Genomic DNA, 72,089 nt, shown 5'->3' with positions numbered 1-72,089 from the left:
TGGAACGAGTGAAGAAAGATGGACAACATCATTGGTGGGATATTTTTGTAGGATATTCACAATCAGCAACTAGAGTGTTGAACTTATTAATACATCCTTTGCTTGTAGTACTAGTAGCAGTAACAATAATAACAATTGTAAACTTTATGTTCTGGTACAAATTAACCAAATTGACTAGGAGGGTTTGGGTGCTACTCACAGTTCTTAAACATGATGCATTTTTGCGAAAGAATTCACAAAGATAAAGAAAAGGGGGGAATTGTTACCCAACAATAAAGGGGTTAAAGTTTTTGTGTAAAAGTTTCATGAAGGGTTTAGTCGGCAGTAGGTGATTTACACATACCTAAAGAAACTAACAAGATGACCATCCTTGAAGCTGCCAGGAGTGATTGAAAAGAAGACTCTTTATCCAGAACTGTCTGCCCTTGGAGGGAACATCCCAGAAACTGCATAAACTTTGTTATCATGTTTTTCTGAACTGTGAACATGCAGTGACTTGGGGGAAAAGGTAATTCTGGCAGGGGAGATCGCGACCACCGACTCACGGACCACCTACCCTAAATACACCCCAGACCCAAAAGAAAGGGGCGGAGGAGAGAATAGAGCATGCGAAGGAATTCCCATGTAAAGCAAGAGAAAATGAACCAATTGCTTAAGAATATGTAAATATGTTATGAATTATGCATGACTGTACTGTATAACTAAATTTCTGTCCAGAAGCTGGGTGTGCACGCTAGGAGGAGATATTCCCCATGCACCCGGCGCTGCAATAAAGAATACCTGCTTTCTAAAACCCCAGAACAAGTCTTGGAAAGTTCAGTTTCCTTTTCAGGTATCACGGGCACTATTCAAACAAAGAAAATGCATCCTGTTCCTGCAGAGATCATAAATTAAATAAAAAAGGATGGGCAAAAAAAAAGGAGAGGAAGAAAATATTCTTGTTCTCCTTTTGGAGATGGAAATTATCATGGGATAAAAGAAATTAGAAGCTGGGTTATTAAAAGCTGATGGGGTCAAGACTGCAGTCAACTGGAGCTGAAGAAAACTAAAGAAGAGTCCAGACTTTCCCAGAAATATCAGGTGCTTGAAAATTGTCAGATTTGATGAGCTGAAGTGAGACAAATCAAATACTAACCCTACCCCAATTACTCCTCAGTGCCAGCTAACAGGTCCCCTTGCAGCATATGGATGCTGGCTGGCTCTACACTAGAGCATTGCTGCTCCTGGTTTGAGTGGGGAGGAGACTTTCTGGATTGAAATGTCTTAAGTGACACACATAATAAGAGAATACACCCTTGAAGAAGCTGGGACCTTGAGAGACTCCAAAGATAGCCAAAGAGGAGCTTGAAATTCACCCAGGGAAATAAAGATTAACAATGCCTGTCTTATCTGGACAGTGAGATTTTTGTTGAGACACCTATAAGCTACAAATCAAAGCAAGTTTTACGATGGTGATCCTATTTATAAGAAAGTTCTGCAAAGACATTTGTGTGGATCTCATTTTGGCCCAGGTCTGCAGCTATGCTCACTTTAACTGTCAGAAAACATGAAAAATCTAAATAGATAGATCCCTGTCGCAGCTGGAAGGCTTCAGGTGGCTCCAAGCAGACCAATGTTCTAATACGAAGGCTTTAGGCTCTACTCTAAGGAAGGCCCACACTCCTCCAAGGCTCAGGAGAAAATGCCTCACCCTTAGGAGCAAACGCCCTGCCTTAAATAGTCAGGAGTCACATGATTTGCTAGATGGGTCAAGGCTATTGGTCACTTGACCATCCATCTCCCAGAGTGATTGGCTGAATGCTACAGCACCTGTTTCAAGGTAACTTTCCCAGTGTAACGAGCTACAGGTGTTTCTTAGTCAGCCTGCATAGGGAAAGAACTTTCACAGGATGCTGCAGCAGCCAAAAGGTTTCTCCACAATTCCCCCTTTTTGTTTTAAGATGAGTTTAAATCAAGCAGGGAGATTTTTCAGCAATACCATGGGAGATACATCTAGCAAACCAGTCATACATTTAGTTATTAATTCTAACACTCTGACTCCGATGCAGACTTGAAATTTAGTCTCTACTCGTGGAAGGAACAGGTTGATGGCCGATGTCATTATTTCCATTAGAAGGGTCATTTGATGGATGATCTCCATTCTGGCCATTGTTCGGATGTTGCCTGTTCTGTTTCTGATGTTGCAGGTCAGGGCGGACGCATCTTGCGGGTAGCCATCGTATCCCAGTATCTGTGGAAACGCAAGCATACCCACGACCCCAAGCAATAAGCTCATATGGGCCTTCCCACATGTTAGTGAGTAGGTCCCGTATCCAGACTTTTGCTCGGGGCAGGTGCGTCTCGCCTGAAGACTGCAACGAAAGAAAGTGATTCAAAATAATGGGATTATTTGAATTTGATGGCACCGTAAGATGGTTAATTGTGTATAACGCTTTTTCTAGGCAACTCTGTGGGGTTTCTCCATGCATTCCCCCTTTTTGTTTTTCTAAAACACGCTTCAAGGTGCCATGAGCGCGTTCAACAATGGCTTGGCCAGTAGGAGAATGCGGAATACCCAAAGTAAGATTTACACCCCATAGGTGTAAAAACTGCCACGTCTTCTGTGAGATGTAGGCCAGGCCATTATAGGTTTTTATAGAAAAAGGCACGCCCAAGACCGCAAAAGCGAGTTTCCAATGGGCAATGACATCGCGACTTTTCTCCCCAGTATGAGCAGTTGCCCACATAGCTGAGGAGAAAGTGTCAATAGACACGTGCACATACTTAAACCTGCCAAATTCAGGAACATGCGTTACATCCGTCTGCCAAAGCTGCAGGGCCTTTAGGCCTCTGGGGTTTACCCCCGATGGCAGAGGTGCCGCAAGTCCGTGGCAGTCAGCGCAAGCGCTGACAATGTCCCGAGCCTCAGTGGGCGTTAAGTGGAACTGTTTCTGCAGGGTATGTGCACTTTGATGGAAGAAATTATGCGATGCCTTGGCTTGTGCGATTTTATCGGGCTGAGGTGCTACCCATGCAGGGTTAGCTAGCATGTCAGCCCTGGCGTTGCCTTCCGTTATAAAGCCTGGCAAATTAGTATGACTATGGATATGCAGGATGCAATATGGGTGAACTCGATCTTGAATTGCACACCATAAGGTTTTTAACAGAGAAAACAAAGCCGCATTATTCACTTCTTTCAGAAGCAAACAATCTAAGCGTTGCGTTATATCAGCCACATAAGCAGAATCGGTGACCAAATTCAAAGGTACCTGCGAGAACCGTTGAAAGGCCATAGCAACAGCCCTTAGTTCAACCAACTGGGCTGAGCCTGACTCATGGCCTTCCAGCACCTGCCGCTCAGATTCCTCCTTCCAGGTAGCAATAGCTTTCCCAGTTTTCCCAGACCCATCAGTGAAGACGGTGGGTCCTTGTACTGGCACTCGGCTATTTTTTGGCCGCAAGGTAAAGCTTGTCAATCTTGCCAATTGCAGCAATTTATGGCTAGGCAGATGGTATGCAATTTGTCCTGAGAAATTTTCCAGCGCGCTTTGGAGAGGAGCACTGTTAGTAAGGCTCCACTCAAAGTATTCCTGCTGTACTGGCAGAACAATTATTGCAGGATCTGCTGCCACCAATTGTAGACAGCGCTGACGGCATTTGATTATCAGACAAGCAATTAATTCAAATAACTTAGATGCTGTCTTTTTTGGTTGGTGCGGCAAAAAGACCCATTCCAGAATATGCAAGGGGTCAGACCACTGTTTGTTCCATTGGCCAATGATACCTGTTGGATGAGAATCTGGAGTGGTAATAAAAACACTAATATCAATGGAGGAATCTATTCGGTAAACCTGACGAGCAGAAATGGCCTGTTGAACCTCCTCTAGTGCCCGTCGCGCTTCAGGAGTCAATTTTCGAGGTGAATTCAACTCGGGGTCCCCCTTTAAAATATTAAAGACCAGCGCAAGTTGCGCCGTGGTTAGCCCTAGATAGGGACGTAACCAATTGATGAGGCCCAACAGTTTCTGAGCGTCATTCAAGGTCTTAATAGAACTCGAGAATTGCACCTCTTGGTGTTGTATAGTTTGGTCCAAAATTTTGACTCCTAAATATCTCCAAGGAGGATGCTGTTGAACTTTCTCCGGAGCCACTTGCAATCTATAAGAATGCAGAGCAGTGAGTAGCCGAGGCTGTATCTTCAGCAGCTCGTCCTGGGTGGATGCTGCTACCAGGATATCATCCAAGTAATGGTAGCAGTATGCTTCAGGGAACTGCTTACGGATTCCGGACAAAGCTTGAGCAACGTACCATTGACAGATAGTCAGGCTGTTCTTCATGCCCTGAGGTAGGACCTTCCATTGATATCTCTTTGCAGGTTCAGCATTATTAACCGCAGGTACAGTAAAGGCAAATTTTGGTTTGTCATTAGGATGTAAGGGGATCGTGAAAAAACAGTCCTTCAAATCAATGATCAAGATTTCCCACCCTCCTGGAATCATGGTGGGTGAGGGCATACCAGGCTGCAATGCCCCCATGCTTTCCATTACTGCATTGATTTTTCGGAGATCTTGTAGCAATCTCCATTTTCCTGATTCCTTCTTAATTACGAAGACAGGCGTATTCCAGGGACTGGTAGAAGGTTCAAGGTGTCCCTGTTGTAATTGTTCCTTAACTAGTTGATGAAGGGCGACTAATTTTTCTTTTGGTAGGGGCCACTGGGGTTGCCAGATGGGTTTGTTTGCTAACCATCGCAAAGGCAACGTAGGATATTGTGCGCCCTTCAGTACAGCGGCCCCCATCAAAAATTTGTCCCGATACGTACTCCCCAGGCCACCAAGACATCCCGCCCCCAGAGGTTGAGTGGAGCTGTAGTGACATAGGGCCGAATTGTAGCTGTTTGACCCTCTGCATTCTTTACCACCACAGGTCGTTCGCTTCGATAACTCTGTGCGGTTCCTCCCAGTCCTGCAATGGCTGACCCCGCGGGGGCTAAAGGCCATGTAGGAGGCCATGCGGAGGAGGAGACGATTGTCACATCAGGCCCTGTGTCAATCAAACCTCGGAGCTGAATCCTGGAGGGCTGGGCATCTGGCAATATTAAGGTGCAAGTCATCTGTGGCTTTTGGCTGGAGATATCCACAGTCCAATAAACTTGCCAAAGTCCTGCGGAACCAAAACCACCACCTTCACGACTCTGTCGTTTTGCCTTAGGGACACTTGATTTGAAGGGTACAAGTTGAGCAATCCGAGTCTTTTCCAGTATTGTGACGGGGGGGGGTGGGCGTGGAAATCATCGCACAAATTTGTCCTGTGAAGTCAGCGTCAATAACTCCTGGGTGAGCAAAGATCCCTTGAATGGTGGTACTAGATCTTCCCACCAATAATGCACTTAGCCCATGTCCTAGAGGCCCAAACGCATCCAAGGGAACCTTATAGACCCGACAGGATTCTAAGACGACTGTTGTTGCAGTGCATACATCCACCCCGGCTGATCCCTTTGTGCTGGCTGAAAGCTGGCTGAGTAAGCCTGGGTTGGTATCATGCCCTGGGGAAACATTTCTGTCTGAGCGCACATCACCATTGCGCTCCTGGGGAAGTTTCCCGAACGTGTCAGGGGTCGGCCATTGGCATGATACAGGGATTCACAATATCTCGCAGAGTGGCCTGGCTTATCGCATCTTATGCAGCGAGCAGGTCTCCTGTTATCCTTGTTTCTTCTTTGTCTCGTCTGTCTTTGTCTATTGTCCCTCTTAGGTTGTCTTTTCAGTTCCGGGTCAGCATTTTTGGGTTGAATAGGCCGTAGAATTGTGGCCAGAGCAGACTTACAGCTTTCAGATTCTAGCTTAGAGCATGCTTCGATCATTTCTGTTAGTGTAGGCTCCCCGGCATGGAATTTATGCTTTTTCTACATTCTTCATTGGCATTGTCTTTTGCCAGCTGCTTACATAGTAGTTGTCTCAGGTTTTCATCTTCGACCTGTTTTTCAAGGGCTGCAGCAACTTTCTCTACGAAAGATAAAAAGTGTTCTTTCTGCCCCTGATAAATCTTCACGTACCGTGTTTTTGGGGCAGCCATATCTATGCCCTTTAATAGAGCTCCCACGCCGATCTTTTGGGCTTGCTCAAGAACTTGGGGGTGCCATGTAGCTTGAAAATCAGGGTCAGCGAAAGCATTGGCTCCCAGTAGAGCATCTGCTGGAGCTCCGTATCTGGGGTCAGTTGGGGGTCATTGCATATTTCCGGCTGCAGCTCTCTCAGCCATTCTTCTCCAATTGGCCTCGAAGACCGTATATTGTACTGGTTGAAATAATACTTGACCTAGATGTTTAATGTCGAATGGGGAGAGTAGGTCAGTATTTAATATCCTGATGATCTGCATGACCTGAGGAGAGTCTAACCCGTATTGTGCTACCTTGGTTTGCAGGTCTTGGACTACCTTCCAGGCAATGGTTTCGTGTTTGTCAATTTGACCTGAGTTAGGAAGCGCCTTTTGTACTGGGAAGGCTTGGATAAGATCCTCTGTTCGTTCATTACTTCCCTGAACAATCTGCTCAGACCCCTTTTCAGGCAACCCAACTTTTTCTATTAGGTCCCAGTCACCAGCTTCCAGAGCCCGCCTCTTGACTTCTTCCCAGAACCGTTTTGAATTTTTTGGACGCACAGTCACCTTGCATTCGGGAAGCGTCCAGGGACGGTTGTGGGCTGGCCATGTTTGTTGTTGTCTGACTGTCGCCACGGCTTCCTGCAGTGATGAAACATTATCAGGCAGGGGTGAGTCCAATGGCTTCTGACAGGATGCAGACGCTGGGCCAATGGGTCGTGTAAAGGCGGAGGCTGTGGCCGGTTGTGGAACAGTCCACGGAGATGCAGTCTGGGTTGCGGAAACTTGTGTCGGCACCACTGTCTGTGAAGGTGCCACTGCTGTTGTCAGTGGCATGCTTGGCGCCACTTCCGGGGTCGTTGCTGGGCCGGTTGGCACGGCCAGCCCAGGTTGTCCCGGTACAGATTCGGCAGCAATAACTTGCCGCAACATTTCCATCAATGCCGTTAGTTGTTGCGACATTCCTTGCAAACCTGCCATAACCTGCTGTATTATGAAATGCGTTGTTCGGGGTTGCTCCATTTGTGCCCGTGGCAGATAGCCAGGCGCTATGGGTGATGCCGCAGGACATGAGGTTGCAGTAAACCAGGGTGCCGTGCCCGGGAACTGTCCTTGTGGTGCCTGGTCTGGTTGAGGGGCCAATGGCGGAGCAGTAGGAAGAACACATTCTGCTGTAATGGCTGAAGTAGCCGGTTGAGATGCAGAAGAAGGGGAGGCTGTTGGGGCAAAGGGTGGGGGGCGCTCCGATGCTTTGTCTTGTCCGGAGGAGCATTCCCGCAAAAAAATCACGAGGAGGACACTTGGGTTGGACATAATCTCGCAGGGAGGGGTAAAGCTTCTGTGCAGTCCCCACAACTTTCTCCATATCTGAGGACAGCGGGGGCACAACTGGTGCACTACCCATGGTCAGTCCCCTTTCAGATAACTCATTGTCCCCTTCAGAAACTTCACTTGCGGATTCATCAGAATCTGGCAATACTTTTTCCTTCCTTTCTACCGTCCATTTCTGCATTACATCATATACAGTTCCCCAAACACGTAGCAGACCAGTCAGGTTCTTTCATCCAAATACTGTTTCATAGATTAGCTTATCCCCTAGCTGCTTCCACACTTCTGAGCTAAAGGGGGTGTTGAGGTCAGTCAGGCATTCATGCTCTGCCACCCAATCTAACAGCTCACAGAGAGCTTCATCACTTATTTTAGCCCCTGCAACTGTCATTGCAGGTTTGAGAATGGAAAACATCATGCTTTCTTTTGTGGAGCTTTGTCCCATCATTCTAATTTGCAGTTCATCCCTTGGAGCGCCGTGTACAGAAGCACGTACCTTCAGATCTTAGTTGTAGCTGGATCACGTCAGGGTCACCAGTTGTCACAGCTGGAAGGCTTCAGGTGGCTCCAAGCAGACCAATGTTCTAATACGAAGGCTTTAGGCTCTACTCTAAGGAAGACCCACACTCCTCCAAGGCTCAGGAGAAAATGCCTCACCCTTAGGAGCAAACGCCCTGCCTTAAATAGTCAGGAGTCACATGATTTGCTAGATGGGTCAAGGCTATTGGTCACTTGACCATCCATCTCCCAGAGTGATTGGCTGAATGCTACAGCACCTGTTTCAAGGTAACTTTCCCAGTGTAACGAGCTACAGGTGTTTCTTAGTTAGCCTGCATAGGGAAAGAACTTTCACAGGATGCTGCAGCAGCCAAAAGGTTTCTCCACACATCTCCAACAAATTAACATCACTGCCCATACACCACTCCCACACTGCATTTGCCTCCTGATGTATGAAGTTCAACAAGGCCAAGTGCAAGGTTCTGCACGTGGGTCGGACAATCCCAAGGACAAGTACAGGCTGGGTGGAGAATGGATTGAGAGCAGCACGGAGGAAAAGGACTTGGGAGTGCTGGTGGATGAGAAACTCAACATGAGCTGGCAATGTGTGATTGCAGCCCAGAAAGCCAACTGTATTCTGGGCTGCATCCAAAGAAGCGTGGCCAGCAGGTTGAGGGAGGTGATTCTGCCCCTCTACTCAGCTCTCGTGAGACCCCACCTGGAATACTGCGTTCAGCTCCGGGATCCCCAACATAAGAAGGACATGGAGATGCTGGAGCAAGTCCAGAGGAGGGCCACGAAGATGATGTGAGGCACCTCTGCTATGAAGACAGGCTGAGAGAGTTGGGGCTGTTCAGCCTGGAGAAGAGAAGGCTCCAGGGTGATCTTATTGCAGCCTTCCAGTGCTTAAAGGGGGCCTACAGGAAAGCTGGAGAGGGACTTTTTACAAGGGCATGTAGTGACAGGACAAGGGGCAATGACTTTAAACTGAAAGAGGGGAGATTTCGATTAGATATAAGGAAGAAATTTTTTACATTGAGGTTGGTGAAGCACTGGAACAGGTTGCCCAGAGAAGTTGTAGATGCCCCATCCCTGAGAAGCGTTCAAGGCCAGGTTGGATGAGGCATTAAGCAACCTAGTGTAGTGGAGGGTGTCCTTGCCCATTTCAGGTGGGTTGGAACTAGATGATCTTTGAGGTCCCTTCCAACCCTAACCATTCTATGATTCTATGATTAAAAAGCAATAATAGAACCCTTACTTAAGCAGCACACAATTTTCCAGCGTAACCTAAATGTGAGGCCCTTAAAGACGAGACTGGAAAGCTACATATATATTCACATGCTGACTAAACTGTGAGATGGTTCCCTCTCTTCAGAGCTATGCAAAGCCAATATGAAATTTTCTCCAAATGTTGGTTGTTAGAAGTGCATTTAGCAATAGAAGAGCATAATCTGATCCTGCATCTTACCTGGTACAGTAGTAAAATAGATAATCAAGAGACAAGCAAGTCATCCTTCCTGCTGGAAATTGAGTTGTGCCATTTTCTAGTGACATGAGAATCATAGAATGATTTGGGTTGAGTTGGAAGGGACCTTTAAAGATCATCTAGTTCAACACCCTTGCAATGAGCAGGGACATCTTCAACTCGATCAGATTGCTCAGAACCTCAATCAGCCTGACCTCGAATGTTTCCAGGGATGGGGCATCTACAACCGCTCTAGGAAACCTGTTCCAGTGCTTCACGACTCTCATGGTAAAAAATTTCTTCCTTATACGTAGTCTGAATTTACACTTTTTAGTCCTGAGAGTGTTCTAGCCAGCATGTTCTTATTGCTATGTCTCCCGAAGGTGTTTCAGATCTTGTTTGGGGTTAAACAATTATTTAAAAATATTCCAGAGAGATGTGCTCTGAGGCCACATAGTTATGAGTGGCAGGGTGTGTGGGAGAACATGGGGCAAATGCCTGAGACAGTTGGCACTTCCAGTGTTTTGGAACTTCACCTCTGAACAAGTGCAGAATCCTGAAAAACTAATAGAATGTTTGGAAAAAGTGTGCTGCCACTCTGGCAATCCCTGGGAGACCCAGATCAGTGCAATGTGCTGGGGCCTGGCCCACGCCTACTGAGCTGCTTTGTCTAACACTTTTCAGCACCCTCAAAGGAGAGATATTGGCAGCATGTGAAGGAGTCCGAGCTGCTTCGTGATCACTAACTGGCCAGAAGAGGCCCACCATATAATAAACTATCAGAGAGTGAAAAGCGATATGCCCCGTTCACAGACGAGACCCACCACATTGTAGGAAAACATTGAAGATGAAAAGCTGCTGTGTGGAGTCCTACACGACGAATCACAGAAGCTGCTGAAAGAGAATGTGAATAAAGTCAGTTTGCAGAGGTGAAAGCCATCGTTGGTCATGGCCCCATACAAAATCATTCTTCTTCCAGGTCACTTGATAGAGAGGGTTTACAATCTGGCTGTTATATGGAATATGCATTCTCCAGAAACCCAAAACACCTAAGAAAGCTTGTGTTTCTTTTTTGTTAGTTGGTGGAGACATAGCTGTTATTTTATTAATCGCATCTATTGGGATCTGACGATGTCCATCTTGCCATTTTATTCCTAAAAACTGAAATCTCCCGTGCAGGACCCTCGACCTTACTTTGCTTTATGGCCAAATCAGCCTCCAGAAGGATTTGGATTATTGTCTCCCCTTTCTCAAAAACTTCTTCTGCTGTGTTTCCCCATACAATGATGATTCCAGGTCATATTGAAGTTCTAGCACGTTCAGTATGGCAGCACTTAGTGGTGGCATAGCTTCATTCAGGCCACGATTGTCTATTGTCAGTCTCCACTCTCCATTGAACTTATGCACTGGACATATGGGGCTGTTAAATTGTGAGCGGGTCTTGGTGATCACTCCTTGGGTCTCCAGTTGACAAATCATCTTATGGATAGGAATCACAGAGTCTCGGGTAGTGTGATAATGCTGTCGGTGCACTGTTGTAGTAGCAATTGGCACCTGTTGTTCTTTGACCCTCAGCAATCCCATAACAGAAGAGTCCTTTGAGAGATCAGGCAAAGTAAACAACTGCTTGACTTCCTGTATTTCCAATGCAGCTACGCCAAAAGCCCACCGATACCCTTTTGGGTCTTTGAAATACCCTCTCTTAAGGTAATCCATGCCAGGGATGCATGGAGCTTCTGGGCCATTCACAACGGGGTGTTTTTACCACTGCTTACCAGTTAGGCTCACTTTGGCCTCCAACACAGTCAACTGTTCGGACTCTCATGTCACTCCAGAAATGTAGATGGATTCTGGTCGTCTAAAGTTCGACGGCATCAGGGTGCATTGGGCACCAGTGTCCACTAAAGCCTTATACTTCTGGGGATCTGATATGCCAGGCCAGTGGATCCATAGAGTCAATTAAACCCAATTGTCCCTTTCCTCCACCTGGCTGGAGGCAGGACCCATCTAATACCTGTTATCATGTCCATAATTCACTCCTTGTGCAGGAGGATCAACAGGATTAGGATCAAGGAAAGGATTGTTAGAAGGATTAGCCCTCCCAGTCGCTCTAGGAAACTGTTCACTGGAGACTGGAGCAATAACTTTCCTGGAAGAACTGGAAAAAATCTCTATTTCTGTTGGTTTTTCCTTGCAACTGACTTACCCTTGCCTCTATGGCCGAGGTAGGTTTTCCATGTCTGTTCCCAATAGCTGAAATACTGATCCATGCAGGTGGGGAGGAGGATATTTCTTTAAATTGTCAGAACTACTCGGACAGCTTCTCCACAGCTGAGACACGGGCCCGTGCAGAAGTATTCTCTTCATATTGTCGGAGTCAAGTAACCACATCACTCACAGATGGTGCGTCTTCTCTGAGACCCATTACTACCAGTGAAGTAGAATGTGATGGTAGCACGCTCCGTAGAACCTTCCACCACATGGGTCGTGTGCACTGGTCTTCATCTGGATCTTCGGATAACCACATGTTTCTCAGGTCATAACAAATCACCTCTCACACGGCTAGTTCCCTCAGGTACTGGATACCTCTCTATGCTGACCCACTTGCCTGGATTACATGAAACCTCTTCCTTGAAGAGATACGTTTCCCTTACACCTGCCAGAAGCCGTTTCCAGAGGCTGTGGACTTCTGTCCATTTTCCAATTGCTTTATCGATGTCTCCATCGCTAGCAAGGGCTCCCAGCTGCCTGGCTTCTCTCCCGTCTAAATCCAGGATACTGGCCCCGTTGTCCCAGCATCTGAGCAGTCAGGTGACAATGTGCTCACCTTGATGACAGCTGTAATCTTTTCAAATGTCTCGCATCTCATTCACGTTTAGAGATCAGGTGGTTATCGTCTCATCTATGACATCTTCATCTCTCCTCCGCCGAGTTCTTCCTTGGGGGGAAATGGAACATTCCTTCTTTCTCTCTCATTATCGTGATGGCTCTGCTTTACAGTTGCCTGTCTCAACTGTCTCATCTTCCTCTTCTGAGTAAGTAGAATGTTCTTCCTCTTCCTCCTATTGTCATGATGGCCCTGCTTCCTCTTCTTCTTCCAGTTGTCGCAATGGCCCTGGTTTCTCTTCTTCCATCATCCTTTACTATACCTATTGACTTTCGTGTACATTTCCTCTTCCATAAGGGGGCAACTGATAACGTTGTAGTCTGAGTAGATGCAGTGCTTGTTGCAGGGGCTTAAGTATAGTGCCTGCATTTGCATCGAGCACCAGAAGCCAGGGTTTGAGTAGCCGCAGTGCTTGTCATGGAGGTTGAGATAGCAAGCAAAATAACACGAGTAATGAATTGGTAGAAATTTTGAAATGGTCGATTAACCCTAAACATATATCTAATTAGACATACATTCAGGAGACCTTGCAACAGGATTATAGTGTTTAGACTATTCCAATGATATTCAACATTCTCAAAATTCTCAAAAGTTTTTGTAAATGGTCTGGAGTAGGAGGGGAATGTGAAGGGAGACATCCCCTTGTATCAACTCTCCAAAGGAAAAAAGCTACCAGTGTAATTGGCAATAATACTGGCCAGATGGCGCTTAAAATTCATAAATGAGGCCCACATCGCTACCCACCTCTGCACCACTGAATACAGGTACAAAACTGGTCCCAATACCCACGATTTTATCAGCACCACACAGCACAGCATAGCGATACTCTTAATTAGGGGAAAAAATGCCTTTCATCCCAGTTCAACATTCAGAGACAGAAAACTGTGAATAAATACAGATAAACAGCATATACGGCAGATAAGGTGCTAAAGAATACAACTCCGAAAACAACTCTGAGTGCACATAAAACAGCATTCTGGGGTAGAAAACAAAATGAACAATTACAGCAATTTTTTTTAACACATTCCGATCAAATCTGTCGTTATCTCAACCCTTCGAGCCTCACATTGGGTGTCACAAAGGACTGTTGTGGTTTTGACCAGTTGGCAACTAAACACCACACAGCTGCTCACTCATCCTTCCCCATCCCCTGGGGAATGTGGAGAAAGCTGTGTGACATTTAGTTACTGTCCAGTCTAAACCATGACAACAGGTAGAAAAGCTAGTTGTGACGGTACGTCACGTAGACGCTCACGTACCCAAGAGCCAGACCACTGAAAAACATGAAAAAAATTAGCAAATGGATCAAGCTGCTAAGATTCAAGTTGCTCAGGTGGATCTGGACTGGCAGTATAAAGGTGAAAAATTTTTAGCTCATTGGGCCCATGATGCCTCAGGCCATCAAGGAAGGGATGCCACATACAGATGGGCTCGTGATCGAGGGGTGGACCTAACTATGGACACTATTTCACAGGTTATCCATGAGTGTGAGACGTGCTGCAATCAAGCAGGCCAAGCAGTTAAAACCTTTCTGGTATGGAGGCCGATGGTCAAAATATAAGTATGGGGAGGCCTGACAGATAGATTATATCACACTCCCACAAACTCGCCAAGGCAAGCGCCATATGCTCACAATGGTGGAAGCAATGAATGGATGGCTGGAAACATATCCTGTGCCCCATGTCACTGCCAGGAACACTATCCTGGGCCTTGAGAAACAAGTCCTATGGCGGCATGGCACCCCAGAAAGAACTGAGTCAGACAACGTGTTGTGGTTTAGGCCGCTCCAGCACTAAACTCCACACAGCCGCTCTCTCACTCCTCCCCTCAGTGAAGTGGAGAGGAGGAAAAAAAAAAAGTAATAAAAGGACTGCGGGTCAAGACAAGAACAGAGGAAGCACCCACCAACCGTGGTCCTGGGCAAAACAGACTCAGCTTGGGAACAAAACAATCCAATTTATTAACAGTTACTTGAGAGGAAAAAGAGAAACAAAAGCCAGATCTTAAAAAACAACACCTTCCCCCTCCTTTTCCTTTTCTTCCGGGCTCTACCTCCGCCCTCAACAGCGCAGGGGGACAGGGAATGGGGGAGTGCAGGTCAGTTCATCCCATGTTGTTACTGCCGCTCCTTTTCTTAAAGGAGAAGGAGTCCTTACACCCTTTTTCCTTGCTCCAGTGGATCCCCTACTCACAAGGCAATCCACAGACTTCTCCAGCGTGAGTCCTACCCACAGGATGCAATCCTTACCCATCGGATTGCTCCAGCTCGGACTTTTACCACAGTCACGGATTCTTAGGGAGTCGCCACTTACTCCAGCATGGGTAGTCCTGCGGACTTTAGATGCATCTCTACCTTGTCGCGCGTCCCATTCTCCACGACCGTCCTCAGGCTCAGGCATCTCTTCTCCAACGTGGGCTTCCCCACGGACTGCGTGTGGGTCTCTGCTCCACTGAGTCTGTCCTGGCTGCAGGGGGGCCGCTGCCATCTCGCCATCGGTTGCAGGGGAAACTCAGCTCCAGCACACCTCGTCCCATTCCACCTGCACTGACCCGGTGTCTGTGTGGCCGTTTCTCTCAGATCTTAGTCCTCTCTGGGTGAACTCGGCCCAGTGGGCACCTCGGGAGCGGGGTGCTCTCCGAGTTCCCCAGGCGGCTCTGCCGCGGTCATCTTCAGCGGGTGGTGCCGGCCCAGCACTGGCTGCCGCACGGCGGGAGCCAGGGAGCGGGGTGCAGTGCCTTCCACCCTTCTCTCCTCACTCCCGGGCAAAGGCACCTTTTCCGGCTCCTTTGTCCCCAACTTAAATAGGTCCTGGGTTTGGCTAAGATAGAGTTAACCTTTCAAAGGAAAACTGGGAGGGAGCACAGTTTAGGGAGCTTACACGAATTAGTCAGAGGGCTATTAGATACCATATGACAATGTCCTGTACGACATCCTTGTTGCTAAACTGGAAAGACATGGATTTGATGGACGGACCACTCGGTGGATAAGGAATTAGCTGGATGGTCACACTCAAAGAGTTATGGTCAACAGCTGGATGTCCACATGGAGGCCACTGACAAGTGGTGTTCCTCAGGGACTGGTATTGGGGACCAGTGCTATTTAACATCTTTGTCGGTGACATAGACAGTGGAATCGAGTGCACCCTCAGCAAGTTTGCAGATGACACCAAGTTGTGTGGTGTTGTGGACACGCTGGAGGGAAGGGATGCCATCCAGAGGAACCTTGACAGGCTGGAGAGATGGGCCTGTGAGAACCTCATGAAGTTCAACAAGGCCAAGTGCAAGGTCCTGCACCTGGGTCGGGGCAATCCCAAGCACAAGTGCAGGCTGGGCGGAGAAAGGATTGAGAGCAGCCCTGAGGAAAAGGACTTGGGAGTGCTGGTGGATGAGAAGCTCAACATGAGCCGGCAATCTGCGCTTGCAGCCCAGAAAGCCAACCGTATCCTGGGCTGCATCCAAAGACGTGTGGCCAGCAGGTCGAGGGAGGTGATTCTGCCCCTCTACTCAGCTCTCGTGAGACCCCACCTGGAATACTGCATTCAGCTCTGGAGTCCCCAGCACAAGAAGGACATGGAGCTGCTGGAGCGAGTCCAGAGGAGGGCCACGAAGATGATCCGAGGGCTGGAGCACCTCTTCTATGAAGACAGGCTGAGAGAGTTGGGGCTGTTCAGCCTGGAGAAGAGAAGGCTCTGGGGTGATCTTCCAGTACCTGAAGGGGGCCTACAGGAAAGCTGGAGAGGGACTTTTTACAAGGGTATATAGTGGTAAGACAAGGGGCAATGGCTTTAAACTGAAAGAGGGCAGATTTAGATTAGATCTAAGGAAGAAATTTTTCACTCAGAGGGTGGTGAGGCACTGGAACGGGTTGCCCAGAGAAGTTGTAGGTGCCCCATCCCTGGAAGCGTTCAAGGCCGGGTTGGATGAGGCTTTGAGCAATCTGGTGTAGCAGAAGTTGTTCCTGCCCATGGCAGGGGGGTTGGAACTAGATGATCTTTGAGGTCCCTTCCAATCAAAACCATTCTATGATTCTGTAATCTATGATGTCATGCCCAGAGAATATATTTGATTGAGCTAGCCACAGGAGGGGCTTTTTTTGCATCTTTGCAGGCTGGGCTTCCGGGGTTCTGGCTTTGAGGTTCCGTGTTCGGCATGGTGAGCATTTGTACCGCTCTCTTTTCATTAATATTATCATTGTTATTACTCTTTTCTCATTTTTTTTTTTCACTGTTCTGGTAAACTGTTCTTATCCCAACCCATGAGTTTTACTCTTTTTTCTTCTGATTTTCTCCTTCCATCCCACCGAGGGAGAGGAGTAAGCAAGCAGTGGCATGGTTGCTTAGCTATCAGCTGGGCTAAACCATGACAATTGACCATGGTAAGTGGTGAGAACAGCTGTGTGAGGTGCAACCAGGTGGAAGATCTGCTTATCATTGTAGAGCTGTGGGAGGAAGTAGAAAGGCTGAGAAGTATCAAGGAGCCTGAGAAAGAGAAAGATTGGAGGTGTCGGGCACTGCCTGACCTGAAGCAAGAACATAAACAGGAAGACCCAGAAAAGGCAATGCAAAACAAAGGGCATTCTGATTCCTCACCCCACATGGCAGAATACAGCAAGTCAAAGGTGAGCCACAAATGGAAAGAAGTCCGTGCTCGGGACAACAGGCAACCCCCCTGCTCCTTGCCTACCTCAGCTCCACAGGTGCCCCTGAACAACAGGTATGAGGCTCTGGAGGTGGAAGGCCCATCGATGGATGGTGTAGCTGAGGGACTATCTACACTGGAGGTGTCACCAGGGTCAGAGAGGACTACCCATTGTATCAAGACCGCCTCCACAGGGAAGAAAAGAAGGGTAGTAGTTACAGGCAACTCCCATTTGAAGGGGACGGAAGGTCCAATATGCTGGGCAGACCCATAAGACTGCTGCCTCCCTGGAGCCCGGGTCAAAGACATCACTAGGAAAATTCCTAGCCTGGTACAGTCCATGGACTACTATCCTTTACTGCTCTTCCATGTGAGTGGAGATGAAACTGAAACACGGAGTCCACGGTGGATCAAGAGGGATTTCAGGGCCCTGGGACAGCTGGTAAGAGGATCTGAGGCACAGGTAATCTTTTCGTCCATCCTTCCCAGTTGCGAGCAGTGACACTGGAAGAAGCAAGTGCATTCAGTCAATCAATAAGTGGCTCCGTGGCTGGTGTCATCACCACAATTTTGGCTTTTTTGTAATGGCATGGGCCACATGGCACCAGGCCTACTGGCACCAGATAGGACTTGCCTTTCTCAGAGGGGAACAAGGGTCTTAGTGCAACAGCTAGCAGGGCTCATTGACAGGGCTTTAAACTAGATGTGAAGAGGGAGGGGGGTAATATCGAGAATGATAAAGATATGCTGGAAGTACCTGAAGAACAGAAGAAGGGAATTCCAGCCGCTCCAGCCAGGAAGTCAGATTCATCTGGGGCCCAACTTAAATGCCTTTATGCCAATGCGCACAGCATGGGGAATAAGCAAGAGGAGTTAGAAGTGTGTGCGCGCCTGTTGGTACTGAAAATCCGGAATAAGAAACTTATCAACACCAATGGGATGTAGAGAAGCAGACACTTCTTTATTGCGGCGCCGGGTGCGTGGGGGATATCTCCTTCTAGCATGCGCACCTTGCACCGAAATTAAACTTCTTATATAGAGCTGACATATGCAAATCCATTAGGTAATCATACATAAACATATTATTTCCCGAAAATCATTAGCATATTCTCCTCCCATTTCCGATTCTGCGCAATAAAAGTTAGAATCATCTAGAAATGAGTCTGGGGTGTAATATGGGTAGGTGGTCTGTGAGTCGGTGGTCGCGATCTCCCCCTGCCGGAATTACCTTTTGCTTAAGTTCACAGTTTCTGACAGGTACCCATAGACCATTACGAAACCGTTATGGTTGGCTTTCTTCATTCTCATTAATCTAGACCTTGATAGCTACAGGCATTCTTCTAGTTCTATGTAGGTATCATAAATCAGTTTACAAATCAACTTGTGCTTTGTACTACATGTTCTTACTAAATGATTCTGACCTATCCCTTTGATCCTGGTACAGGGCTATACAGGGAGTTTCATAGCAGCATGTGATTACTGTACGAGCATACTTTTCATTAAAAGATTTCTTATAATTCTATATTATTAAAATCAACTACAAACCATATTAAATACAAACTATTGATTAAATTTTAATTACAAAAATTCTAAGTATCATTAACATTGGGATATGATCTTATTGGCATCACGAATACATGGTGGGATGAATCCCATGACTGGAGTGTCAGAATAGAAGGGTACAGGCTATTTAGGAAGGATAGGCAGGGGAGAAGAGGAGGAGGGGTTGCCCTCTATGTCAAAGACCAGCTGGAGTGCATGGAGCTGCACCTGGGGATGGATGAGGTCCCAACTGAGAGCTTATGGGTTAGGATTAAAGGGAGAGCAGGGACAGGGGACGTAGTAGTAGGGGTCCGCTACAAACCACCTGACCAGGAGGACCGGGTGGATGAGGCCCTCTACAGACAGATAGGAGCTCCCTCACGTTCACGAGCCCTGGTTCTCATGGGGGACTTCAACCACCCCGATATCTGTTGGAAGGACAACACAGCAAGGCACAGGCAATCCAGGAGGTTCCTGGAATGCATGGATGATAACTTCCTTCTCCAAGTGGTAGAGGAACCAATGAGGAGAGGTGCTTTGCTGGACCTTGTTCTCACCAACAAAGAAGGGCTTGTAGGGAACGTGCCGCTCAAGGACAGCCATGGCTGCAGTGATCATGAAATAGTGGAGTTAAAGATTCTTAAGGAAGCAAGGAGGGTGCTCAGCAAGCTCACTACCCTGGCTTTCAGGAGAGTAGACTTCAGCATCTTCAGGGATCTCCTTGGTAGAGTGTGGAGGAATTCCTTTCTGAGACTGGCCATAATATTCTCTCGGGTATGGACAATCCCTGTTTGGGCCCCAGAGCACAAGGTTACCAACTAGATTACTTTTGTCCTTCAAGTTATCTCAATGGCCTTAAAAGGAAATGTAGACTGATAGCCTGCCAAGATGCACGCCTCCTGGATGCCTCTCCGATGACCGCAATGAGGAGACTGAAGGGATGAGCTTATTACCTGTGTTCTGCTAGCGCTGCCCTATCACTATAGCCCACGAGAGTGTGTTTACGCTAAGCAAGCCAATTGTAGAATGTAGTCGTGTCACGCCACATTCCGCTATATAACCTGTGTGTTGTTTTGTAATAAACGGAGCATGATCTTTTAACCATATTGGTGTATGTTCATGACTCTGGGCCGTCCACAGTAGGGCACTGCAACAAGTGGCGCATGAGCAGGGACCCTGAAATCGCTTAAATGCGGAAAAAGTCGCTTAAATGCGGATAAATTGCTTAAATGCGGATAAACTCGCTTAAACGCGGAAGTCTCCATAGCATCGTGAATACGGTATTGGGAGCCTGTGGACGTGCAGCAGGGAAGGGCACGGGACGAAGAGAATCGCCGGAGCCTGGAAAGTTTCGCAGCGGCCGAGCGAACCCCTGCAAGGTAAGACCGCGATGGAAACGGATGCGGCAATCAAGCTGTTAACCAGTATACTCTCTAAGAGAGGAGAAACGGTTAACCCTAAGGAAATAGAAAGCCTCATGAAGTGGGCGAAAGCAAATGGACATTGTAAAACCTGTCCGCTACTCTTTAATGTTGACGAATGGTGTGAAGTGGGGGAACATCTCTGGGAGGCCACCTTAGCGGGAGGAAAAGAGGAAAAAACAGCAAAAGAAGTGGGACAGACGTGGCGTGTCGTAATTAACACCTTACGGGAGATCAAAGCTGAGCGAAAAGTTGCTGCTGCGGCCATAGAAGCCCTGCAGCCGGATAACACCTCTGGCGAGCTGCACGAGCCGCCGCCGCCGCCCTCCCGTATTGCGCAGTTCTTTGGGGTCGAACATTTACACCCAACGAAAGGCATGCGAGCTCCCACCTGTTCTACTATCACTGAGGTGTGGAAACAAGCCGAAGGGCCGGGAGAAACTGTGTCAGAACAAAAAACTGAGTCTAAAGAGCCTACGGGGCCCCCAGCCTGCTCAGGGACAGCAGAGGAAGTGCCCACCGCCCCTCCAGCGCCAACTGGGCACAAAGCGGAAGTGCCAGCCCAAGGGAACTCGGGGGGTGGTGACTGTACGGCTTTGTCATCGCTGTCGTCGGGCCAAGGAAGAGCGTCCTGCCACCCAAAACTTAACCCTGCTTTGCCCTCCTCTGGCGTGCCAGTTCTTTTGCAGCTGATGGTCCTCGGCGGGAGGGGTCGGCAGCAGTTACGGAGCGCAAGCGGCCGGAGCCGCGACAACGACAACAACGACAGCAACAGCAACAACAAGCGGGGCGGCCGGCACAGGGCGGCTGGGTCGTCGTGGCCACCCCGCTCCCCCGCTCCCCCGCCCGGCTGAGGCGAGGCAGGGCTGGACCCAGCCGCCGCCGCTTCCCCCCCCCCCCCCCCCACCCCCACCCCCCCCCCCACCCCCCCCCCACCCCCCCACCCCCCCCCCCACCCCCCCCCCACCCCGCCGCAGGCCGAGCCTGGAGAGCGGCCGCCTCGCCGCTGCCCGTGGCCTGAGTTTTACCACGAGACAGCACATTTTAACTTAGATCGTCTCGATCGACATCGCGGGAAATAACTAATCCTCCTTTGTTCCAGCAATTTGAACAGTTAATATCAGTATTGCAAAACCGTAAACATGCATATTCCATGGTACAGCTGCGAGCGCACACCACGCTTCCAAGGCCTATAACAGAAGGGAACAGGCGAGCTGAGCCTCTCACGAGTGCAGCTCTGGTACCAAACTCGTTAATGCAGGCAAAATCTTGCATGACTGCTACCATCAGAATGCTAATGCTATTAGGTGACAATTTGGTTTAACACGACAACAAGCCCGCTCAATCGTACAATTGTGTACTAGCTGTTAAAATATGATCATGCCACCAATGAATGGTGTTAATCCTCGTGGTTTACGCTTGCAGGAACTTTGGCATACACTTCTTATCAGACATATGTATTTTTGTCATCATAAGGTATTGAGCATGTTACTGGTATTCTGTACAATCCTGCTGGGCAACTGATCATAGAACACACATATGGTACTTTGGAGAATATGCTTTTAAAACAAGAAGGGGGAATGATGGGGAAATCTCCCAATGAAACAATAGCTAATGTGTTATAGGTGTTAAATTTCTTAAATCGAGAGCTAAACATTTTGGGATGAATAAAATGTCACTCATGTCAAAATCAGGCACAGGCAGGGTTACAGCAAGTGGCTTTCCAACAACTGACTGAATTGGCTATGAGAGCATTAAGACGTGTCCCTGATTTTTTGGGACAGGGGAGGCTTCCTTTGCTTCCATTCGGCAGGGAGCACAGGAACCTTATGAACATTTCCTTGATCGGCTGCAAGCAGCAGTTCAGAGACAAACAGAAAATCCAGCTGCTGCAGATGTCTTGCTATTCCAGTTAGTAATTGAAGATATCCTCTTAAGCACGTGCCAAGCCCATGTATACAGCAGTGTTGGTGACAATATTGGGGCAGCTGTAGCTATTGGCAGTGTTATAACAGGATGTTTTAAATGGCTGAAAAATCCTGAAGCGGAAGGTGACCATCTAAAGAGTGCTTTCCAGCATCTATGCTCTCCATCCTTTTCTACCTTTTTACAATTTCGTTTTATTTCATTTTGCATCATGATGAACTGTCACCAGAGTTCTCTGCTCTGTAGTGACAGAGCATTCTGTGTATCACTGGTGGTTCGCAGCATCATGAGGTATTTCGAAGGTTTACGTTTTTGCATTTCACAGAGATCTTAAACTAAGACAATCACTTATCTTGAATAGCACACCCTACTCCTCGCAATCTATTTGCACATCCACTGTCCCATATTGACATGAATCAAATGAATATTTTTTGCACAGGCGAGCTCTTGATCCTATCAGAAATCGGGCAAAAACAATTGCAGATTTAATAAAGGGTGTCAGAATGTGGGCTCAAAAATTAGTCGATGAACAGCTCAAATTAGGACATATAATTCCCTCCACTACCCTATGGATTACTCCAATATTTGCTAACCCAAAGAAATCAGGAAAATGGAGATTTACGTTAAAAGTTTTAAGAGTTATTAATGCAATCATTTCACCAATGGGTGCATTACAACCGGGTGTATCAAATCCTACTATGATTCCAGAATGTTAGCATTTGATGGTGATTGACTTAAAAGACTGGGTTTTTCTACCTTTTTTACTTTTTTATTTATTTACACCCTAACGATTGTCCTAGATTTGCCTTTTCAGTTCCAGTACTTAACAATGAATGACCCACGCAACAATATCATTGGATTGTACTGCCTCAAGGAATGATGATTAGTCCTACAGTTTGTCAATTGGTGGTTGATGATACTTCCCATCAGGTCCAACAGCAGATCAAGCTCAGCAGATTGTACACGCCCGCCCTGACCGTCAGCGTATTGTGCCTTCAAAGACTCCAGCAGGAGTAAATCCAAAAGGTTTATGTGTCAATGAATTATGGCAAACTGATATTACTTATATTCAATCGTTTCTTCGATCTAAATATGTACATATACCTGTTGATATATTTTCTGCCTTTGTTGTTGCTACTGCTCACACTGGAGAAAACCATGGGAGTACCAAAGAAAATCGGGACAGACAGTGATCCAGTATGGTACCTTTTTACAGGATCAGGGAGTGACTCACACTACCGGTATCCCTCATTTGCCTACAGGACAAGCTGTTATTGAACGAACTCATTTAATGTTAAAACAAATGCTTGATAAACAAAAAAGGGGGAGTCTTCCGTATATTTCCCAGCAAGAATCCTTGGACAAAGCCACATATGTTTTAAATTTTCTTAATTTGTCTGCTTCTAGGCAACATACTACGGCTGTGGATCACAATTTTAAACCCAGTGCCATTTTTGCAGAAAAATCAACAGCATGTTATAAGAAACTGGGCTCAACTCATGGGATGGCCCTGTGTCTCTGCTTGCATGGGGAAGAGGGTATGCTCGTGTTCTCTTTCCCACAGGTCCGTACTGGTTACCAGCAAGAAACGTAAAGCCAGCCAGGACTTTTGAAACTACAAATAGAGAAAGGAAGATCCAAGAATTAGCAGAGCAAGCAGAGATCACAGAAACACCGAATGAGGAGAATGGTTCAAATGGACAGACTCGTAATAGAAGATTTCATGTTAATATATCAACTGTTCTTATGTTTCTCATTGTTAGGTATAGTATGTGTGTGAAAGTTGCTTGTATATATGCTTTGTGTGTTTTCTCCGATCGGAAGGTGTATGGATTCCACCCGTAGCTACTGGAAGGAAAAGAATTAACTGGTACCAAATTAATGACAAAGAATTACTGACTGGACCTAATTGTGAGCACGTAACTTTGAAAAGAGAAGCTAGGAGGATTGTTATTGAACAACATGTTGCGATTCGCAAAAACCGCTGTTAGCCGGCAGAGCACATACTGGGCAGCCTTGTTGCGCGCACTGGCCACGCGTGCGGCAACGCCGTGTCAGTACCTTTGTCATAGACTCTGTTGAGGGTGAAAAGAGATGGCTCAGAGCGGAGCTGAGGGAGGCTGCAGAGCACACTGTGTGGATAAACAGGGGACGCCCTGAAGGTGCCGTGCCTGCCTCTCTTCTCTGCGATGACCCTGCTGATTGTTACCCTCCTGCTCAGCGGAATCTTGGGCATAGTCGAAATAGTAAGGCTCCCAGAAGGGGAAACAATATGCTAGTAACTGCTTCTGCAAGGCTGTACCAAAACAAAACGCTAGTAACTGCTTCTGTAGGGCTATAGTAGAGCTTAGGGTATTCCTTCGCATATAAGGGGAGATCTATGTACTATAGGGACTTTAGGAATGTATTTACCTCATACCACCATGATCCTAAGTCATAGACACACCTGGAATAGGCAAAGCACGCACGCTTATGATAGCTAGTGCAATTCCAGAGCAGAATTTGGGAAACCAGCTAAAATCATTGCAGCTTCAATATTTGCACCAGGAGTTAAAGTGGCACAGACGTTAACTACACTGAATAAGTTGGGTCACTTGGACTAACAAAACCAACGTCTCGCAATTCTGTTTATCTATGCAAAGTGCCTCTGACCCATTTCGCACGTGCCTTATTGGTGTGCCAATACTTTGGCCAAATAATAGCACTAACATAACAGAGTTCAAAGATTCGTCAATACCTCTGCCCTCTCATACCAACAACCCAGTGGCATGAGACGGATCTGCAGTGGGTGGGATTGGCCTTTCGATGTGGGATCGGAAGTCCAAGCCGCCTTGATTAGATCACTCAATGTGACCATCCCCGCAGGACTGCAAGAACTTGATCTTTTAGGTAGCTTGTTACCAGGGACATGGAAAAATGTTTCTGGTTTATGGAACCAGTCTATGAGTCACAGCGCGAAATGTAAAATCATTCGCCCTCCTATGCAACTTGTAAACGGCTCCGGAGTGGTTTGGTTCCAAACGCTGAAGCAAGCCTATCAGGCAAAATTAGGACGCAGTTTTTTCTTTCAAGGTAAACCGCGTTTCAATGTGTCCGGCACATCAATGTGGGGAAATGTAAAAACTGGAGCGCTCATTGGGAAAGTATTTACACATGATACGCTCCTGCCCCCCGGAATTTTTCTGATCTGTGAAGATCGTGCCTGGCCCGGAATTCCACAAGGACCTATCGGTGGTCCTGGCTATTTGGGTTGCCTAACTCTCTTTGCCCCTAGCATTCATGATTTTCAAGCTGAACGAACAACCCGAACAAGTCGGGGTAAGAGGAGCCTAAAAGAATTTGACGGCACTTGTAATGACAACGTGCAGCTGCTGAATCCAGCTGAAATAGCAGCACTATCTGTCTTCCTTCTAGGAGCCTCTGACGGCAATGCTAATAGTCAGTTGGCTAAGCTTGCTTGTTGGGCATTGAAACAATTTAATCTTACCTCTGATATTCTCACTTCTCTATTGCTTGATGTAGATGATATTCAGTATGCTGTATTGCAAAATTGCACTGCTATTGATTTTTTATTGTTAGCTCAAGGCCATGGTTGTACTGACTTTGAAGGCATGTGCTGTATGGACCTACCTGACCACTCTCAAAGCATTCATAAGCAACTTGCAAACCTTCAAAGTAACATGCATCATATCACGACACGAGATGACCGGTTCTCAAACTGGTTTGGTAGTTGGAACATACCAGGTTGGATAAAAGGATTAATCATACAAGGCATAACGATATTAGTTGCATTGCTGTTTATGATTCTCTTAGCAGGGTGTGTCCTGAAGTGCGCCTCTCGGGTCCTCCTTAAAGCAATGCCAGGACTATGGATTGTCCAAAAACAGAAAGGGGGAAGTGTGGAGGAATTCCTTTCTGAGACTGGCCATAATATTCTCTCGGGTATGGACAATCCCTGTTTGGGCCCCAGAGCACAAGGTTACCAACTAGATTACTTTTGTCCTTCAAGTTATCTCAATGGCCTTAAAAGGAAATGTAGACTGATAGCCTGCCAAGATGCACGCCTCCTGGATGCCTCTCCGATGACCGCAATGAGGAGACTGAAGGGATGAGCTTATTACCTGTGTTCTGCTAGCGCTGCCCTATCACTATAGCCCACGAGAGTGTGTTTACGCTAAGCAAGCCAATTGTAGTATGTAGTCGTGTCACGCCACATTCCGCTATATAACCTGTGTGTTGTTTTGTAATAAACGGAGCATGATCTTTTAACCATATTGGTGTATGTTCATGACTCTGGGCCGTCCACAGTAGGGCACTGCAACAGTAGAGTACAATGGGATGAAGCCTTAGAGGGAAGAGGGGCCCAAGAAAGCTGGATAATATTCAAGGATCACCTGCTCCAAGCTCAGGAGCAGTGCATCCCAATAAAGAGAAAGTCAGGTAGGAACACCAGGAGGCCTGCATGGATGAACGAGGAGCTCCTGGACCAACTCGGGCACAAAAAGAAGGCCTACAGAGGGTGGAAACAAGGACAGGTAGCCTGGGAAGAATACAGAGCGATTGTCTGAGCAACCAGAGATCAGGTTAGGAAACCTAAAGCCCTGATAGAGTTAAATCTGGCCAGGGATGTTGCGGCCGAAGACGGGGAAGCAAGACGCATCAATATGATGAGTAAAAAGGCTTCCGCTTTATTCTGTGACACTGCTCTTTTTATAGCATAGCTCGGTTCTGTACATGCCTTCATGCGCTGTACTTAGCAAGTTAATTGGTCTAGCACTACTGTTCACGCGACAAGCACGGGTATGATACACACTGTGATTGGATAGAGATTTCTACGTTTGTTACAATATTTTAATATTTTTGCAGTTAGTATGTTTTGCTCAGAATCTTGTTTTTCATAGTTTCATCCTTCTTGTTTTTCCCAGGGATAGTGTGTTTTTCACAGCTTCAGCCTACCTTCTTATCTCAAGGACAGTGTTCTTTTTATATTCGCTGATACACATTCCTTACTGTTAACACTTTAGCTGCAACACAGGGACATCAAGGGCAACAAGAAAAACTTCTATAAACATGTCAGTGCTAAAAAGAGATCTAGGGAAAATGTAGGCCCTCTCCGTAAGGAAACGGGGGACCTGGCTACCTGGGATATGGAGAAGGCTGAGGTTCTCAATGATTTCTTTGCCTCAGTCTTCACTGGCAAGAGCTCCAGCTGCACAGCCCAAGTCACAGAAGGCAAAGGCAGGGACTGGGAGAATGAAGAACCGCCCACTGTAGGAGAAGATCAGGTTTGAGATCATCTAAAGAACCTGAAGGTGGACAAGTCCATGGGACCTGATGAGGTGCATCCGCAGGTCCTGAGGGAACTGGCAGATGAAGTTGCTAAGCCACTGTCCATCATATTTCAGAAGTCGTGGCAATCTGGTGAAGTTCCCACTGACTGGATGTCGTGGTTTTAGGCTGATCCAGCAACTAAAACTCACACAGTCTCTCCTTCTCCACTAAAGTAGAGAGGAGAAAAAAAAAATAAAGGGACTGACGGTTGAGACAAGAACAGAGGGAGCACCCACCAACCATGGTCCCGGGCAAAACAGACTGGGCTTTCTTAAAGCAAAACAGTTTATTAATGGTTACTTAGAAGGACAAAGGGAAACAAAACCGGTTACTCGAGAGGACAGAAAGAAACAAAACCAGATCTTAAAACCGACACCTTCCCCCCCCCCTTTCCTTTTCCTCCCGGCTCTACCTCCTCCCCCCAGCAGCACAGGGAGCAGGGACTGGGGGAGTGCAGGTCAGTTCATTCCGTTCTGTTACTGCTGCTTCTTTCTTAAAGGAGGAGGAGTCCTTACACCCTTTTCCCCTGCTCCAGTGGATCCCCTACCCACGAGGAAAAATCCACAAACTTCTCCAGCGTGAGTCCAGCCCACTGGAAACAATCCTTCCCCACAGATTGCTCCAGTGTGGGCTTTACCACAGTCTCGGATACTTAGGGAGCTGTAGCCACTCGCTCCGGCGTGGGTCGTCACGCAGACTCCAGATGCCTCTCTGTCTTGTTGTGCGTCCCAACACGACCATCCTCAGGCTCAGGCATCTTCCCTTCACGGGCTGCGAGTGGGTATCTACTCCACCGAGGCCGTCCTGGTTGCAGGGGGGCCGCCTGCTATCTCACCACCAGCTGCAGGGGGAAACTCGGCTCCGGCACACCTCCTCCCGCTCCATCCTCACTGACCTGGTGTCGATGTGGCTGTTTCTCTCAGATCTCAGTCCTCTCCAGGTGAACTCAGCCCAGTGGGCACCCCAGGAGTGGGGTGCCCCCGAGTTCCCCAGCTGGCTCTGCCGCCACCATTGTCCGTGGGCAGCACCGGCCCGACGCAGGCAGCTGCCCGGCCGGGAGCCAGGGAGCGGGGGCAGAGCCCTCCTCCCTTCTCTGCTCGATCCTGGGCAAAGCACCTTTTCCGGTTCCTTTGTCCTGACTTAAATAGGGCAATTTGCAGAGGCGCCCTATTGGCTCAACCCCGAGGGGGATGGGAGTCTGATCTGGTGGCCAGAACCAAGCCTAACCCGGTTCCAAAACCGGGGAGGTCACAGGGACCAAAACCCCTCTCCTGCCACCAGAACCACCCCCCCCTCCACATCAAACCATGACACTGGAAAAAGAGGAAACATAGCCCCCGTCTTTAAAAAGGGGAAAAAAGAAGACCCAGGGAACTACAGGCCAGTCAGTCTCACCTCTGTGCCCGGCAAGATCATGGAGCAGATCCTCCTGGCAACTATGCTAAGGCACATGGAAAATAAGGAGGTGATTGGTGACAGCCAACATGGCTTCACTAAGGGCAAATCCTGCCTGACTAATTTGGTGCCCTTCTATGATGAGGTTACAGCATTGATGTATAGGGGAAGAGCAACTGACATTGTCTACCTGGACTTGTCCAAAGCATTTGATACTGTCCCACATGACATCCTTGTCTCTAAACTGGAAAGACATGGTTTTGATGGATGGACCACTCGGTGGATAAGGAATTGGCTGGATGGTCGCTCTCAAAGAGTTGTGGTCAATGGTTCAATGTCCAAGTGGAGGCCAGTGACGAGTGGTGTTCCTCAGGGGTCAGTAGTGGGGCCAGTGCTATTTAACATCTTTGTTGGTGACATGGACAATGAGATTGATTGCACCCTCAGCAAGTTTGCAGGTGACACCAAGCTGTGTGGTGTTGTGGACACGCTAGAGGGAAGGGATGCCATCCAGAGGGACCTTGACAGGCTGGAGAGGTGGGCCTGTGAGAACCTCATGAAGTTCAACAAGGCCAAGTGCAAGGTCCTGCACATGGGTCAGGGCAATCCCACGCATAAGTGCAGGCTGGGCGGAGAATGGATTGAGAGCAGCCCTGAGGAAAAGGGCTTGGGAATGCTGGTGGATGAGAAGCTCAACATGAGTCGACAATGTGTGCTTGCAGCCCAGAAAGTCAACCGTATCCTGGGCTGCATCAAAAGAAGCATGGCCAGCAGGTTGAGGGAGGTGATTCTGCCCCTCTACTCTGCTCTCGTTAGACCCCCACCTGGAATACTGCATTCAGCTCTGGAGTCCCCAACACAAGAAGGACATGGAGCTGCTGGAGCGAGTCCAGAGGAGGGCCACGAAGATGATCCGAGGGCTGGAACACCTCTGCTATGAAGACAGGCTGAGAGAGTTGGGGCTGTTCAGCCTGGAGAAGAGAAGGCTCCGGGGTGATCTTATTGCAGCCTTCCAGTACTTAAAGGGGGCCTACAGGAAAGCTGGAGAGGGACTTTTTACAAGGGCATGTAGTAACAGGACAAGGGGCAATGGCTTTAAACTGAAAGAGGGCAGATTTAATTTAGATATAAGGAAGAAATTTTTCACTCAGAAGGTGGTGAGGTACTGGAACGAGTTGCCCAGAGAAGTTGTGGATGCCCCATCCCTGGAAGTGTTCAAGGCCGGGTTGGATGAGGCTTTGGGCAACCTGGTGTAGTGGAGGGTTTCCCTGCCCATGGCAGGGGGGTTGGAACTAGATGATTTTTAAGGTCCCTTCCAACCCTAACCATTCTATGATTCTGTGACCAGCAGGTCTCAACTCAGCCATGCTGGTCTCTTGGTTTCCTTTCCCAATTTCTTACAACTGGGGAGAGAGAGCTCTTGTGCTCTATGGAAAGCATCCTTAAACATCTGCCAGCTCTGTTCTGCTCCCTTGTCTCTGAGGGCAGTTTCCCAGAGGGTCCCATTGATTAACTCCTTGAACAGCTGGAAGTTTGCTTTCCTAAAATTCAGGGTCCTGACTTTACTCTTTGCCTAGTTCCATATCCCTCAGGACTGCAATCTCCCCCAGTTCATGATCACCGCAGCCCAGGCTGCCTGCAGTCTTGACGCCTCTTATTAGCACACTTCCATTAGTGACCAACAGGTCCAGTAACACAGCCCCTCTGGTGGGGCTATTACCTGGCTTAAGTTATTCTTAATGCACTCCAGGAGTCTCCTGGATTGCCTGCAGCTCGCCATGCTGCTTTTCTAGCAGATGTCAGCGTGGTTGAAGTGCCCCAGCAGGATGAGAGCCTGTGAGCGCAATACTTCCTGTAGCTGGAGTAAGAAGGCTTTGTCAATAGGCTCCTCTTGATCGGGCAGCCTCTAGTAAACACCAACCACAAGGTTCCTTTTGTTGCCTCAGTCTAATTCTTATCCATCCATAAGTTTTCATCCTGCTCATGGCTGTTCTTCAGAGACAGCTCTTCACAATCTGTCCATTTCTTGACAAGGGGGGCAACCCCTCCGCCCCTCTTTCATCACCTATACTTTCTGAACAGCCTGTAGCCATAGATATCTGCACTCTGGTCATGGGATTCGTCCCTCCAAGTTTCAGTAATGGCGACTAGTTCATAGCTTTCTAGCAGCACAGTGGCTTCCAACTCCTCCTGTTTGTTGTCCATGCTGCATGCATTGTTGTAGAGGCACTTCAGCTGGGCTGTCGGCTGTGTCACCTTTTTAGAGGAACACACCTTAATTCTTTTGAGGTATTTCACTAGTGTTTCCTTGTTGGCTCCTATTACCTCAGGGGCTCCAGCTCATCTCTGTAAGACATGTTGTCTAGAAACAAGTTATCGGACTAGAGACACGCTTCATATAGCTGTTGTATATTTTTTTCCCTACTAAGAAGAGTCCAAAGAGACTGTTGCTGTACTTTGCAACAGTATTCTTGCCTTGTTTCAGAGCAGACTTTGGTGGAGGAAGGCTATTCTCCTTTTTTCAAGTGCCAAGGAGTGCTGGAGACAACAGGTAAGACAATGTCTTAATTTCAACTCTCATTACTTTGAAAACAATGACTCAAATCCTTGTCCCACAGGTCAAAGTATTGACCAAAGGTTCATGTGTCAAGAAGTGGAGGAAAGCATTCCAACAGATGTTTCATTTCTAAATGCTCCAAGTGCCTCAGCACTATTGGCAGCCAGCAGTACAGAACACTCAAACAAGCTTTATTCAAAACTATTTGCCATAGAATCATAGAATCATAGAATGGTTAGGGCTGGAAGGGACCTTCAAAGGTCATCTAGTCCAACCCCCCTGCAAGGAACAGGGATATCTCCAACTAGATCAGGTTGCTCAGGGCCTCGTCCAACCTGGCCTTGAACGTCTCCAGGGATGGAGCATCCACCACCTCTCTGGGCAACCTGTTCCAGTGTTCTACAACTCTCATGGTAAAAAATTTTTTCCTAATATCCAACCTGAATCTACCTCCCTCTATTTTAAAACCATTACCCCGTGTCCTATCACAACAGGCCCTCCTGAACAGCCTCTCCCCATCTTTCCTGTAGGCCCCCTTGAGGTACTGGAAGACCGCTATAAGGTCACCCCAGAGCCTCCTCTTCTCCAGGCTGAACAGCCCCAACTCTTTCAGCCTGTCCTCATAGGAAAGGTGCTCCAGCCCTCTTATCATCTTCGTGGCCCTCCTCTGGACCCTCTCCAACTGGTCCATGTCCTTCTTATGGCCATCATAACCTAATACTCCCTCTGAGTTAGATTCAGACTTTGCTCTTTTCACAAATCCTCCATAAAGCATGGAGGAGGTCAACCTCTAAAGATCAAGCAAAGTACAGAAAGTATCTAGAAGGTTTAGAAATACATTCAGAGTGAAGGATTCCAATCCAATAACAGAGTGTTATTATGGACTGCACACGTGTAGATTTTCAGTTCTTCTACAACAAATACTTGCAATGACCTTTCTACTCTATAACATCCAAGAAATCCAAGTGCATAGATTGAGAGTTAGTACTGCTTAAAAATTTACAGTTGCAGTACACACATATGCTGCACTAATCTATATTGAATTATTACTTAAACATTGTTGTCAGCACAAAACTTGCATTTAGTAGCCACTTATACAGAGATTTGTATGAATATCTGTCAGAGAAAATAAAAGTTATTAAAAAGTAATTATTGAGGTTTACCCAGGAAAAAAAAAATCTTACCTCTCTGCAATATCACGTACGCTGTTAAAGATTTACCAACAGGTTGTCAAACTGTTTTATACAAAGATTTTCAATTCAGATCTTGTATACTTTTAATGTGAAAAGTAGTGATTTGAGTTCTTCTATTATACTTTTTTCACCTTCCATATATGTTGCATTTGAAAGATCCATAAGGAAAAAAGATCTGCTTAGCAACAGAACAGTATTACCTTACCTTGCACCATGACTCCCATCCTTAATGCTGTACAATGATGCTTATGGAAGTACATCAGCAATGCCTCAAGCAGAAACATAACCAGATGCAAAATAGAACTGGAAAATTATCTAAACTATGTATCAATTAGTAAAATTATAAGTTTCTTGACTACATGCTAATTTCAATCCTCTTGAAGACAAGAACCACACAAAATAGAATGTTTAATTAAAAAAAGCTAAATATCCATCCATAGTTGAATTCCATAGAATGAATACACCAAAACCTAAAAATGTCAGTTGTGCCCTTCATTAATATAGCAGACTGCTAATACCAAGGCTTTGAGGCAATACTGACCTAAAGCAGATAAAACTCATTGCCCAAAGCACACAGTAGCCTCTTTGTCCAAGAACTTCCTTCAATACATAAATTAGCAAGTCTCTTCCTTCAGCCAAGGACATGACCTCCATCTGTGGAAGGCTCTTAAGTTCTCACAAAACTTCATAGAAATTTACCTACTCAGTCAAGATGAATGCTTCAAAGTATCAAAAGCACAAATAAAAACACTGAAAAACTATATATTGTTATAGTCTCAATTAGCTTTAAAAATGTTGTGGTGCTAAACATAGTGTTATTTAGACAGATTTTTAAAAAAAAATCACTGCTATAACTTTTTCAAAAACATTGCATTAAAAAAAGGGCACATTTGATGAACTCACATTTGAGTAGAAGCAGTTCCAAATTTAAGCTTAGCAGCTGGATTATCTGAGCTGGCTGAATCAGTACAAAAGGCTGCCCGTATACAAGCCGTGTACGAGCACGGGGGGCAGGGTATTCCCCTTGCTGTCCCAATTGACCCGGTCCACCTTAAACCATTGATTACAGGTCTCCCTGATGCCTTGAAAGTTTATGTGCAAAATATTAAGGAAAGGATTATATGGGCAATCAATCATAATACCCACAACCCCAACCAGTACCCTGTGCTCCCTCCCGCAGACCCAACAGGCTACCACAGCTTCTCAGACTGAGGAGCCCCCACCCTCTCCCCACCTGGCCGGGAAGAGGAATCCAGGTGGGAATGAGCAATGGCAGCAGGTCCCTGCCCGGCGCCCCCTCTGCTCCCACATCTACCTCCCAGGTTCCGTTACACAACAGATATGAAGCTCTGCAAGTGGAACCTACCCCTAGGGAGGATGACGATACACACATGCTAGTATCCTTCCCTAGGACCACACATATCATCAAGACATCCTCAGTTAAGAAGAAAAGGCGGGTGATTGTTTTAGGAGACTCCCTTTTGAGGGGTGTGGAGGGCCAGATTTGTAGACCTGACCCTTTACATAGGGAGGTCTGCTCCCTTCCTGGGGCAACAATTAGGGATGTGATAAAAAAACTCCCGTCTATAGTCAGGCCCACGGATTACTACCCTCTTCTTATTTTCCAAGTTGGTATGGATGACATTAGGAAAAGAAACATCCGGACTATTAAGAAGGATCTCAGGGTTTTGGGAAGAATGTTGAAGGGATCGGGGGCCCAAGTAATATTCTCTTCTATCATACCGACTTTGGGACATGACACGGGATGGAAAACAAAGATCGAGGATTTAAATAATTGGCTACATAAGTGGTGTGAGGAACACAACCTAGGCTTCTTTAACCACGGGCTGACCTTAATGCCAGATCTTCTATCTAGGGATGGGGCGGGTTTGTCTCCACGGGGAAAAGGCTGCTCGCTACAGAACTAGCTGTAGATCATCAACAGGGCTTTAAACTAGATGTGAAGGGGGTGGGGGGTATTGTCAGACTTAGAGGATTAACAGCCGAGGACGGCCCTCCATTGTCTGATGAAAGGAGTGTAGGCAGGTGCCTTCGGGCCTGCTGCCTCAGTGATAGTAGGGGGTGATATGTGTAGTCAGGAGCAACACACAAGTTGCCTAGAGGTAAAAGAAAATCCCAAAAATAACAGCTCAGGAAATAAAGCTTCCCCCCCTAGGGGTGCAGTGGGGTCGAAAGCCCAACTTACGTGCTTCTATACGAACGCACGCAGTATGGGCAATAAACAAGAGGAACTGGAAGCTCTTGTTATCCGGGGAAACTATGACATAGTTGCCATCACTGAAACATGGTGGGATGACTCGTATAACTGGAGCGCTACCATGGATGGCTACAAGCTCTTCAGGAGGGATAGGAGAGGTAGGAGGGGTGGTGGGGTTGCCCTGTATGTAAGGGAAGGTCTAAACTGTTTAGAGTTAAATGTTGGGGATGACTTGGTAGAATGTCTGTGGGTGAAAATCAAAGGGGGGCCTATGAAGGCGGATATTGTAGTGGGAATCTGCTACAGGCCACCCTATCAGGACAGTGAGACTGATGAGCTATTCTTTAAACAACTGGGGGAAGTCTCGCGCTCACTAGCCCTTGTCCTTATGGGTGACTTTAACCTACCTGATGTCTGTTGGAAGTATAACATGGCAGTCAGGAAACAGTCTAGGCGATTCCTGGAGTGTGTGGAGGACAACTTCCTATCACAACTGGTCAGTGAACCAACTAGAGAAGGTGCTCCCCTAGACCTGCTATTTGTGAACAGAGAAGGTCTTGTGGGAGATGTGAAGGTTGGAGGACGCCTGGGGCATAGTGACCACGAGATAATAGAATTCTCAATTCTAGGGGAAGTTAGGAGGGGGAACACTAAAATGGCCAAGCTAGACTTTGGGAGAGCTGACTTTGGGCTGTTTAGAAGTCTGGTTAACAAAGTCCAATGGGAGACAGCTCTCAAGGGTAAGGGGGCGCAGGAGGGATGGTTACTACTCAAAAAGGAAATTCTGGAGGCACAGGAGCGAGCTGTCCCTGTGTGCCGGAAGTCGAGCCGCCGGGGTAGAAAACCAGCTTGGATGACAAAGGAGATTTGGGAACATCTCAAAAGAAAAAGGGATGTCTATAAGTCTTGGAAGAATGGGCAGGCATCCAGGAATCAATACAGGGAGGAAGTTAGGACATGTAGGGAGATAATCAGGGGGGCAAAAGCCCAATTGGAACTTAGACTAGCCTGCTCCATAAGGGACAACAAAAAGTCTTTCTATAAATATATTAATAACAAAAGGAGGGCTAAAGATCACCTCCAGCCCCTACTGGACTCAGGGGGTACGTTAGTCACTAGGGATGAGGACAAGGCTGAGGTCCTTAATGCCTTCTTTGCCTCAGTCTTTAATAATAAGGTCAGTAGTTCCCAGGTGAGCTGGCCTATGGTGTCTGAGTGCAGGGAGGGAGAGCAAATTGAAGCTCCTGTGATCCAAGAGGAACGGGTCAAGGATCTGCTCCTTCGGCTGGATGCCCACAAGTCTATGGGGCCTGATGGTATCCACCCGAGAGTCCTGAGAGAGCTGGCGGATGTCATTGCCAAACCCCTGTCCATTATCTTTGGACAGTCTTGGCTCACTGGGGAAGTTCCGCTGGACTGGAGGCTGGCGGATGTTACCCCCATTTACAAAAAAGGGCAGAAGGAGGATTCGGGGAATTACAGGCCTGTCAGTCTGACCTCGGTGACGGGCAAAGTCATGGAACAGGTTATCTTGAGTGCTATTAATGAGCACATACAGGTTAACCGGGTGATCAGGCCCAGTCAACATGGGTTTATGAAAGGCAGGTCTTACCAATCAAACCTGATCACCTTCTATGACAGGGTGACCCGCCTGGTTGACGAGGAAAGGGCTGTGGATGTAGTTTTCCTTGACCTCAGTAAAGCCTTTGATACAGTTTCTCATAGTGTTCTGGTTGAGAAACTGATAACTGCTGGCCTGGATAGGCACACCCTCCTTTGGGTTAAAAACTGGCTGGATGGCCGGGCCCAAAGAGTGGTGGTAAATGGGGCTAAATCCGGCTGGAGGCCGGTCACCAGTGGGGTTCCCCAGGGCTCAGTGCTGGGTCCAGTTCTGTTTAACATCTTTATCAATGACCTGGATGAGGGAATTGAATGTACCCTCAGTAAATTTGCGGACGACACCAAGCTGGGAGGCTGTGTCGATCTGCTCGAGGGTAGGGAGGCCCTTCAGAGGGATTTGAACAGACTGGATCGTTGGGCTGAGGCCAATGGCATGAGCTTTAATAAGGCCAAGTGCAGAGTCCTTCACTTGGGGTATAAAAACCCCAAGCATCGCTATAGGCTTGGGGAAGAGTGGCTGGAGAGCTGCCTGGCGGAGAAGGACCTGGGGGTCTTGGTTGACTACCGGCTTGATATGAGCCAGCAGTGTGCCCAGGTGGCCAAAAAGGCCAATGGGATACTGGCATGTATCAAGAATAGTGTAACCAGCAGGAATAGGGAAGTGATCCTGCTCCTGTACTCGGCACTGGTGAGGCTGCACCTGGAATATTGTGTCCAGTTTTGGGCCCCTCGCTTTAAGAGAGATATTGAGCTCCTGGAGCGAGTCCAAAGAAGGGCGACTAAACTGGTCAAGGGGCTGGAAAATAAAACTTTTGAGGAGCGGCTGAGGGAGTTGGGGCTGTTTAGCCTGGAGAAGAGGAGGCTGAGGGGAGACCTGATTACAGCCTACAAATACTTGAGAAAAGATGGTGGGGAGGTAGGGGAAGGGCTCTTTACATTAGTGTTGGGTGATAGAACAAGGGGAAATGGGTATAAGCTTAGTCAGGGGAGATTCAGGTTGGATGTTAGGAAGTATTTCTTCTCTGAAAGGGTTGTCAGCCACTGGAATAGGCTGCCCAGGGAGGTGGTTGAGTCCCCATCCCTGGATGTGTTTAAGAATAGGGTGGATGATCTACTTAGGGATATGGTTTAATGGGGATTAGGGATGGTTGGACTGGATGATCTCTAAGGTCTTTTCCAACCTAGAAATCTATGAATCTATGAAACCAGCAACAGCCTGTTTTAACATGGGGAGAACGGACTGTTCAAGTGTTAAAGGAATGGTTTAGTACCTTACCTATGCCTTCTATCATTCAAAGTGATAATGGCTCGCACTTCACAGCAGCCATTGTCCAGGAATGGGCAAAGAGGGAACGTATTAACTGTATTTTCCATACTCTTTATTACCCTCAGGCAAATGGGATAGCAGAACGGATTAATGGATTAATCAAAAGATTTGCAAAGGTGCATGCATCAAATTGGGACTTGAGATTGTCTGAGGCAGTATATACTATCAATAACAGATGGGGTGAAAATGGAAATGCAAAAATAAAGGCATTTCGTCCTGCTGGAGATTTCATCTCCAAGAAACCACATAAAGGCAGCAAATTCCCCATACAATGGCATTCTGGTCAGCCTGTAATGGTCAAGTTACCTCAAATTGGAATTGTACCACTGATACTGACCCATCCAAAGGGGCTGTATTGTATGCATGGGAAGCAAAAGACAGTTCTGATCGTATACATCGGATCAGTAGCAGATGGATTATACCAGATTTCTAACCAATTAATTGTCGAGCATATACGTTCGAGCAGATCTTTTCTTCTTAAATTACAGGACCGCTCCAGTAGAAGACAGACAGGGACAACTGGGAAGACACGGGGTGGAGACATCAGAAGCGTTCATAACCATGGGAAATTGTGATGACTTAGCTATATATGCTCCCCATCAATTAACTTGGATATGCTCAGATGGGACTATTACAGATATGTTAAAACCTATACATCCTGGTTTCAATGTACTTTGGGAGTACCATCATTATGCCCTTCTTATTACTCAGAGAAATTTATCTCTGAAGGACTGGTATCCCCGTAGCAAACAAAGTACAGACGATACCAAATGGACTGTATCCACGAAATTAGCGGTATGGGCTGAAAGATTCTTTGGGTTAGGAAAAAGTCACCTTAGAACTAGAATAACACTATCCAATTTAACTGCACAAGTGGAAGCTTTAGCAGCTCTTACTAAAGAGAATTTTAATCACAAGTACAAGTGGTCTTGAAAACCACGCTTCAAAATCGACTTGCGCTAGATATGATATTACTCAAAGAACAAGGGGTGTGTGGATACTTGAAGGCAAACCATGAACAAGAAGAATGCTGTTACGATTCCTAATGTGTCACTACCTCTTCGGGAAAACCTCCAGAAGACGAAGAAGTTAGCTGAAGTTACCCATGAACTGCAGAACCAAATAAAGGACACTTGGCTGGGAAACATTTTTGGTAGAATAGGATGGGTATTTCCTGGACAGACTACTAACTTGTTGCAAACACTGATTGTTATTATCATTCGTATTATTGTAGCATGTATTGCCGTTAGTTGTGTAAAAAGAATTATTGTAAAAATCTATCTCTCTGGTAAGAGTTCACTGAGAAACTGAGGAATACCTGGCTTTGCTAAAATGCACAGATGAAACTTATACAGATACATTGGTCAATGATGACACACAAGTGATTGAATTGTGACTCAGGTCATGGGGTGGAATGTATGGATCCAAATCAAGTTTCTCAGCAATGCCCAGCACACAGGTGACACAGTGGGGTTGTAGAAGCCACCCAGCTTTGTATTGCATTGAGGCAGAGATGACCCACGGGGAGCTTTTTTTTTTTTTTTCTTCTCTCCTTTTAGCATGCTTTAAGTCTAGTGCACTTGTGTGTTCTCTCACTCTTGTGTGTGTAATAGTGCATTCTGTGACTCTGCTGTGCTGTAATAGTACATTCCGTGACTCGTGTGCTGTGATAGTGTATTGCACTATAGTGCAAATATTATAGTGTATATTTTGGTTTTAAATTGCAATAGTGCATTCCTCCATTGTATCTATAAGAACCTGTAATAGTGGCATAGTGAATCTGCAAGTGCAGTTCAAGTAAATTGTTATCTTGGACCTTACAGTTAAACCTGTAAGTGCAGTCCAAATAGACCGTTTGCTTGAACCTTGTAGTCGAGTCTCTTTTCGTCACACAACATGAGGTCCCTTTCCACAGGAGACTGCTCTTCACAGACTTCTCCAACGTGAGTCCTTCCCACAGGATGCAATCCTTACCCATCAGATTGTTCCAGCACAGACTTTTCATACATAGTCACAGCTTCCTAGGGAGCAGCTATCTGCTCTGGTGTGGAGTCCCTTCCCAGACTGCAGATACATCTCTGCTCCACCATCCATCTCCAGCAGTGTGGGGTTCTTTCTCACAGGAAACATTCCTCTACAAACTCCTTTAGGCACAGGCCTCTCCGCTCCAACACGGGGCCCCTCCACAGGCTGCGGATCAATCTCTGCCACACTGTTTCTCCCATAGGCTGCAGGGGGACAGCCTGCTGTCTCACCACAGGCTGCAGGGCAATCTCAGCTCCGGGACACCTCCTCCTACTCCATCTTCACCCACCTTGGTATCTAAGTAGTTGTTTCTCTCAGATCTCAGTCCTCTCTGCTGCAGTCATGCCAGGCCTGACCATCCTCAGATGTCCCAGCTGGAACAAACTCCACCCAGCAGGCACTCCAGGAGCAGGGCACTTCAGAGCTCTCCAAGCCACACCACCACAGCCATCTCCAGTCAAGTGGCAGCAGCCCAGCATGGGCAGCTGCCTGCAAGGGAGGCCCAGCACAGGCCAGCCCTCTGCCTCCCCCCTCTCTTCACTGCAGGTCCCACCTGGCTCATGTCCCTTTGTCCCCTTCTTAAATATGGTATTCACAAAAGTGCTGATTGGCTCAGCCCTGGCCAGAGGTAGGTCCAACCTGTCCAGAAACAGGTCCAATCTGCTTTGGAGCCAGGGAAGCTTCTTGCATCTCCTAAGAGGGGCTATCACTTCATCCCCTCCCCTGCTACCAAAACCCCACCACAAACTCAGCACAAGAGCCCACCTCCTTCCAAAGCACAATGTTTTTGAAAACTTGACTCCTCAACCCAACCTCAGTTCCTACCTCATTCACCATCCTATCAATAACAAGGACATGGATTCATTCAAAGCAAAAAGTACATTGAAAACCAAATTAAGCAAATGTTACCAAAAATTATAACATTTTTGTTCAATGAAGCACCATACCAAGGGAGCAGCTGCATCACCAATTTCTCAGCCTTTAAGTTATCCCTATGACTAATTGCATGTCCCTCTGCTCACAAGACAGTACAATTTAAGCTTCCCTGGATAAACCATCACTGAGCCAAGGAAGGTTTATTTCAGTTCCTCAGCAGGTGTCTTCCCATTTTTACATAACAATATTAAGTTGAGAGCAGGGGATAATAGGCTTGATTCACAACAGGAAAAACATTGCCTATCAGATTGCTCTTCCATATGTAGTCACCAGAGCTACAGTCAAAGATGAATCCTACCAATAAGTGGATGGCAGTAAATAGGAAATAGGTAAGGCACAGTGACCCTCCATCAACCCCAAACTGCATTTTATCACTTTGAGCCAAGGCAATTTCTGATTCTGTGCCAATAAATCGCTCAACTAATCAAAATTACTTAAAAATCTGTTTGGTTCAAGGCTACAATCAGTTAATCCACTTCCTACAGATCAGTCACAGCAAGCATGTGAAAAACAAATATCCTTCCTAAAGAAGTCTACACTAATCTATGACCGATGATAAATAAATGGGTAAGCTGCTTTTTTTTCCCTGCCTAATCTATGGTTATATTTATTGTCAGATCAAAAAGAAACTCCACTCAAAAGATAATCACCCATTTTCTTAACAGTAGCAACTTATCAGGCACTTTCCTTCTGTTTGATGTTTCAAAGTGTGTTTATATCTGCTGCTTCCATATTCACATGACACTTGTTCTTCTATGTCATGGTTTAGCCCAGGCAGCTGCCCGCTCACTCACTCCTTCCCCCTCGGTGGGATGGGGAGGAGAAATCAGAAGGAAAAAGGTAAAACTCGTGGGTTGGGATAAGGACAGTTTAATAGGACAGCACAAAAAGCAAGAAGGGACAATAACCACAATAATACTAATAAAAAAACAATACAATTGATATAATTGCTCACCACTCAGAACCCAGAGTCCACTCACCATCTGAGATGCCCCTCCCACAGCTAGCTCCTCCAATAAATATTCTGAGCATGAGGTCTTATTGAATATCCCCCTGGCTAGTTTGGGTCAGCTGCCCTAGCTGTGTCCCCTCCCAGCTTCCTATGAAAAATTAACTCTATCCCAGCCAAATCCAGGACATAATATCATAATGAAAAACTTCTATCCCTCTGGGCTAACACAAGCAACCACCCACCCACAAACGTGGACCAAGTATAAGATGATTAAGTTTTCAAATTTCCAAATTACAACAGTTGCAAGAAACAAATTGTTATGAAAATGGCTATTTAAGAAAAAATACATTTTAGTGCAGCTAAATTTCTATTAAAAATAACACTATGTCAACAGAAGTCTTCATTTATTTCCAAGTGTTCAAATTGTTATCACACATATGCTATTTAACTACTTTTTATTTGAATGTTAAGATAATTAGTTGGAGGGGGGCATATTTCCAGTGGCCTCTCTGCAGTAGATACCACCAGAACAAAACATGAAACATTCCACATGGTTAACAATATGACATTTGAGTTACCAGAATTACAATAATCTATTTTCTTGTTAACAGATCACATAAGTAGTACATAACTGAAGCATTTCCTTTAACAGAAATATCAAACTTAGTACTGCATTTGTTTAACTTCAATATGAACATCTCTACAGAAGAGCAACATCGTACATGACAGTTTGATTTAGCACACATATGGTACTTTGGCAGCTCTAACTGCGATATATTTTTCCTCCTAAGCTCCATAGTAGGTTTAATTTATAAAACATATTGCTAATATGCCCAGCATAAATATCAATAATCAAATGCATCTTTCTTTTGCCACTTCAATGGGAAAGGGAGCAGTGTTTTTATCTCATATTACACAGTCTTTTCACACATGCACAATTTTCTTCCATGGACACTTCTACATGTACCCTAACTACCATTTTGTCTGCAAGAAAATCTTTATTTAAAAAAAATCTGAATTTTCTTCTCAAATTAGAAATACTACAGCCATAGACAATTACATGACAAATCACTACCAACTACTTATTTCAAAATAACATTGAATGTCTCAAATTTTTATCACATAACCAGCACATCAGTCATCTAAGGTGCAATGAACTACCTCACAATTAAACACATCCCATTGACTTCTTTTGTGAAACTGACTAGTTTATTAGTCACCTTTTTTGTAGGACAATCATGCAGATGTTAAAACTGGCTCAGGTAAGATATATGATCTTATTACAAGTAGAAATATAACTGGGCAGATGGAAAACTATTTTTAAACACACAAGGTAAGTAAAAATCAAACTACTCCAAGTTTTCTCAAGCAAAAAAACATCTCCAGTAATTATCACCACAAATTCAGCAAGGGTGTTATCTATGAGGAACTAATAGTTCTTGGTTAACAAATACTAATTTATTTGAACATCTCTACCATCAGTTTCCACAAGAGAACTAATCACTATATTAAAACTTTTTCACTTACTCCCCCAAAATGAATGAATTTAATTCTCCATCTTCCTGAATACAATTATATTGTACTCTGATACATAACTGCCATCCAATGACCTACTACCACAGTAGTCTAAGTGAAGACAATGTTCCCTATTATGATAATCATGCACTTTAAAGTAGCCACACAAAAGTTTTGAGGTAAAACGGATGAAATTTGGTTGCAAAAATTCAGATTTAAAAGAAAAAAAATAATCATATATACATACCACAAATAAAAAAAAAAACCTAGAATCTGTTGATAGTCATCTAAAACAATTTCATTCACTCATCTGTGAAATTTTAGCAGATATTTCATATTTATTCTATTTGGTCTAAATATCCCTACATGTCATCAAGAGTCACTCAAAAAAAAAAAATATTACGCCCAAAAATGCAGCTGCTACCACAAAACATCTCTTCACCCTTTTATTCATCCTCAAGCAGTTCTTAAAAACTCAGATTTCCTGAGCTATACAAAAACAGATCTTAACTTTGTTTGAAATATGTCAACAATGGATAAGTTAAAAAGCAGGTGGAGCTATCTGACATAATATTTAAATTAAATAACATATATCTAATTTGATTAAGTCATCCTTCCTCACCCTTCAATACCCATTTGTATTGAATTATAAACTCTGCAGCATGTGAACAGTCTGTGTATGGCATCTAGACTTCCATGCATGTCTTCAATATAAACAATTATATTAAGATATGCCAAAATTAAACAGGATTTACTATTTATGTATACAAAACTTAAATGATACATTAAATTTAACATCAAATGGGAAAATTACAGTCAAATCAATAAGTTGTACATTCACTACATAGTCTTGAAATGTTAATATTCATGAAGTTAATTCAGTTAATCGAAGGAAGATGAAGCATGTCAGAAAATAAACTCTTCTCCAATTCCACTAGCATACATTTCCTCACTGTAGTTATTATGTGTCAGCTAACTTTGATCTTTCACCATTAACTTCTGTACTGGCATGCCCCTTATCTCTCCAAGTTCTACTCAAACATCATATTCTCCCTTCTTCATTCCATAGTTTGTGACACCTACCAAGAAGCCCTTCAACTGGGGCAGCATCTAGTCTAACAGAGTTTCCACTGGACAGAAGCTTCTCTTACCAGAATAGTACACTGGTAGACAAGTTTGCTAGAGTCATGATCCACTATGTACCAGCATTCCATTGTAAGCACTAATAACTTCTGTACTAAAGATAAAACAGTTGTGCACATTTAAGCCACACAAGGCAAGCCAAGTTAAACAGTTTGGGCAGGCAGTACAGACAGGGCAGAAGCATGAAAGCCACATGTTTTGGATGAAGCAATTTTAACTCTGTTTAACCTGTGTTACAGCCTAGTTTAAGCATCATTGTTTACACAATACGCTCAAATGAACAAAAGCCCTACAAAGACAAGTTAACTGTTCTTTTCTATAGAATAACTAGTCAGTATGTGTTCAAGAATGAATTTAATGCAAATCTTGAAAAGGGTACCTAACTAATAACCACGTTTGGAGCTTTAAATACTATCTTACTCTGAGGTATATGTCTATTACTGTAAAAGTTTACGCATCACATTCTAAAATCTAGGGTCCAAAAATAAAGGCTAATTTTATTTTCTAAGTAAGCTATAGAAAAACAGGAAGAAATAGCGCGCGGTTTGTGTTCAAGTGTTATTGTTTAACATAACACTTTATGCAAGCAATGCAAAAAAAGTATATACTCAGGACTGTTTACATTTGAACAAATATGGTAAATTAGCAAATACAGTATTTAAAGTTATCTACAAAAATGTGTTTTACCAGGTATTCACTATTTGTATCAAGTCTTAAAGCAGAAAGCTGTCAGGGCAATACTAAAGAGTATGAAATTAAAAAAAATATTAAATTAAGACATTTTAAGAAATTTCAGAAAACAAATTCATATAAACAGTTAACAAAACTGAAACTAAACCAAAGACTAAAGCTATTAGGTGGCCTTATCAGCATACCCCTTCAATCAAAAGGCCATAAACAACTATGCTTTACATATTATTTGATTTATTTTATACCATGAAAGGAACACGTTTCTTTTTAGTAAAGTATACACAAATAGCCTCACTCAGAATACATTTTTAATGCACATAAGTATTCATCTTACAAATCATTTCACAATCCAAATATACAATAGTTTGGAAAACAATATTTTAGAAGACAAAAGTTGATGTAAAAAGACCACTTAAAACAAAAAATCATCAAGGTTTCTTTCTGTATGGCTCTATATTTACAGTTTTCTTACTGCATCATCGATATCAGAAATCTGTTCCTTCAACTGGTTCCACTGTTCTGGATTTAAAGAAATACCTGAAATGCATTAAAAATAAATACTTAGGACAAAGAAAATTGTTAACAATCTTGCATAATTACTGTCAAGGTTGGTTTCATACACAAAGTCTATTTCACGATTATTAATGCTTAAACTACCTCAAGTGTAACAACCATCTCAGTTACAAAGTTAAACTACTCATTTGGAACACTTCAGTTTAACTTTAGAACTTAGCCTATCTCTGGACAAGTTTAACTTACAAAGAAAACAAGCACAGGACATGGACCTGTTGGAATGAGTCCAGAGGAGGGCCATGAAGATGATCCGAGGGCTGGAGCACCTCTCCTATGAAGACAGGCTGAGAGAGTTGGGGCTGTTCAGCCTGGAGAAGAGAAGGCTCCGGGGTGACCTTATCACAGCCTTCCAGTACTTAAAAGGGGCCTACAGGAAAGCTGGAGAGGGATTTTTTACAAGGGCATGTAGTGATAGGACAAGGGACAACGGCTTTAAACTGAAAGAGGGGAGATTTCAATTAGGTCTAAGGAGGAAATTCTTCAGTGTGGGTAGTGAGGCACTGGAACAGGTTGCCTAGAGAAGTTGTGGATGCCCCATCCCTGGAAGTGTTCAAGCCAAGGTTGCTCAAAGCCTCATCCAACCTGATCTAGTGGAAGGTGTTCCTGCCCATGGCAGGGAGGTTGGAACTAGATGATCTTTAAGGCCCCTTCCAACCCAAACCATTCATTCACAAGTGTTAGGCTAAACACAAGAAGTGAAATACAGCTCTGGCCTTGATAGAAGGCAGCACAAAAGAAATGTGGGAAATCAATCATATTCCTGTTGGCTCCTAAAAGCAATACCTCTGTGGACTAAACTTCTATGTGCTTTTGAAGTACTATAATTCTGGGCTTTTTTTTTTTCCCCCCTCCTGTTTCTTAAAGCGTTGTGAACAACATATACTATAAGTAACTTTTTGGAGAGACTCTATTCTACTCCCTAGCACTCACAAACCAACATGGAAGTTATTTTTTCACTTCAAGGTCACTATAGCTTCTAGTGACATTCAATCAATAATTATTCAGTGCCCCACAACCCATCTCCTCAGTTCTAAATTTGTACTTCCCCAAGTTCAAGTCCAGGCACGTTTCCTTTGTGCTTTAGTCTCCTCATTCTTCCCCGAAAATCTTTATGCCAACTCTATGCAAGTATAGACTCACAGGCCTACCTCTCATACTCTCTCCAGCAAAGCTCTTCTACTATTTACCCCCAACTCTCCCCCCTCAGTGATCAGGCTTATAAAGTCTTCCTTCATTGCTTTCTCCCTGTAGATGGAGCAGGACCTGAAAACAGGTGAAATTTTGAATTCCATTTTTGGGGCTCATTGCCTTTTTTCCTTCTACTATCACTGTCTTATCAAAGCACCACTTATCAGAACAGCAAGTAGTCTGCACGGAGCTATTCTAAGCAGTTTTCCACCAGTCTTTAGAGGGCAAGTTTCTTTTGAAAACAGGCCAGGTGTGCTAACCATTATTAGGGGACCAAAAGTCATCAAGATGCCCCTGAACAACATATCGGATAAACCGCATGCAGTTTAGACCTGCTGTTGGAAGCATTCTGACACAAAATTCTGAAATGGTGGATTTTTTTTTTTCTATTTTATTACACAATTTCAACTGTTCATATTGTTTGTAGGATAGCTAGATAAAGGGCTCATAAACGCATCAATGGAACATTAGACTCACATACTAGATCAGATTATTATTAATTTCATCCTAACAAAATTCAGATCTTTTGCCACATTGATAAACATTTCTATCATCTACATCATGTAATTTTTGTCACTTGGCATACCCATCAAGTTTCGCTGTAGCTTACCACTCAAACTGCACATACTTTTGATTTCCACCTCAAAACATAGCAGTTTAAAGTCCTTAGAGGTTGGAGTAATCTTTTTTGTTAAGTAACAACAACACATCCAAATCAACAAACTTTCTTGTACAGTACTAGTACACTTGTTCATACAAACCTATTCTCAGTGGTTATTTAAGAACTGTTGAAAACGTTTCTCAAGCTTTCCAAGCATCTATTTGCTCTTGGACACACTAGGAGAATGTAACAAACCTTATGCTGATTCTACATTAAATGCCTTCAATCTCCAGGACAGGACATTTCCTACTTACCTCTTTCCTTGGCACAATATTAAAAGTAAGTTTTTATAACAGAAGCAACATGACATTAAGGAAAGCACTACTACTGCAACTATCGTTGCATCCTCATCTTGCAAGTGGCAAAGTTCTGAAAATGGTTCAGTGAAGGCATGCCATAAAAAGTAGGTATGGGAGTAGCAATTAAAAGTACCATGGCTCATGCTGTGTTGCAGATTAGAAGCACAGTATCAAAACTTGAACACTTGAGGTATTTTCTCATGACCTAAATCTTGAAATATTAAAAAAATAATTAAAATATTTAATGTGACTGATTTCATAATCTAAAATTTGATTGAAATTTAAGATCATCATTGTTTTAAAGAAATTAACATCTTATTACAAATTAATAACTTAAATCTTTTCAGTGACTTTTGAAATAAGAAATCCAATTGCAATAAAAGCAAGAAATGGAATTATGTTAATCAATGGGAAAATGTATAGCTATGTATATAACTCCCATACCAAGTTTGCTTGTATTTGATGTCTTGTTTTCCATAAATCATGGGGGATCCATTTAGGAAAACAGACTCAGGTCAATGAAACCACTTAGTTTTATCTGTAGATTATAAACAAAAGCAAATTGTTTGTTAAAATATAAATTATAAAAAAGTAAAAGCATTACTCTAAAAAATAACATGTAGCAACAAAGTATAAAAATCCTATAAGCAAACTTCTCCAGAAAACTGCAGACAATGTTTTAATACAAAATAACATAAAGCAGAACAATACCTTTTCTGCCAGGCTTCATTTCGCCTTCTTGATCCATCCAATATTCTCTAATATCAATTAAGACTTTCCCTTTGAAGTCACGAACACTGACATACCTCATTTTGCCAATCTGTCAAAACACACATAAGGATATCTTTTAGATATTTTACATATTACAGCATTCACTTTTCCCAGCAGTATCAGACTTGGACACATGACATTGCATGCTGCAGCTTATTTTAGACACCAGAAAAACAACTGGATCAAGAGCTTAATCCAGAGCAGTCAGTAGGCAAATAAGTAATGACAATATAAATGGATGAATGACTTAAAACCAGTTGAGTATTCAATGCTCAATGCAAAAGTGGCTCTCCTAGAATAAAAATACCTATATTCTTCACAAGCTTACCTCTTACAAAATCCACTAATTTACTGTTTCTAATTTTCTGGGTTTTTGGTTAGTAGCAGTTGTAAACAAATAGGGAAGAGGGAGCTTTACTCCCAAATCTAAGTTTTAGTCCATTACATATGTACAGAAATGAAATTAGACACTCACATAAGAAGCAAAATTTCAGGCAAAATTTCTAGAGGTTTTGTGGTGTGGTGTTTTTTTGTTTGTTTTTTTTTTTTTTACTTTTTCTTTTTTTAAACACAGATGGAAATGAAAGCAAGCCACCAACTGCTGTCCCATGCCTGCTCCCAAGTCCTCAGAGCACTTAATTGGAAGTGTGGTTAAAAGACTATCGCATTGTACCAGATGTTCCAAAAACCATCCAAATCCTGTAAGTTTACCAGCATGTAGCACAGTATGAAGTTACTTTGAAATTTCATAATTTCACACAACAGTGGCTTAACAGAATGATGAGGGCTTCTTTTTTCTTAGGACAAGGAAAAAAAAAGGGAGAAGGAAGGAAGGACAAGGAAAAAAAAGGGAGAAGGAAGGAAGGACAAGGAAAAAAAAGGGAGAAGGAAGGAAGGACAAGGAAAAAAAAGGGAGAAGGAAGGAAGGACGGGAAGAGAGACAAGAGGCACGCTGACAACTACGCATTACACTACATATTTAGGCTTTATCAAATTTTTCCAAGTTTGATAAAAACTATTCATTCACATAAATTCAAAGTATAATGCGAGTTTGAGAATCAGAAATTAGATAATAAAAACACAATCAAATACAATTCACGTAAGAAATTCTTAGTATTCTGTATGCACCTTCTGGATACACTTTATGAAAGAGGAACACATTCTAAAGTAAGCAATTTTTAAAATAGAATATTTCAACTTCCCTAATTTATGCATCTTGCACATTGGCATAATTTAATGAGTGGGACAAACACATCTTACTAGCACTAAGTCTGACCAGAAAGCATGAACAACTCTCCAATCAAGTAAAATCATCCACAGATGTTTAAGTCATAAAAGCTGTTGTTTCATAAAATATATATATATATATATATATATCACAAGTACGCTTTTATGTTTGCTTAAAGTAATTTTTCTTCTTGTGCAGATTATGCTAAAGTAACTTCAAAATTTATTTTTAAACAATTGGGACATCTTTAGATACCATAAGCCTGACGCAGTTGTTTTCCTACTTCAAAGCATCCTTTAAAATTAAGAAGCTTATAAGATAGTATTTTGTGACTGATTTACTAAATACTTTCACATTACTACAAATATAACATTCAGAAATCAGGTATGATGGCATGGTAACTGAGTTCTTTCAGACCAAACTTGGTACCATACCCAAGTCCGTCAGCACTGCTAGTCTACATGAATGTTTCTTGGTTTTACTTTATAACACTTCAGTGACTTTTAAGGTCACCTCTAAAGCCAGCTTCAAGTAGTAGTACTCCATAACATCTTTTTTTCCAGGTCTATCAAAGAATATTAGTACATTGCCAAGTAATTCCAGATTTGCTCTAAAAAATAAAACCTGATACAATATAGCAGATTCTAGCTGCAAATACAGTAAAAGGGTTTAGTATTTGACTATTAAAGATAAAACTACATGTCTTAATTCAGTAAGGCAGGAGGTAATAATACAAAGTACACATCATTTACTCAGTCAGTAAGTCTACCTTAAATGTAAACAGTTTCATATAAAAATGTTGAAATTAACTTAAGTTTTACATCATTGTTTAGGTTTCAGCTGAATACTCACATTAAATTTTGAATATTCAGTTGAACCCTATGCAAAAGTTGCCACTGCTAAAAGCTTTAAATAGGCTTCTAAAGTACAGTTTAAAAACCTCAACCAAAATCTAGATTTATTTATTTAAGTCAATTGATGTTTCTTGAAGTTCAGTTGCCCACAATTCTGGCATTGAGTCATTTCTGAACAATTATTTGTTCACACAGCAGCTGAATAATTTCACTGATCTAAGACACCTTTATATCTCTGTAAACGCATTAGTGTTCCAAGGGCTGTGTTGATTTATAGCAGGGTGGTTACTGCAGTTCAACCTTCATAGACAAGTTCATATGCTTTTTATTAAATATCACAGCTCCTTAGATATACTATTCTATTGAATTAAGTAAATCACATTTAAGCCACTATTTCCAGGTTTCCGTTTCTTAGAATAAAACGCACTGAACTTTGTCTAGGTTTCTTTCAAAGCTATGCAACTGACTTCCTGTATGAGTTTCAGCAGCCACCTTCTTCACCATTTTTCCTATTTCCAGTTTGCCTTGATTAAGCTGCATACACGCTGTAGAAGTAGAAACAGCAAAAAAAAGCATCCTTCTTTCTTAGCTGATAACTATATGTATAGCATTAGAAGCAGTACAATAAGCTAATATAAACTCCTAGAATAGAGTCCTGTAAACAGCTGAGATCTCTGCAACACAGCAAATCAATTTAGTACATTAATTCTGAAACTTAGGTGGTCACTGATGCGTTTCACAATAAATCACCTTCCAGAGCATCACAAACTTAGAAATTTATCTGCTTTCAGGAGCCTATGATAGGTAATGACATTACACTGGGAAACTGAAAAACTTATTTCTCAGAAGTCAAAAAGCAAATTCTACCCAAACTTAAAAAAAAAAAAGGGAGGAAAGGGATAACAGGAAAACTACTTTTGAAGTAACAATTTCTGTGAAATGCCTGATCACATCGTGTGGTTCCACTCTGGACAGACATTAAATCGTATCCTGACGGCATTAACAAATCTTATCCAAATCAGACATAGGTAGATGACAGGATCTATCAAACTAACCAAAGCACATGATGCAAAATTCACATTGGCTCAAAGCCACAGACAGGAATCTAATGTATCAACACTAAACCCCTCCACATTAACATGCATCATGCTTGTCCTTAGAGTCTCTAGTAATATATCACAAACAGTATTAAGATAAATTTCTGCACTCCAACTGCACCCTAATTCTTTAATTTTAATTATACTTCTTTCCAAAGTATAATAGGTTACCTATAAAAAACCTAAAAAGGCAAAGACATGCAAATAAATAAAAAACACTTGGTCTCTTATACTGAATTAATTCCCTTCTACTTACAATTATTCTATTCTTAATTAGTTTCAAGAATACCATTACACTAATGTTTGTTTCAAACAAAAATAATAAAACCAATCTTCATGAAAATGCTGAATCTGCTGAATACAGCAGTCACAACAAGCTCAATATTAAGGGAAGCTGTATACTTTAAGAACACAGACTGAAGGTGTAGAACAGCAAACCACTAAGTTTCACATCATTTGCTGCCACTCCCGCACACAATATGGACACCACAGAACTTCTGACTATCCTATGAATGTTTTACAGCCTGATTTCCATCAATTAAAGCCACACTTGTAAGTTATACTGCAAAGTCACTTGCATAAAGATCATTTTACTACCATGAGGAAGCATAAAAGGGAGTTTCTAGTATTACTAATAGTCCTGGAACAAAAAAAAACATACCTAAAAATTAACATGCAACTACATCTTCTAGCATGTTCTCCTGGGTAGGGAGGAGAGAGGGGAAGTATCTTCAGACCTACAGTGCTATTTCTACACTGAAACAGTTGCATCTTAGTTAATGTACATAAGCTGACGTAGAATGAAAAAAAACCACAATGCTTCACATAACACAATAAGCAATCTAAAAAACTTTTGTTGTTGAGTAACTAAAAGGCAGGCAGACTACAGAACACTGATGGTTTAGGTCAATGTGATATTTTAACTTTTTTTTTTTTCTATATTTTACTCAACACTGGAAGAATCCTGCTCTTATCAAACTAATTAGTCCTCTATTGTCTGTTTTAGTAACTTTTTATTATCTTAGATCAAAAAGGTTGAAAGAAATCAGATCACACAAATACTTTTGCTTTTATTTCAAAGGGTTTGTTTGTTTGTTGGGTTTTTTTGCTTGTTTTTTTTCCTCTATCAGGAGAGCATTAAAAATTTAACCATTTACCCCAAGGCTGGAATTTCTGAACCTATTACAAACATAGCATAAAGCCTATATGTAGTTTTTTTGAGTTCTAACTGCAGTTCACCTCATTAGGTGTAGTAGATACTATCTCATTTTTCCTACATGGATCAAAGCATGCCTCAACAGAACTAAAAAAAAAAAATAAAAATATTCTTCCTTCAATGGGGAAGTCCAGGTATTGATGCCCAGTGTCTTAAATTGAAACACTCTCTCCAATTATACATGGAGAGGAGAGTGAGAATTGATACATTAAAAATAATTGCCCTGTATTACAGTATCAGTTAAGTAGGTCTTCTCTCTAGAAGAGATTTTTATTTTTTTCCCCTGTATTACTTTGCACAGCTACAGCCCAAAACCATTTCTTTTGCCTTACTCAGTGTTGGGATCATCTTATTAGGCACCTTTACCATACCCTTTCACAAACTTAAGAATCAAAGTCTCTAAGAATTTAAGTTCCTTTCCTATCCCCTGCCCCTTTCAAGCCAGCTAGTCACAGACGTTTAATAAGTCTTGATTCACACCCCTAAAACGGGCAATTCTGAGCTACATATATTCTTGCACAGTTTCAGCACACATTGCTACTGCCTCGGCTAACCCCAGGAACTGCAATACCCTGAATTCACAAATGCTTCTTGCTACTGAAAAATATACATTCATCCCATCTTAAAAATAAGGACAATGTCAAAAATTAAAATCTTTTTAGATGTTCAGAGAGAAAAATTTGCATCATAAAGGAACAAGCAAAACTTATTCCAAGACACTGTCTTATAAGATAGAAGCCAAGTTGCCCTTGACCTAGTTAAATATCAATGAAGAGTCCATACTTTGGTTTCCAAGAACCTTTCTTTCAAGAGCCCTGATTAAAAAAAATTTCCATGTAGAGACTGTCCTGATCTAATATTTACAGTATACTCATGATAAGTGTTGTATTTACAGAGAAAATTACTACCCAGAGAGTTACCATGGGCAAAGACATGAGGGTTAGAATAAATTGCCACAACTCAGATTCTTTTACTCTGCTGAAACCCGACCACACTTTTTCTGAGCATCTCATCTGCATGCTAGCATCATAATCCCCTTTGGCCAAGGCTTCAGGAGACCAAGCACTATACTATCAAGATACTCAAATTGCCTCAAAATTTATACTGAACATGATGTAAATGGTTACCTTAACTAGGCTCTAAGAAAGTTACCAATTTTACCTGAAACATATTCTCATCTCTGTTACTGCTTTGCTTAGAAGAAACTGCACCTTTTGAACTTTCACCAGTCTTTTGTTTCTTTACAGGCTTTTCTGGAGCTGCTTGCTTTTTCCGCTTTGCCTTGGAGCAAGAATAAAAAAAGAAATGCATGAACCACAACTCATTTTATAAGTTACAAAAAAGTTTACATTAAAGGTCACAAACTACTACTATGCAATACACATTATCACCTTCCTTCTGTGAAGGCAGGAATCCAATACTGTACATTTAGACTGGAATTTAAAAATAATAATAATAATAAAAATATATCTTCAAATAAGCCTAATTCTGTTCCCAGTGAAGTTTACCATAATACTTTGTCTTTAAAGAGAACTGAATTAGATCTAAATACATTTCAAAAAGCTTACTCTTTTTGCACAGTAATATTGTTGGTTCAGTAGTTTTAATAAAATTTTAAAGTCTGATGGAAGATTCACCTTCCTTTGAGTGCAATGAAAAACGCAGGACGGCTAACAACTCTTCTAAAAAAGAAAAAATAATAGATGAAATAGTGAAGAAAGGATCTGGAAATCAAATCCAACAGAGGAGTTGTTTTTTTTAAATCAGAATCCAATCTCCATCCATAGCATGATAAATTAAATATGTTTTTTAAAACATCCAGATGATATCACCTGTAAATCAGAGTAATTTGCTAGCAGATGCTACAAAGTTACTATTTCTACTAATGGTTATATAGTAATCATGCCTGCCCAAAGGAAAGAGTAATATAAAAGATACCAAAAATTAGTCTCACCTGCTAGAATCACATTGTAGATAACCTCTTTTAAAGACAAACAGTTCCAACAAATATGGGATGTTGTCACAGGAAAAAAAAACAACCACATCTTACTGCCCACTGAAGCAGACTGTTAGACTATGTCTTTTCAGGAATACATTACCCTGACAACAACAACAACAAAAAAAGATCACCTGACCATTTTCTCTTTTAATTCACTGTTGTATTCAGTTTTTGTTCATAATGACTGGTACATCTATATAAACTTATAAATTAAATAACTATTAAAAATAAATGAGAACACTAAATTTATACGTTTAAAACAGTTAACATGAAAATTATCAACTCATTCAATCAAGACATTCAGGTCAGCTCAGCTTTTAAGTGAAAAACTAGCAGATGGTATTACAGTAAATGTAAGAATCAAACAGAGAAAAAGAACATGCAAACAAGATAAGAAAGTGGTACATGGATGACAGGGCAAGTGGAGGTTTTTGGTTTAGACTTGCAAGCAATCCAGATACCAAAATGAAGGGGGGAGGGGTGTCTCAAAATCAGTCTAAATTCTTGCCACCAGGGGCATCTTATACAGAAGCCTTCTTGCCACAAAGCAGCAAAGAATTCCAGGAAGCTTGTGCCTAGATATACCACACAGAAAAACCTGAAGAAAGCAAAATGCAACTTAAGAAAAAAAGATTACTGCAAAGTAAAAAGCATCCGCCCAGACTCTAATTTTGAGGGGTAAGTTTTGTTTTGGGGTTTAAGCGTCTGATGAGAACTTCATGAAGTTCAACAAGGCCAAGTGCAAGGCCCTGCACCTGGGTCAGGGCAATCCCAAGCACAAGTACAGGCTGGGCAGAGAATGGATTGAGAGCAGCACGGAGGAAAAGGACTTGGGAGTGCTGGTGGATGAGAAGCTCAACATGAGCCGGCAATCTGCGCTGGCAGCCCAGAAAACCAACCGTATCCTGGGCTGCATCCAAAGAAGCATGGCCAGCAGGTCGAGGGAGGTGATTCTGCCCCTCTGCTCTTCTCTCATGAGACCCCACCTGGAATACTGCATTCAGCTCTGGAGTCCCCAACACAAGAAGGACATGGAGCTGCTGGAGCGGGTCCAGAGGAGGGTCATGAAGATGATCCGAGGGCTGGAACACCTCTGCTATGAAGACAGGCTGAGAGAGTTGGGGCTGTTCAGCCTGGAGAAGAGAAGGCTCTGGGGTGATCTTATTGCAGCTTTCCAGTACTTAAAGAAGGGGGCCTACAGGAAAGCTGGAGAGGGACTTTTTACAAGGGCATGTAGTGATAAGACAAGGGGAAATGGCTTTAAATTGAAAGAGGGCAAATTTAGATTAGATATAAAGAAGAAATTTTTCACTCAGAGGGTGGTGAGGTACTGGAACAGGCTGCCCAGAGAAGTTGTAGATGCCCCATCCCTGGAATTGTTCAAGGCCAGGTTGGATGAGGCTTTGGGCAACCTGGTGTAGTGGAGGGTTTCCCTGCCCATGGCAGGGATGTTGGAACTAGATGATCTTTGAAGTCCCTTCCAACCCTAACCATTGCATGATAAGTCATACAGAATGACATGCATTTTTTGACATAATGCTCACTTAATTCCTTAACTCCAGCCTGAAATATAAGAGTTAATACAGTAGTTATAAACTGCATATAATGTTCACCTTTTTGTCAACTTCACTATCTGAATCACTGGCAGATGAGCTTGAAGACACAAGTTCCTTTGACTTAGGCATTCTAGGAAGAGAAAGATAACATGAGAACTCTATACAATGAATACGTCCCATTATGGCTAGAAAGCCATCTTCAAACCCGTTTGTAAAGGCTCATCTTATTCAAAACCCTCCTGAAGACTTTCCTGCCTTTTCATATAAGCTTTAGCATACGTTGTAGATGTGATCTCAAACACCCTTCCCTCTCATATCTCTTCTCCTTTTTGCTGCAACTGCCTTAAATGCAGTGTTTTAGATTCTGAACTGCTTACAAAGGGACAATTTTCCACTAGTTTCATATATCCCCAGATATGGTAGAAACCATAATGTAAAAAATACAATACAATACCATCCTCCAGTTGAATTCTCAATATTACATTCATAAATATAAACGATTAAGGCCCTAGCATTATCTATATTCTTACATAGGCATTTCACCTAGTTGAATTTGCAAGCAACAGCTGCATAATATCATACACAAAAATAAAGTTCCCATCAATAATACAAAAGTCTGAAAAAATATCTTAGTTACAGTGAACTACAGTATTGCAATTCATATTTCCACTGCAGTTTTACCACATCAGTCACTGGAGTCTATTCATTTGCCAGACAAGCAGACATTCAACTTTCCTTGAATGCATGCTTCCAGGTATGCTTCTACATCTCTCTAATATGCAAACATGTGGTTAGATATAGCAGTTGAACATCTTGCCTGCTACTAGAAACTCTTTGTAACAAATAGCTCATTTGTTCTTTCAGAATAAAAAAATAAGCATCACTGGGAGAAACTGTATAAAATAAATTACAGCTAGGAAAGGCTAATAAAAGATTAAAGAAGCATATACCAGGAAAGAAGGAATAGCAGTGATTTTAAACTGACAATGAAATAAATCACGTGCAAAGGAAAAAACAGAGTCTGAATAACGTTAATGGATCTACGTGGTTCTAAAGTAGGGAAAATTCTGTTGTAATAGTTTGGAGCATAACGATGGAAGTTGTAGCACTGAAAATGAAACAGGATATGGGAAGCACACATAAGCCACGCTGCGGGATGGAGACAGAGGAGACCTGGAATGGGACAATGCAAAAATAAGCACAGCAATGACATGAGATCAAGAAGCCGAACAAGAAAAAGTCTGATACACAGGGGGCGGGAGCACTGGCAGAGGATAACCCCAGAGACCACATCAGGATGAGGAAGTAACAATAGGGAGGAAGGCGGAGGCAGAAACTGGATGAAAAATAAACGGGGGGTGGTGGGTGCCCCTCAAAAGAAACTGGCAGGCAGAGCGTGAGGAGACACCGAAGCATCGGGGAGAGCGAGAGTAGAACAAGACAGGCCAAACAAAGATGACAGAAAGGAAGATGAGAAAGACGAGCAAGCATGAGCTAGAAACACCAGGTAGGCAGATCCCAGCCACCATTTTCCTCCCCTCTTCCTCTTTTCTACGGCTCACGTTTCCCCCCAGGGGAAAGGAACCAAGGCCCGATAGGGGGGTGCGGGCAAGGACGCCCAGGCCCTCCCGGGGCAGGGCAGCAGCAAGAGGGACGCAGGTTACCGGCGACGAAGGAGAAAAAGCAACACGAAAAAAAGGTCGGGGTAGTCAGCGGGCAGGATCAGATCCCAGCGTGGGGGGAGAATGGAGCCGGGCTGAGCGATTCCCCACCGCCATTTTCTCCCTCACTCAAACCCTCTTCGCCTCCCCAACATGGCAGCGGTTCCTCCTCCTGCCCCAGGTCCGCTCCACGACAAGGCATTCCTCTCACAGGGCACAGCAAACACCCGAAGAAAAGAGGAAGCCTCTCCTGCGCCAGCCAGGGATATATACTGAGTCCCCAAGAGCCGGGAGTGGCGGACGGAGAAAATGGCGGCGGCCCCAACTGGATACGAGGAGAAATCCCAACACTCACGTCCTACTCCACACGCAGCTCCTCTACACCACGAGAGAAACAGAAGTGACGCATCACAAAATCCCCACCCTCCCCTGCAAAGGGGAGGTGCTTAAAGGAGACGTGTCCCTTTGTTACTCGTTCCCATCTCTCCCATCCCAGCTGGAGCACCGGAGAAAAAAAAAAAAAAAAAAAAAGTCTCCCATGAGGCTAGTCTCCGCATCCGCTGCTTCATACCAACCGAGGGAGGCCTGCGAGGCTGACCGCAGGGCCTTGCTCCCCCTCGTAGCCCAGCCTGAAGGCAGGTGCTGCCGAGGCCGGGCCTTCATCAGCTGCCTGCCTTTCGCTGAGGGGCTGTGAGAAGGGGTCGGGCAGGAGGGCCCTTAATACCTTTAAGGAACCCTTAAAAATAAATATGTTGTTTTCTTTCACATGCTGTGATCTCGTTTAGAGTCGCCCTGCCAGCAGCCATGGCCAAGGGAAGGAGAGGAAACACTGGTGTAACTGCATTGACTTTGTGTACTGAAACCACAGCACCTGAGGCGCTGTTCAGGAAAGTGCCAGTTCCCCTTTCTTTCACTGGTTGATTTGCATTTTATTTTCTTCCTGACAAGCTTTGCAGTTGGGGGGCAGGTGAGCCTTATGGCTTCTATCTTGGCAGTCACCTTGGGTCAAGTGCAGGTCTGAAGCGCTGGGGACAGAAGGCTAAAAAAACCCACCCAAAGCCCTCAGCTTCTGTTCTAAACACTTTTTAAAAGCTCTCCAAGCAAAAAACACTTGAAAATATATTCTGACAGTCTTTCCTATTTCTGTAGCATGTTTACACCAGAACACTGCATCATAAGTGCCCTGCCAATGCTGTTTCCTGTGTCAGAATTTGAAGAAGGGCAGTTTTAGTTCATCTAAACAAGTATGTAACAGCTTCTGAGGAAAACAAAATGACACCTCTGTGGAGGAGTAAGGCACGGACCCTGCTGAGTGCTTCAGGTGAAAGCACAGGCGAAATCATTTATTGAGCCAAGCTGGCAATCTTATATACATGCGACAAGCCCCTCTCCCGCATTTGGTCCCAGTCCTTGTTTACTGTAAGAATATTTTTCTGTTCTTCTTTCCAAGGTCACTGTTCTCAGTCCCGTGTCCTGCACATCTGTTCTTGTTGCCTGTTGTTTGCAGTTCTCACATGCTTCTATTTTTGTGTCCCATGGTCTCATGGGAGACTTTTTGTGTCCCACGTTCTCACAGGAATTTCGTCTCCCACACACCTCTTTGGAGGGGCGATAGGGAAAGGGTCCCCTGCCCCCATCTTTGTGAAAGACCTTTAAAGCAGCCTTTACAAACTGCATTAGGCCAAGCATGCTGTTGGAGCATGAGTGGTTCCATGTTCTGTCTTCCTGTGTTACATATTTGAGCCTGTTCTTTCTTTCAGTTTATGATGAAATTTATTAACATTAAAATATTATTGTATTCAATACAACTTCACACAAAACTAATGCAGCCTGTCATTGTTTGCTTATTGCTGCACCAATAGGTCATGTAGTTGTGCTGTAAGCCTGGCAGGATGCAAGTGCTTTGGATGGATACGCATTATCAGTTTAGTTTAGTCCTTTTCTCATTGTTATTACCTCTAGACTTGTGCTTTTGCTATCATGACAATGCAAGCTTTTTGTAAAAAGTGTAAACGAGCTATCAGAAATAGGTAGCGGACTCTAGTCCCAATCCTAGCTTCCAGATAAAGCTATTGTTGGCACAGATGGTAGTGTGGTGGTGGTTGATTGGCCTCTGTAGTTCCAAGAACAAACACCTCTTAATAAAGTGTTTAAAATCAAAAGTCTTGGACTTTCTAAATTCCAAAGATCCCTGTTTATTAACTTGGGCCAGGAAGATAAACATCATGTTTGAAGCGGGGATAATCCCCAAAAGTCAGCATGAGCAGTCCTAAGCAGTTTTTGAAAAAATACTTATGGGAGGTGAGGTTTTTAGAAGAGATCCATGAGGTCTGCACAGTCCTCACTATGAATTGAGGTAAGCTGGCTCTCAGTATGACCCTTTTTCACTTTAGTAGCAGGAAAATGGGAGTTTAATACCAGAAATTAAAAGTGCACTCTTTTAACTAATTCTTGGGAAATTTACTGTTTCATAATGTTATTATATATCTTGCAAAACAAAAATAAAAATAGAAAAATATACAGTTCTTAATACATGCCTGGCCTTTGGAAAATAAAACTATGGTTGTTTACACAGAATCAAAGCACAATAAATCATATATATGTAAATATAGTAATTATCACCACTGTGCAAATATCAAGCTTGTGAAGCCATATAATTGTGGAAGATGAACAGATGATCTTTTAATAGCTAATGCTTAACTCCAAAAAAACCCCACCAAACCCAAACCTATTCCATACAAGATAGTCTCCACATATGGAATGTTAATTTGAAAAAACATAGCTATTCATTTCAAGGCTTTTAATAACTTTTCATATTATAATAGTAATGGCAGTTCAGGTCTTTGTAATCCCTATCTGCTTTGCTTTCTTAGAGGTCAATACATGGTACACAAAGAATGCTAAGGTTTTAGGAGCATCACATTAAAATCAACAATTCTTTATGCATTTTTAATCAAGTCCTTCAGCTTTGAAATAAAATTACTAAAAGAAAGAGATTTTTTTTTGCTGGATCTTAATGAGTTAACCTCTCACCTGCAGTGTTTCCAACAAATCAAGCACCAAGTTTATTCTTACAGCTGATTTCCCAAATAACAGGTCAGTGAGGGAAGGGAATAAGGATTTAATGTTATGTTTTTCTGTAATGATTTATTTCTTTTTAAGGATTATTCTGGTAGTTGAGTTTAGTGGCTGTTTGAGCTTTTTGGTATATTATCCTTACTATATTTTACTCTGTTTAAAAAGAAGAAAGAGGATACTAAGAAAAGATGCTGGCTTTAGAAAAGTGGGGAAGGAGTCTTAATTTTTTAAGGTAAATTTCTTCTGTTACCTTCTGAGTGATTCATCTATCCACCCAAGGGTTACAGTTCACTTTCTGAGCTCTTAAAATAGATTTTTGTAATGGGTTTGTTCCCTCATCAGACACTTTCTTTCTGTAGCTGCCTTAAAAGGACTTAAATTCTTCTAGTTACAGCCTGATTGCCTCATTTCATATCACACATGCCTTTGGCTGAGAAGAATATTGAAGTATTAGGTTTTTTTCTAAGAGAAATTTTAGCATGCAAATTTGAACGGGAATGTTCGAGCTCATGTTTCTGATGACATAGTAATTATTAACTGTAGTTGTTGACTTGTTACAAACAACAGCTGGTAGAAAACATTTTGGGGCAGGCAGAATGAGGGATAACTATTTAAGATAAAGTTTTAGTATTCAGTGCTTACTAGTTTAAAAGGTGGGTGAAGAAATCGGCTGAGCAAGGGAAGGTTAGCCTATAATACAGACACTAATTTTATTAAAGTGTCAGAAAAGGAAGTGTAAGGGATATTGCTAGACAGTATTTTTGCTTGTGTACTGTAAATGATTCATTTACCGTGTGTATATGATGTGTAGTTTGAGTTTGCGTTAACACTTGAATACTTTTGTATTATGCTTGAGTGTTGGGACGTTGGGTTTTGGGGTTTTGTTGCAACTTGGTATTATAAATGCCGATAACTTCCATGTATGATTTAATAAATTATTGATACTTCTGTTGATATAGTCAATGCTCAATGTCTAAACTCTGTTGTTAAAAGGTAGAACTTTTTTGCTTTAATCGCTTAAAACCTTAGTGAAAACATCTGGTCTTTGTCTTCACTGCTTAAAAAAATGTAATTTCACTTTAAAATAAGGTTGAGAAGTTAATGAATGTCTTGTCTCTGTGTAGCTATGTGAAATAATTTCCAGGTAAGAAGATAGTGTTGGACTCATACTGATTTAAAAAAACTCCTCCTATCTAGGACTTTTACAAAGAGAGCATTAAATTACTTTTTCAAGAAATAAAAGTGCAGCTTTTGTTAACATGTTCTATATTTACTGTGTAGGAAAACTTTAATCTTCTGCTGCATCTGCCCTGCCCTCTGGTGGTCACGCAAAGGCCAGCTGAGAGTCTGTTTTTTAAATAAACTGGAAAGTTGCCTCTAAGAAATCTTACCTACATCTGATACAAAAAAAAAAAAAAAAAAAGTCTGTTTGCTCAGTTTTAGTGGTTTACAGAGAAGGTACAAAAGATTTAGAGTTTTCCTCGTGTTTTAACTACAGCCTTGCAGTCCTGTGATAGCAGCTGAGGCATGTATCTTGGACATTAAACTAGTAGGATTGATGACAGGGCATATTATTTGGCGCTTTCTTTGTCTCACCATATTTTAGAGATATCCTTTCATACAGATGAAACAAAGGTCAAAGATTTGTGTATCTGAATGCTAGCTTGCCACTTTTGCCTGTGATAATTTTTAGATGCATTGAACTTGGGAGAAATAGAGTAGCTGTACTATCTAATCCCAAATTAAAATTTTGTGTTCCAGTGTATGTTTTCACTCTGGAAACTGTTGGGTATTCTTCTGTAATCTTAATAGGAACAAAGACAGAGAAGTGTTTTTCCTATTTAAAAAAATAAATAATCTTTTGAATGTTTCACTAAAGCTTTTCTGCCTTTCTCTCTCTGCCACATGATTTGCACTTTATCACTCCATATATTTTCCTTCCAGTTATGGGTACAGAAATAGGTAAGCTTCAAAATGACCTAAAGGATCTAATCTGAACTTATTATGGCTTCATTTTGAAGCAAATCTTATAAACATAATAGATAAGCAATCTTGTTTTATAACCCGCTGAAGTTTTTTAAGTGTAGACTATGAATCTGATCCTGTGAGCTAGTAGTAACATAAATAGATGTTATGTAACGGTTCACAAAGTCACCAGGAAGCACAAGGTTCTTATTAAGAAACTGCTGAGGGAAAGACTTGCATAATACCACCGGGTTGTTTTTTTTTTTTCAAAGAAAATGGGAAACCTTTTTTTTGCCACACTTAGTAAATGTGACTTCTCATAAAGTATGTTGTAATCTTCTTAAAGTGATAAATTCACTGAAGATTCGATATGCAAAATTTAAATGGAAAAGTAATCTGAAACTTCTGCTGAAACTGCAGCTGAATTTTGCTGATAGAGTTAAATCTGGCCAGGGACATCAAGGGCAACAAGAAAAACTTCTATAGATATGTCAGTGACAAAAGGAGGACTAGGGAAAATGTAGGCCCTCTCTGGAAGGAAACGGGGGACCTGGCTACCCGGGATATGGAGAAGGCTGAGGTTCTCAATGACTTCTTTGCCTCAGTCTTCACTGGCAAGAGCTCCAGCTGCACAGCCCAAGACACAGAAGGCCAAGGCAGGGACTGTGAGAATGAAGAACCGCCCACTGTAGGAGAAGATCAGGTTCGAGACCATCTTAAGAACCTGAAGGTGGACAAGTCCATGGGACCTAATGAGGTGCATCCGGGGGTCCTGAGGGAACTGGCAGATGAAGTTGCTAAGTGGCTATCCATCATATTTGAGAAGTTGTGGGAGTCCGGTGAAGTTCCCACTGACTGGAAAAGGGGAAACATAGCCCCCGTCTTTAAAAAGGGAAAAAAGGAAGACCCAGGGAACTACAGGCCAGTCAGTCTCACCTCTGTGCCTGGCAAGATCATGGAGCTGATCCTCCTGGCAACTATGTTAAAGCACATGGAGGGGAAAAAAAAGGTGAATGGTGACAGCCAACATGGCTTCACTAAGGACAAATCATGCCTGACAAATTTGATGGCCTTTTATGATGGGGTTACAGCATTGGTGAATAAGGGAAGAGCAACTGACGTCATCTACCTGGACTTGTCCAAAGAATTTGACGCTGTCCTGCATGACATTCTTGTCTCTAAACTGGAGAGACATGGATTTGACAGGACCACTCGGTGGATAAGGAATTGGCTGGATGGTCGCACTCAAAGAGTTGCAATCAATGGCTCAATGTCCAAGTGGAGGCCAGTGAAGAGTGGTGTTCCTCAGGGGTCAGTATTGGGGCCGGTGCTGTTTAACATCTTTGTTGACAACATGGACAGTGGGATCGAGTGCACCATCAGCAAGTTTGCTAAGGACACCAAACTGTGGTGTGATGGACACACTGGAGGGAAGGGATGCCATCCAGAGGGACCTTGACAGGTGTCACGTTTTGAGGTCAAAACGACCAGTCTATCAGCTCCCAAGTCAGGCGAGACCCTTGGGTCCGACTCCCCCTGCCCTCTCTTGGCAGCTCAGTAGGTCGGAGGGTGATTCGCCCACTTATTAGGGATCGTCACTAGTAATACTATGGGCCAACTCCTTATAATAATTCAAAAGTTTCCGGAAACATGCATATATATTTTATTTGTGACAGAATACAGGTTCGAGGATAGCCGGTGATAGTGACTGACTACAAAAACAACTTTAATTGAAATACCGCAGTGATAATATAAAACGATTACTGATCAGTGATAATACTAAATAGCTAGCAAGATGTTAGTAAGTAATTAAGTAAGTGCATATAACACAGAGTTCTTACCCAATAGGCGTCCCTATGGGGGGGAGAAGAGAGGTTCAGCCCGTCGACTGATCCCAGACGTTCCGATGGGGGGGGCTTCTCCCTAACATCCCCTTTGTTTGTTGCTATTTTATACTTTTTTCATATCTTTTAGGTGGAGCTCGAGTGACTCTAGTCATACATAACTTTTATTAGGATTGGTGTAAATTTCTCTCCTGAGGGGTGTTCACTAATTGGGATTGGTGTAAATTGCTCGTTTGAGGGGTGGTCGCAGCTCGGAGGCGGGTGGAGGTGTGACTTAGTAGCTGAAGGACACAATTTCGCCATCACTGCTGAGACAGCGGTTGTGATTCACTTCCCTCAATGGCATTTTTATGGTTATCTTTACCAGGCGCCTCTCATCCCTGATAACAGGGATGAGCCGTGATACCTTCGTATCACTCTACTCCCCATTTCAAGGGTATTGCGTGGGCCTTGTCCGTTGTTTCTTGTCCCCGATAACAGGGATGAGCCATGATACCTTCATATCACTCTCCTCCCCATCTCAAGGATATTGAGGCCTTGTTTGTTCCTGAGAGCAGCAGCTGTGCTTCATGTCAGAGCTGCTCTAATATTAGCTGAATTCTAGGGAACAATGTTCTCCCATTCCCCTCCAATTTCAGTCATTTTCCCACAACAGGCTGGAGAAGTGGGCCTGTGAGAACCTCATGAAGTTCAACAAGGCCAAGTTGCAAGGTCCTGCACATGTGTCAGGGCAATCCCAAGGACAAGTACAGGCTGGGCAGAGAATGGATTGAGAGCAGCCCTGAGGAAAAGGGCTTGGGAGTGCTGGTGGATGAGAAACTCAACATGAGCTGGCAATGTGTGCTTGCAGCCCAGAAAGCCAACTGTATCCTGGGCTGCATCAAAAGAAGCGTGGCCAGCAGGTCGAGGGAGGTGATACTGCCCCTCTACTCTGCTCTCATGAGACCCCACCTGGAATACTGCGTTCAGCTCTGGGATCCCCAACATAAGAAGGACATGGACCTGTTGGAGCGAGTCCAGAGGAGGGTCACAAAGATGATCCGAGGGCTGGAGCCCCTCTGCTATGAAGACAGGCTGAGAGAGTTGGGATTGTTCAGCCTGGAGAAGAGAAGGCTCCAGGGTCATCTTCTAGCAGCCTTCCAGTACCTAAAGGGGGTCTACAGGAAAGCTGGAGAGGGGCTTTTTACAAGGGCATGTAGTGCCAGTACAAGGGGCAATGGCTTTAAACTGAAAGAGAGTAGATTTAGATTAGATCTAAGGAAGAAAGTTTTGAAAATGTGTGGAATCATACACACAGTTGAGGCTTGACCTTGATGATTTAAGCCTGTGTTCTTGACGAGTTGGGAAACACCAATAAAGAGGAAGAATGCTGATATTAAGGAAAAGGGAGTGTGAGAATCATAGAATGATTAGGGTCGGAAGGGACCTCAAAGATCATCTAGTTCCAACCCTCCTGCCATGGGCAGGGAAACTCTCCACTACACTGACAGGGGGATAGGTACAGGAGTAGACATAAGACCATATAAAACTATATAAGCTATTATTTCTATGGAGAGGTATAAAAAAAGGCATAAGACTACATAAGACTCTGTGAAATACATAACTCTGTGAAATACATAACTCTGTGAAATAGCTCTGGGAAATGTTAGAAGTTATCAAATACTAATCCCTGCTTTGAAATACTAACTACCCAAAAAGAAGGCCGGTAAGAGAGACAAAATAAATGCTAGCAAGGTTGTAACTCATGACCTGTAGGGAGAAAGAAAAGACAAAGAGGAGAGATAAGGAGTAACAAGAACTAACATTTGTCTTCAAACAATAACAAGGAGGAGACAACCAGATGTCCACTCAAGGACAGGCCAGGCTGGGAACCGGTTTGGCTCTGCAAGCTCAGCCAAAACAGGAATTCTAGGGAAGAAGTGAAAAATAGACAGTGAGGAAGACCTATGGCCTTCATCCTGAAGACCCCTGCCCACAACCACCAGGAGGTGTGTCGAGGAGGAGCCTGAGGCGGAGGCTATGGAAATGATCTCCTGGGAGAGACTGCCCTTTTGGGGAGGGGGTTATGAGTATGTCTGAATAAATACAAAAAAACTGCTACGGCGGGTGTGCATGTTTGTGGTGGAGCGATCCCCCGTGCACTCAGCGCTGCAATAAACATACCTACTTTACAACTTTCCAAGTTGTGGAGTCTGTTTCCGCACGTCAACACCAGGTTGCCCAAAGCCTCATCCAACCTGGCCTTGCACGCTTCCAGGGATGGGGCATCTACAGCTTGTGTGGGCAGCCTGTTCCAGTGCCTCACCACCCTCAGAGTGAAAAATTTCTTCCTTATATCCAATATAAATCTCCCCTCTTTCAGTTTAAATCCATTGCCCCTTGTCTTATCACTACATGCCCTTGTAAAAAGTCCCTCTCCAGCATTCTTGTAGGCCTCCTTTAAGTACTGGAAGGCTGCAATAAGATCACCCTGGAGCCTTCTCTTCTCCAGGCTGAACAGCCCCAACTCTCTCAGCCTGTCTTCATAGCAGAGGTGTTCCAGCCCTCAGATCATCTTCGTGGCCCTCCTCTGGACCCGCTCCAGCAGCTCCATATCCTTCTTGTGTTGGGGACTCCAGAGCTGAATGCAGTATTCCAGGTGGGGTCTCACGAGAGCTGAGTAGAGGGGCAGAAGCACCTCCCTTGACCTGCTGGCCACGCTTCTTTTGATACAGCCCAGGATACATTTCGCTTTCTGGGCTGCCAGCACACATTGCCGGCTCATGTTGAGTTTCTCATCCACCAGCACTCCCAAGTCCTTTTCCTCAGGGCTGCTCTCAATCCATTCTCTGCCCAGCCTGTACTTGTCCTTGGGATTGCCTGACCCAGGTGCAGGACCTTGCACTTGGCCTTGTTGAACTTCATGAGGTTCTCACAGGCCCATCTCTCCAGCCTGTCAAGGTCCCTCTGGACAGCATCCCTTCCCTCCAGCGTGTCCACAACACCTGTGACAGTTTGATGTGTGGGTGGGGAGTTCTGGTGGCAGTGTTACAGATACTTTGAATTTTAGTAATTAGAATTTAATCAATAGTTTGTAATTAATATAGTTTGCAATTGATTTTAATAATATAAAGCTATAAGATATACTTCAATGAAAAGTATGCTCATACAGTAGCCAGATGCTGCTATGAAAGTCTTCGTATAATCCTGTACCAAGACCAAAGGGATAAGTTAAAATCATGTAGAAATTAGATAACAAGTACAAGTTGACCTACCAATTGATTTATGATACTTACATAGAACTAGAAAAATGCATGTAGCTATCAAGGTTTGGATTAATGAGAATAAAGGCAGCCAGCCTTAACGAGTTATGGGTACTTGCCAAGAAACCATGAGGTAATTACCAGAAACCGTGAACTTAAGCAAAATGTAATTCTGGCAGGGGGAGATCGCGACCACCGACTCATAGACCACCTACCCATATTATACCCCAGACTCATTTCCAGATGATTCTAACTTTTATTGCACAGAATCAGAAATAGGGGAAGAATATGCTAATGATTTTCAGGAAATAATTTGTTTATGTATGTGTAAGCTCTATATAATGTCGCAGCAAGAAGGCTTCAGGTGGCTCCAAGCAGACCAATGTTCTAATGCAAAGGCTTCAGGCTCTACTCAAAGGAAGGCCCACACTCCTCCAAGGCTCAGGAGGAAATGCCTCACCCTTAGGAGTAAACGCCCTGCCTTAAATAGTCAGGAGTCATGTGGTTTGCTAGACAGGTCAAGGCTATTGGTCACTTGACCATCCATCTCCCAGAGTGATTGGCTGAATGCTACAGCACCTGTTTCAAGGCAACTTTCCCAGTGTAACGAGCCACAGGTGTTTCTTAGTCAGCCTGCATAGGGAAAGAACTTTCACAGGATGCTGCAGCAGCCAAAAGGTTTCTCCACAATTCCCCCTTTTTGTTTTAAGATTAATTTAAATCAAGCAGGGAGATTTCCCAGCAATACCATGGGAGATACATCTAGCAAACCAGTTGTACATTCAGTTATTAATTCTAACATTCTGACTCCAACAGAGACTTGAAATTTAGTCTCTGCTCATGGAAGGAACAGGTTGATGGCCGATGTCATTATTTCCATTAGAAGGGTCATTTGATGGATGATCTCTGTTCTGGCCATCATTCGGACATTGCCTGTTCTGTTTCTGATGTTGCAGGTCAGGGCAGACGCATCTTGCGGGTAGCCATCGTATCCCAGTATCTGTGGAAACGCAAGCATACCCACGACCCCAAGCAATAAGCTCATATGGGCCTTCCCACATCTTAGTAAGTAGGTCCCGTATCCAGACTTTCGCTCAGGGCAGGTGCATCTCCCCTGAAGACTGCAATGAAAGAAAATGATTCAAAATAACGGGATTATTTGAATTTGATGGCACCGTAAGGTGGTTAATTGTGTATAACACTTTTTCTAGGTGACTCTGTGGGGTTTCTCCATGCATTCCCCCTTTTTGTTTTTCTAAAACACACTTCAGGGTGCCATGAGCGCGTTCAACAATGGCTTGGCCAGTAGGAGAATGAGGAATACCCAAAGTATGATTCACACCCCATAGGTGTAAAAACTGCCACATCTTCTGTGAGATGTAGGCCGGGCCATTATCGGTTTTCACAGAAAAAGGCACGCCCAAGACTGCGAAGGCGAGTTTCCAATGGGCAATGACATCGCGACTTTTCTCCCCAGTATGAGCAGACGCCCACATAGCTGAGGAGAAAGTGTCAATAGACACGTGCACTTACTTAAACCTGCCAAATTCAGGAACATGCGTTACAGCCGTCTGCCAAAGCTGCAGGGCCTTTAGGCCTCTGGGGTTTACCCCCGATGGCAGAGGTGCCGCAAGTCCGTGGCAGTCAGTGCAAGAGCTGACAATGTCCCGAGCCTCAGTGGGCATTAAGTGGAACTGTTTCTGCAGGGTATACACACTTTGATGAAAGAAATTATGCGATGCCTTGGCTTGTGCAATTTTATCAGGCTGAGGTGCTACCCATGCGGGGTTAGCTAGCATGTCAGCCCTGGCATTGCCTTCCGTTATAAAGCCTGGCAAATTAGTATGACTATGGATACACAGGATGTAATATGGGTGAACTCGATCTTGAATTGCACACCATAAGGTTTTTAACAGAGAAAACAGAGCCGCATTATTCACTTCTTTCAGAAGCGAACAATCTAAGCGTTGTGTTATATCTGCCACATAAGCAGAATCTGTGACCAAATTCAAAGGTACCTGCGAGAACCATTGAAAGGCCATGGCAACAGCCCTTAGTTCAACCAACTGGGCTGAGCCTGACTCATGGCCTTCCAGCACCTGCCACTCAAATTCCTCCTTCCAGGTAACAATAGCTTTCCCAGTTTTCCCAGACCCATCAGTGAAGACAGTGGGTCCTTGTACTGGCACTCAGCTATTTTTTGGCCGCAAGGTAAAGCTTGTCGATCTTGCCAATTGCAGCAATTTATGGCTAGGCAGATGGTATGCAATTTGTCCTGAGAAATTTTCCAGCGCGCTTTGGAGAGGAGCACTGTTAGTAAGGCTCCACTCAAAGTATTCCTGCTGTACTGGCAGAACAATTATTGCAGGATCTGCTGCCATCAATTGTAGACAGCGCTGACGGCCTTGGATTATCAGACAAGCAATTAATTCAAATAACGTAGATGCTGTCTTTTTAGATGGTGCGGCAAAAAGACCCATTCCAGAATATGCAAGGGGTCAGACCACTGTTTGTTCCATTGGCCAATGATACCTGTTGGATGACAATCTGGAGTGGTAATAAAAATGGTAATATCAACAGAGGGATCTATTCGGTAAACCTGACGAGCAGAAACAGCCTGTTGAACCTCCTCTAGTGCCCGTCGCGCTTCAGGAGTCAATTTTTGAGGTGAATTCAACTCGGGGTCCCCCTTTAAAATATTAAAGAGCGGCGCAAGTTGCGCCGTGGTTATCCCTAGATAGGGACATAACCAATTGATGACGCCCAACAGTTTCTGAGCGTCATTCAAGGTCTTAATAGAACTCGAGAATTGCACCTCTTGGTGTTGTATAGTTTGGTCCAAGATTTTGACTCCTAAATATCTCCAAGGAGGATGCTGTTGAACTTTCTCCGGAGCCGCTTGCAATCCATAAGAATACAGAGCAGCGAGCAGCCGAGGCTGTATCTTCAGCAGCTCGTCCTGGGTGGATGCTGCTACCAGGATATCATCCATGTAATGGTAGCAGTATGCTTCAGGGAACTGCTTACGGATTCCGGACAAAGCTTGAGCAACGTACCATTGACAGACAGTTGGGCTGTTCTTCATGCCCTGAGGTAGGACCTTCCATTGATATCTCTTTGCAGGTTCAGCGTTGTTAACCGCAGGTTCAGCGTTGTTAACCGCAGGTTCAGCGTTGTTAACCGCAGGTTCAGCGTTGTTAACCGCAGGTTCAGCGTTGTTAACCGCAGGTTCAGCGTTGTTAACCGCAGGTTCAGCGTTGTTAACCGCAGGTTCAGCGTTGTTAACCGCAGGTTCAGCGTTGTTAACCGCAGGTTCAGCGTTGTTAACCGCAGGTTCAGCGTTGTTAACCGCAGGTTCAGCGTTGTTAACCGCAGGTTCAGCGTTGTTAACCGCAGGTTCAGCGTTGTTAACCGCAGGTTCAGCGTTGTTAACCGCAGGTTCAGCGTTGTTAACCGCAGGTTCAGCGTTGTTAACCGCAGGTTCAGCGTTGTTAACCGCAGGTTCAGCGTTGTTAACCGCAGGTTCAGCGTTGTTAACCGCAGGTTCAGCGTTGTTAACCGCAGGTTCAGCGTTGTTAACCGCAGGTTCAGCGTTGTTAACCGCAGGTTCAGCGTTGTTAACCGCAGGTTCAGCGTTGTTAACCGCAGGTTCAGCGTTGTTAACCGCAGGTTCAGCGTTGTTAACCGCAGGTTCAGCGTTGTTAACCGCAGGTTCAGCGTTGTTAACCGCAGGTTCAGCGTTGTTAACCGCAGGTTCAGCGTTGTTAACCGCAGGTTCAGCGTTGTTAACCGCAGGTTCAGCGTTGTTAACCGCAGGTTCAGCGTTGTTAACCGCAGGTTCAGCGTTGTTAACCGCAGGTTCAGCGTTGTTAACCGCAGGTTCAGCGTTGTTAACCGCAGGTTCAGCGTTGTTAACCGCAGGTTCAGCGTTGTTAACCGCAGGTTCAGCGTTGTTAACCGCAGGTTCAGCGTTGTTAACCGCAGGTTCAGCGTTGTTAACCGCAGGTTCAGCGTTGTTAACCGCAGGTTCAGCGTTGTTAACCGCAGGTTCAGCGTTGTTAACCGCAGGTTCAGCGTTGTTAACCGCAGGTTCAGCGTTGTTAACCGCAGGTTCAGCGTTGTTAACCGCAGGTTCAGCGTTGTTAACCGCAGGTTCAGCGTTGTTAACCGC

General features: G+C 43.9%; 2 protein-coding genes across 4 annotated transcripts; one reads left to right on the top strand and one right to left on the bottom strand.

The window, feature by feature from the left end:
* The first annotated feature begins 24,888 nt into the window (after window positions 1-24,888).
* LOC147526236 (endogenous retrovirus group PABLB member 1 Env polyprotein-like) lies at window positions 24,889-30,350 on the top strand. The gene is made up of 2 exons (XM_086630110.1): window positions 24,889-25,626; window positions 30,261-30,350. Exons 1-2 carry the CDS (start codon window positions 24,889-24,891, stop codon window positions 30,348-30,350), a joined length of 828 nt encoding a protein of 275 aa, XP_086486236.1.
* Window positions 30,351-44,900: 14,550 nt separating this feature from the next.
* LOC147526235 (activated RNA polymerase II transcriptional coactivator p15-like) lies at window positions 44,901-58,278 on the bottom strand. 3 transcript variants are annotated; one of them, XR_015222953.1, is made up of 6 exons: window positions 58,145-58,278; window positions 56,186-56,258; window positions 53,735-53,854; window positions 48,119-48,227; window positions 46,408-46,522; window positions 45,186-45,223 (listed from the first exon to the last, which is right to left on the bottom strand). XR_015222953.1 is itself a non-coding variant. In XM_086630203.1 (5 exons), exons 2-5 carry the CDS (start codon window positions 56,255-56,257, stop codon window positions 45,144-45,146), a joined length of 381 nt encoding a protein of 126 aa, XP_086486329.1. In that variant the 5' UTR covers window position 56,258; window positions 58,145-58,278; the 3' UTR covers window positions 44,901-45,143. The 3 variants fall into 3 exon arrangements, 2 of the variants coding, with proteins under 2 accessions (XP_086486329.1, XP_086486330.1); XM_086630203.1 differs by lacking the exon at window positions 46,408-46,522 and having other exon boundaries at window positions 44,901-45,223; XM_086630204.1 differs by lacking the exons at window positions 46,408-46,522; window positions 58,145-58,278 and adding an exon at window positions 57,793-58,138 and having other exon boundaries at window positions 44,901-45,223.
* Window positions 58,279-72,089: the final 13,811 nt, after the last annotated feature.

This window comes from Tauraco erythrolophus, chromosome W (assembly GCF_009769465.1).
Source record: "Tauraco erythrolophus isolate bTauEry1 chromosome W, bTauEry1.pri, whole genome shotgun sequence".
In the NCBI taxonomy this organism is placed as follows: domain Eukaryota; kingdom Metazoa; phylum Chordata; class Aves; order Musophagiformes; family Musophagidae; genus Tauraco; species Tauraco erythrolophus.
The sequence above is the reverse complement of the archived record's forward strand: the minus strand, read 5'-3'. Positions and strand labels throughout refer to the sequence as shown.

Coding starts and splice junctions, on each gene's coding strand:
- LOC147526235 (XM_086630203.1), bottom strand. CDS start 56,257: ATGCCTAAGTCAAAGGAACTTGTGTCTTCAAGCTCATCTGCCAGTGAT. Junction 53,855..56,185: donor ATAGTGAAGTTGACAAAAAG/GTGAACATTATA, acceptor TCTTGCTCCAAG/GCAAAGCGGAAAAAGCAAGC. Junction 48,228..53,734: donor GAGATGAGAATATGTTTCAG/GTAAAATTGGTA, acceptor GTGTTTTGACAG/ATTGGCAAAATGAGGTATGT.
- LOC147526236 (XM_086630110.1), top strand. CDS start 24,889: ATGTGGGGAAATGTAAAAACTGGAGCGCTCATTGGGAAAGTATTTACA. Junction 25,627..30,260: donor TCCTGAAGTGCGCCTCTCGG/GTCCTCCTTAAA, acceptor AATGCACTCCAG/GAGTCTCCTGGATTGCCTGC.